Genomic DNA, 72089 nt, shown 5'->3' with positions numbered 1-72089 from the left:
TAGCAACCATGCATTGATTTGAATAAGAAACAGGAATATGAATCGGAGATGACTTGAATAAAAATACTAGTCATAAAAAGTAGCAATAACTATAAATGTGTAGCTTTTGTTTTTTAGATGGAGTCAGTGACCCCCATTTGAAAGCTGGAAGTAGTCAGAAGAAGAAAGCAAATAAATCAAAAACAATAAAAAAGAAAACATGAGGCCAATTGAAAAGTTGCTTAGAATTAGCCATGCTATAACATACGAAAAGTTAACTTTAAGGTGAACCACTACTTTAACTTGCAACAAGATTTCAGGTACATAAAAATATGGTTCAATACAGTCACCCTACTCAATTTCCAGATATGTCAATGAACTCAGCATTGTCAAACTAATTGCCCTTCAGGCTGAACCTAACCATGTCCACTGCTTAGTTTGGGAACCACTGGTCAAAATACTATGGCAGCTGGGAAACAATACGGCAGCACCAACCCATATATATATATATATATATATATATATATAATGAGGGTAGGTATCGGCACTCACGATATGGTGGTCATGGATGCCTGGGTGCTGTCCACGGTGAAGATACATAAATTTACAGAGATGAGGCCGCACTCGAAGGTCTTATGAAACCAGATTTTATTTGGCACGACTGACTTTTCGGCTGGTACACCAGCCTTTCTCAAAGTGAACCGGAACTACCAACACGGGATTAAAAACATACTCTATAATACTCATACACACAAAGATTGGGTAGATTTCACAATTTTGCAAATTTGCTTGTATTTGATTGAGACGGAAGTGATTCTGCTTTTTATGGGTATTTTGTTCTATGTTATATTTTTGCGCTCTCCTTTATTTTGAGTGCCTAATAAAATTTCCTTTCATAAGACCTGCGAGTGCGGCCTCATCTCTGCAAATATATATATATATATGATCTCATCCAATAACACGGCACATTGTACATACATAATGCAGGGGGTTTTATGACCCTGCCCGAGGCACCTTTCATCCTCGCAGCTTTCTGGATCAGGCTGAATTGCCTGAATTTTGTGCTGTTTGTTTTCTGAGCTTTGAAATTTTGTAGCTTTTTCTGCACTACAGTTCCCAGAATGCACAGCTATGACTTGGCTTTGGTGATTAAGAGCTGATTGAGTGTATGTTCTCTATAGTATAGCTTGCCCCCCGCCCTTCTTGATCTGACTCTGCATTGAGCCTGTTATACAGCACCTCTCTATAAACAGCACGACTGACTAATTAGTGTACCAATAACCTCTCTGCCCTGTGTCTATTGCTTACTTTGCTGTTTGTGTTCACCCAGTATTTGGATATGGTCCAGATAAAGATGCATTTAAGGTTACTTTAATTATTCATTCTCATTTCAGTTGCGGAACTGTATGGCTCATAAGTGTCTGCCCTCTTCCCATTGCTTCTGGGGTCACAAACTGAACCTTAGACTCCAGAGAGCTCAACATTAAGGAGAATGTTAGGATTTGAGCCACAGGCTGTTCCCATGCTGCAGCCAAATAAAGAATATTATTGGGCAGCAGGTAGCCCCTATACAAGGCTTAGGACAGGTATGAGAATGAATTTGCCAGTAACTCTTTTAATGCCTCCCCCTTGTCTCTGTTGTAAGTGTATTTTTATAATAAAAACCCCTATATATTAGGTAAATATCTAGTGCTACCAATCCCTATATCTTTAGGAGAAATGAGAGAAGAGCAGGCAGTAACCCTTTCAAAAATTTCCCATCATCTCTGTCCTTATATATTAGGTACCTATCTAGTGATACCAATCCCTATAAAAGAGGGAAAGGAGGAAGTAACAATTTCTTCTTGTGCTGTCACTATATATAGATATAGGACCTGTTATCCAGTATGCTTGGGACATGGGGTTTTCCGGATAACGGATCTTCATACCTTAAGTCTCCTAGAAAATCATCTAAATATTAAATAAACCCAATAGGCTGGTTTGGCTTCCAATAAGGATTAAGTATATCTTAGTTTAGATTAAGTACAAAGTAATGTTTTATTATCACAGAGAAAGTGGGGAATCGTTTTTTTAAAAATTTGGATAAAATGGAGTCTATCGGAGATGGCCTTTCCGTAACTCAGCGCTTTCTGGATAACAGGTTTCAGGATAACGCATCCCATACCTGTACTACAGGAATGAAATCCATTAACCGGAAACCTGTTACCCAGAAAGTTCCAAATTACTGGAAGGCCATTTACGATAGACTCCCTTTTAATAAAATAATTACATTTTTTTTTTTAAATAATTTCCTTTTTCTCTGTAATAATAAAACAGTAACTTGTACTTGATCCCAACTAAGATATAATCAATCCCTACTGGAGTCAAAACAATCCTATTGGGTTTATTCAACGTTTCAGTGATTTTTAGTAGACTTTTGGGTATGAAGAAAATATGGGGGTGTGTCTAAACAATCCTGGGATTCTATTGGATTTTGAAGCCTTGATTATCACATCTGGTAGCACTGCCTACTTGTTTCCCATTGGCTACTTCTCTTTTAAATAATTTGTATGTAATAGTCAATGTTCAGCCCATTACTAAGTGTCCCTGGTAGACACGAAACGCATCAGGCATTGGTTCTTAATTATGGAGACTAAAATGTAAGCTTTTTAACCTTTTACAATCTGACTCCGGTCTTACTACTGTGTGGGTCCAGTCTTGTGCCAGCCTCCTTTGATGTTTTAAGTAGGAAGATCCAAATTACAGAAAGCCCCTTATCCAGAAAACCCCAGGTCCTGAGCATTCTGGATAACAGGTCCCATATCTACTAGATCTACTAGATTATCTACTAATAATATACTGCTACCAACCTGCAACAGCCCCTGTAGTTTGTTCATAGCTTGTACAAAGAGATAGATAAAACTATGGCTGCATAGGAATTTTTGTAGAATTTACAGAAATACAGCAGAAAACTAATTGCAGGGGATTACTATGGACAGTTTAGCTGTATTTGCACATTTGTTAAGAAAGGGAGCAGATCTCCAGCTTTTGTGGGTCTCAGTTCTTCCCAATTGCTGAGGTTCATTTGCTAATTAGCCGTCAGGCTGGAAAACACTTTATTCGGGTTAAAACCCATCTATTATAAAGCAATCTGTGTTTTCCTGCGAAATAGAGAGATCCAAACCAAGGAGAGGATTAATTTGCCTTCTGCAATTGTGCTGACTTCACAGAGAAAATGAACTTGCCTCAGCTTCTCTTATTGATCTTTGCCCTGTCAAATTGAGCTTATACAGGGCTTTCCAGAGAATAAAATAAATGTATAGATACAATAACCCCAGAGAGTACAAAGCGTCGGAGGTAAAAACAAATCTGGAAACAAACAAGGACAAGTTTATTTGTTACTGCAATAATATTGATGGCTTCATCCCTTTCATCCCCCCAGCCCAAAACTGACCAGTATCTCATTAAAATTAAAGCACCTTGTTGCATAACTCAGATATATGTGTTTCCCAGATGCAGCAATTCCACCAGTCTATAGAGAACAGCCAATAGACAGACTCTATCAATGTGAGAAATAATGTAAGGCTTGCGGTCGATAGGGCACATAAATAAATAGGTCTGTAGATAAACCCATTATATATAGAGATGATAAAGATAGACAGAAGGATAGATAGATGATGAATGAATGAATGGATGGATGGATAGATAGATACAGTGGCAGCTCGCGCCACTGTTCTAATGCGGCTCGCGCCACTGTTCTAAATGCGGCCATTTCTGGCCGTACGGAGGGGGGGCGGGGCCCGGCTGCACGTCCCGCGCAAGGGCCCGCCCTCCTCTAGTTACGTTGCTGGGAATGAGAACATTGTATAAAAATAAGGTGGATTTTGGGCTGTAAGGAGGATTTGAGAGTAAGAAGCAGGAATAAGATGAATGAAGGGGAAGAGGGGTTATTAACCCACAGCACATAATTAGAAAACCATAGACATACTGAAATGAGGGCATTGAAGAGGAATAAAGTGGATTTGGGCAAAGTCACTGAGAGTAAGAAGGAGAAACAAGATGGATGAAAGGGTTATTAATCCAAAGAAAGTCATTAGAATACCATAAAAATATATTGATAAAAGTTGTTATTAAAGTGAGATCCTGCTTTAAATAAACATTGTACAAATACTAAGTAGGGATGCACAAATCCACTTTTTTGGATTGGCCGAACCCCTGAATACTTGAAAATGTGCAGCTAAAAAAAATTTTACTTCCTTGTTTTGTGACGAAAAGTCACATGATTTTAAGTATTCGGATTCGGTTCGGCCAGGCACAAGGATTCGGCCGAATCCAAATCCTGCTGAAAATGGCCTAATACCGAACCCAATCCTGGATTCGGTGCATCCCTAATACTAAGCACAATTCAGCAAGAACAGCCCCCTACGCATGCTCAAAACCCAAAGAGACTGTTAATTTCTGCAAGCATAGGTATTCCTCTGTACTAAGAACAACTGAACAGCCCCCTGAAATTGCTGGGTCCCAAAGACCGTTATCTAGCCTGTCCACAGCAGCTGGAGGTATCCATCAACCCTCTTCTGAGCTCCATGCTACACCTGTTAAAATGGAAAATTCCACCAAGATCCTCATAAACCATCTGCCCAGCATTTTAGTTGAAATTCATTTTTTTTCCCGACACAGGAAAGCTTTGTTGCAGATCATTCCTCAGCTTTCATTAACTGTGCTTCCAAATAACACAACTGGGGAAAAAGTAAAACTGCTGAGCGTGGAATGAAAAGATGCAAAATTGCTGCATTAAATATACATATTAGGAAAGAGCCGACTCTCATCGTTCAGTCCTGGGCCCTCAGTAATCAAGTTCCTCTGCCTCAGGCAATGCAGGGTAAGGGCTCCGTACATCACGCCATTGGTGGGAGGCTTTGTACATTGGCACATGTTGTGCTGGGAGGTAAAAGCTTAAAAACAAATCACAGGAAGGTTAGAATTCAGTAGTAAACATAATAAAGTGTATTAATATTTATTTAGTAACCATAACAGCGGACAGTTTGAATTGTCCATATGTAATGCAAACACTGATTGGGGGTCTAGTCAACCAATGACTGTTAAGCTGGCCATAGACACACAGATTCTATTGTACGGATCGAGGATTCGTACGATTTTCGGATTGTGTGTGGAGAGAGCCGACAGCTTTCGTCCGGCGGAGATCGGTCGTTTGGTCGATCGGTCAGGTTTGATTTTGACCCGTCCGATCCCGCCGGAGCCCATTGCACATTGTAATCGGATCGTTCGAACAATCAGATTACCCCCGATATAGCCATACTCGTTAATGGCATATTGGGGAAAGATCCGCTCGTTTGGCGACTCTTTGCATCTATGGCCACCTTTAGTTGTCCCTCCTGCAGACACTACGGGTGGTGGGGAGGGATAGGATTAATTATGAATGGCTCCCATTTGGAAATTAAAAGACTAAAGATAATCTATACCAAAATAGAAATGGAAATATACAATTCTTCCTTGTGTTTCTCCAAATACTTTACTATATATATATATATATATATATATATATATATATATTCTTTTTCTATATGTTTTTCAGATATAAAGAAGCTTGTAAGGGGTAGAATAATTTATTTTATATAAAGTCACCAGGTGGGTTGGCTGGGTATGAAAGGTGCCCGAGAGAGGCTATATAAGGAGATAACAGGACATTGCTTCCTCTTAGGCTGGTAAGAAGAACAAGTGTATGACTTGTGTGGAGAGCCTGACTCTGCATTAGATAGGTTAAGTGGAGATAGGGTAGATTGGTTGAGTTTTCTGTTTGCAGAGAGAGTTAGGTGTAGGTTAATTAGTTGAGCAGCTCTCCAGCAAGGAGATAGAGATGGACTAGTGTCCCGGTAGTATCTCACCCAAATAGGGACCCAGAGGGAGAGGGACTAGGTTAGCTAGGGCCTAGTGCCTTGAACGCAAGGCTGACCCCTGTGCATAAAGTTTAGTAAGGTACAGCATCCCTGACCCAAGTAGAGGGCAGTGAGTGTAAGCAGCTGACTAGAGCCCAGCAGCCTGGGATACCAAGGTCTAGTTATAACAAATAGTGGGGAAATTGTTTGGCAAATATCATTGGTGAGGCTATAAAAGTGTTCCTGAGTTAATCTGCAAGTCATGTGAAACCTTTATTTCACATTTATTTGCTTCTAAGTGTTTACTACAAGGCCCGGTGTCATCACAGTGGTGGACACCACAATACAAGCTCTATATTGGGTGTGGATGGCTGTACCTGTAGGTAATCTATAGCAAGAGCAGGTGTTTTCAACAGCAACTTTGATCCAACTGGGGATTTGGCCCTCTTTATCTGACTTTGACATGTTGATCCTTTGCTATTCCGTGGTGTTTTAGGAGGACTTTCTCCCCACCCAACACTCCACATCATCTTCCATGCTGCTTTGGAGCTCCCTGCCCCTTTTGTACATCGCCTTTTATTAGAGATTGGATGAAAGAGGTCCGCATAAGAGGAGGCTGCACCCCATCTTATCAGTTAAAATCTTTAAGAAATGGAATATTAGTGCAGGAGACATGCAGTCCCTTCACAGAAAAATCATTTATTGGAAAGTGCTGAATCTTTTCATTTTATTTCACCTATTTGTGTCAAAGACTGCCCAGAGAAAATACTAAAGGAAAGTATTCGCTTCCTCACAAGTAAAAGGTTACCCAGAAAGTTATGGGATATTTCTTGGCTGTCCTTTTGTGAGAGGTAATGTCAGATATCTCAGTATTGTTTATAGAGAGTGCCCATGGAGGTGTGGGGTGGAGGAGAAACAGCGGCACTTTCTCATAGAACACCCAACATCATCCTCTTTAAGCAGTGGCGGAACTACCGGGGGAGCAGGGGGTGCGAGCGGGCCAGGGCCCGCACCCCCTTAGGACCCCCCGGCAGTCCGTGCGCCTCTGTGCGGCGCATATTCCCGGCGAGTTTCCGGGTGTACGGAGGAGGGCGGGGCCCGGCTGCACGTCCTGCGCCAGGGCCCGCCCCCCTCTAGTTACGCTTCTGTCTTTAAGGGAAAGTATGGCTGACTGTGTTAAAAAGTCTTGAGTTTTCGGAGTTTTCGTATGGAGTGGTGGAGGGAAACAGGGTGGCGGGGAAAGACAGGGTCACATTGTACATAATAATTGCAGTATTGAGGGACCATCTGTGGCACATGAGATGTCGACTGACCTCCAGTCAACTCCACCTGTCAATAGCAAATGCTACAAATGCAATCTGTCGGGACATTGTATATATCAAAACCAAAGAAATTGCTTTTACTGTTAAAAAACAAAAGAATGTGGGATGTTACTCATTTTTCTTTCTGTTGAAATTTAATGTTTGATATTTGATGTGAATTTTAAATATCTGTGTTGTAATTTGATTTGTTATCATTGTATTAAATAAAATTCCCTGCCCCTTTTGTATTTGATTTTGCCAACCTTATGGCACCTAATTGAAACCTTGGGACAGCCATCATGCCAAAACTTCCCAGTGGCCCAAGCTAGTTACTACATCTATATATAAACAGTATTTTACTGAACATTTATGTAAAATGACCTTATTGTAGAGCCGGCTTATCAGCAGGGCATAAATACCAGTTCAAGCAGCAGAATGCCAGCCCAACAAGATGGGGCACCTGGCAGTGCAAGGAAGCTGAAGGACGCTGCGTTATTAACTACAGGTCCCAGTATTCCCTGGCATTAATTGGCTCATCATGGGAAATATCCAGCAATATAATGGGTTCTTTGTACATTTTCTCTCAGAGGCCCCTGCCCTAGCCTAAAAAACCCTGATTGCTTGGCATTACAGGCAATAATTACCCTTGGTGCAATTTAGTCTGTTCCTTTTAAGCTTGCTTCTGACAATAGGAATATAAAACTTGTATCGCACCAAATTCTCAGTCTGTGGCCCCTGCTGTGCACATACAGTAGACAGAAGCCTTCAGACTAATATTCTTTGAGGTCCCGTTATTTTTCCTCTGTGCGTGTGAGAACACGCTTGTCTTGGTATCATAAAGAGCCGGGCGTCAATCTCTCTGTAATAAAAAGGGATTTCATCTTTCTCTATTTCAATTTAGAAAGAGCGCAGACGTGAGCAGATGTCACCAGACGTTCTATCTCCAGTAAGATTAGAGCGGCAGAACAGCGCCTTCTCTGAGAGCAAAAATCTGTTCAGAACAAAAACACTGTGCAAAATATTTTGGTTTTAACTGAACTTTATAGAATTTATATCATATTCCATGGTTTGCTGTGTCCGTCAGTGTTCTGATATAGACAATACTGTTTTGGGAATATTTTTCGATGACCTTATCAACCACTCAGTGTTACTGTCGTACGCAGTTGGGGCCTCAATCTATAAGACAGTTTCTCTAACATAAAAAATATAAATTAGCTCTTCTGCAAACATGGCTCAACTTTAGGAGAAACCCTTTGCTTGTCCTAGGGATTTTTGGAACTATATCTGAATAACTAATACACCAATATTTTTCTAGATCTGCAGGGTTGGATTGGGCATGGGCCCTGCAGACACAGCCCCAAACCCCACCTGCCCTCCACTATCACTCCCCGCTAAGGGGCTCTGATCAATGGATCTCCAAAGGGGGACCTTGACCTGGACCAAGAACCACTGCTTTAAGGCCTTTGCTCATGTTTTGGTCAACACTCAGCAGATCTCAGCTCTCAGTTCATTCAACAGGCAAGTCAAGCAGAGAATGTGGATTGCTAAATGCTGTGTTCAGAGTACTAAATGCTGTGTTCAGAGCACTAAATGCTGTGTTCAGGTGCCTCTAATTTGTAAGCTCTTGTGGGGAGGACATTTTGGTCTCAAGTCTTTGAGATTTTTTCCATTTGTCAAATCTTCCCGCAACATATCATATAGTGCTATGTAAAATATAAATATACAGGTATGGGACCTGTTATCTAGAATGCTTGGGACCTGTGGTTTTCCGGATAACGGATCTTTCCATAATTTGGATCTTCATACCTGAACTCTACTAGAAAATCATGCAAACATTGTATTATAATGTATTATAATACTATTCAGCCATGTTGAAACCAAATGATTTCAATTTCCTGGAAGTAAAAGGCAAACATTTTATAATTCCATCGTCCCCTCTCTGCCAGTGATTGGGAGAACGACCTGACACCGACACTAAACAGTGCGATGAAAAGTGAATCTAGAAGATTGATGCGGTGCTCACAAACCAGCCTGGCCAAATAAAAAGGGATCAGAGAGGAAATGATGTCCTGTCAAGTGCATGACTCTGCCATTGATTAAATGTCACTGGGGAGAAAATGCAACAAAATAAAACCTCCAGAGTAGGAAATATTCACAGCTCCTGATGCAGGCCCGGATTTGTGGAAAGGCCACCTAGGCCTGGGCCTAGGGCGGCAGGATTTTAGCAGGGCAGCATGCTGCCCAACCACATCCACATTGGTTCAAAAACACTGGGAATGAGCAGGAGATACAATGATTTTTTAAATTTCCCATGCGGCAATCACCATTGGTCCAGTCCAGATGATGACAATTTGCATGAATAAAGGGGAGGGGACAGGGGTGACGAACTGCAGTGGGCCTAGGGGTGCCCACTATGTAAATCTGGTCCTGATGGTATCTCTAACCTGAAAATTCAACGGTCAAGACTATGGAAATGTCACATCCAGAAACATCTCCATCAGAACCCAACAACATGGAGAAATACAGTATATCCATCAGCACCCAATAGCACACAGAGATATGTCTGTAAGGACCCAATAGCAGAGATATGTCTTTCAGCAACACCCAATAGCAGTTGGATATATGTCTATCAGCAACAACCAGTAGTAGACAGAGATACGTCTATGAGCAAACAATGGATCCTGGTGGTAAATTTTATCCGGGACGCTATTTTGTGAAGCTCACACCCTCCACAGGAACCAATTTCATAATCCCTAGCGCCCCTAGGGCATGTAGGGCTGTCACTTACATCAATTGTAGTTCCATTTTCTTTAGGTCAACTAATTCTTTATGATCTTGGTACTGAGTCACTGCGGAAGTCAACCACTGCACCTAAAGTACTTTTGCGACTGTGAAGGATGAGCCTCAATGTCAGATTTTGGTGGTGGATACCCATCACTTTTCTCTCCTCCTTCTACCTTCTATGCTTCTCTTTGCATTTCTTTCCTTCTTTCCCTTATCTTCCCACCTGTATGACCTTCCCTGACTCTCTTTCCTGTTACATATCCACTTCTCTATATTTTAGGACGCCTCTTCACATGTGTAGGCCAGCATGTCTACAACTCTTGAACTACAACTCAATCCGATCAGCTTCTCATCATCATCAGTCATGTAAACTTGAAAGATCCCCCTGAAACTGTATACCTGCCACATCTCATCCCCTATGTAAGTAGACCATATGGTTGTAAATGACCCTACTCCTCCATTTACATATTTGTGGTGACACTCTATAATTGAACTGTACCAACATTTTCTTTTCCAGGACCCCAAAGATGATTGTGCCCCAGTACACATAAGGTTTTTTTAGGATAAGTTTTGTGGTCCTAAAACACTGAAGGGGCCATATGGGGTTGCCATTCCCCCAGGCAAGTCTTTCCTTCAACATCCCCCACCTTAAATAACATTTTTTCTTAAATTGTTCTGTAAAGGATTTACACTTTTTTTTTCTCCACAATTCTGCCCACATTGATCGGTAATGTGGAAGTAGAATAACTATAGTGAAAACGAAAGATTTATTTGAAATGTCAAAAAAGTGCCTTGGGATTTTGTCTGGAATCTAAAGCCAATGTGGAAATTAAAAAAGTTATCTGGCGATGACACCAGTAGGCATCAGTCATTCAGCGGACAAAATAACAGTGTTCTGTAAAGTGCATCATAAATAGTCCAGATAGAGATCTTCTCCTGGGCAAGCGGGCCAGGCAATGATAACAAGGTTTCTAAGAATATATGATCCACAGACCTCATTTCTTACGGGGAAATAGGATTGCTCGGATGGAGGGATATAGGAAATGTCTGCACTGGTTTTCTTGATGGAGCTGCATTAGAAGGAACATGCCATGAACAATCACTATTGTTTTCCCAAACATACAGACTGATGTTATCAACTGGGCAACAATGGGACATACGTCACAGTGCAATGTATTTCTATTTCCCAGAGCAAGGACAATTTGAGGAATGTCTATCAACTGCCACCAAAGTACAAAATTATTCCATGCCCTTTCCATGCTCCACTCTCTTTATATTTTGAGCTTCAATTTGTTCTCCTCGCCCCAAAAGTTCTTTGACTTTCCTATTACTTCTCCCTTCTCTGACCCTGTAATATTTTCCTTTCCCAACCCCCTTCTTTCCTATATCTTAGTATTATCTATCCATCTCCTTGTCAGTTATTACTAATTTTTCACCCACCCACCCTCTCTCCCCTCTTCCCTTCCTCTTATTCTCTTCCCTTCACTCCTCGCTTAATTTTTTGCAGCTCTTTCCCAAGTCCCTTCCTTTTTTGCTTCTTTTTTTCCCCCCAGCTTTTCCCCTTTTTCTTCTATTTTGCCTTGCCAAAGGTGGGTCTATTATTAGATAGTTCCTGGGTGTGGTTCTGGTTTGATTTACTGTTCCTAAGCTCTTGCCTGTCCTTGTCCTTATCTAAACCAATAATTGCTGTTTTCTGACTACTCTTTCGGATCCTGATTCTGTACTGTGCTGTGTGACTGGTTATTCCCGCCTATTTCCTTGAATACGCTTAGCTCTAACCCTGTTCTTCCTGTCACACGTTCCCTTGCCTGCCCAGAACCCTCACCTTTGTCCTCTGACTTTAAACCCTGGTGGTATCTGAGAAGCGAAAGGCTCCTCCCAACATGAAAGACCACTTTTATAGGCAGAAGCATGAGCATGAACCTTGGTGTCTGTTCTGGGTTTTGGGATACTGAATGTGACAGGAAGGCAATCAAGTAGGAAATATTGTGTCACACAGAAGATGCATGGATCAGACAGCAATTGGTGTCCACCAGAGAACCTAACACCAACAGGCCACTCTCAAAACAATTAGATATAGATGGTGCTAAATATCACTGGTATATTGTATCCCCAACACTGTACTTTAAATGGACAACCAACAATCCATAAGTGAAATCTAACTGAGAATTTTTCAAAATGCCCAATCATTTCAAAAAGACAGCAGGCAGGTAAGTCAGTGACATCTGCGGAGAGTCTGGAAGGCAAGCGAGGACTGCGCTCCATCTCCTCTGTCTGATATTCCTTCCAAGAAATGAGATTGTGATGACAGACTGTGAGCTGAAGGTGAGCTTAGAGCTCAGTTACACTGGCGTCCACCTTTATGCAGACCAGCGATTACAGCCCACATGTCAAGCAGTGATTATAGTCATCTTCTCCGGGAAATTAATTAAGAACAAGCTCAAGAGACGGAGTTCATTTCACTCACTCCTATTTTGCTTATGAGATAGGGATAAACCAGAGCAAGAATGATTTGATTCAGGGGAATTATATTCAGGTATTTAATTTTAAATATACATTAAAGAGCTACACAGGTTTATAGATATGAGTTGTTCTTGGGCCTGAAAGAAATATATAGTGGAAATGGGAAAGATAACAGAGCATTCTGTCCCAGTGGCTGCACAGATCCTATCTGATCCCCATTGTAAGCAGCAGTCCTGCCCTGCTTTATGGCTGAGATTCTAGCTATCTGTATAACAGAACATTCTGTCCCAGTGGCTGCACAGATCCTATCTGATCCCCATTGTAAGCAGCAGTCCTGTCCTGCTTTATGGCAGCTGAGATTCTAGCTATCTGTATAACAGAGCATTTTATCCCAGTGGCTGCACATATCATATCTGATCCCCAATGTAAGCAGCAGTCCTGCCCTGCTTTATGGCCGAGATTCTAGCTATCTGTATAACAGAGCATTCTGTCCCAATGGTTTATATATATATATATAAGGCTGGAAATGAATGGAGGAATAAAGGATATTTTAGATGATGCTTTCCCTTTAATGGTCGTACTTTTACTCTTTAACTCTAGAAAAAAAGAGTAAATGATCCACTCATACAAATTTTATTAAAGTCTTGTGTAAAACCCTACCCTTAAGCCAACCAGTCGACATGGAAAAGTTCATTTCCCCGGGCAGCCAATTAAAAATAGATTAATACGTTGGAATTTGAAGGAATACATATTAATATATTATATACTGCCGGCGTGCTGTTGAGGCACTTGTTTTAAAAAAATTAATACTTTATGGGGAACAGTGAGTGATGAACAATTTTTAATTCATGTGAAATGATACAGCGAGAGCATCAGAAATTCAACGAAAAAATGTTGGAACCGAGGGTAAATTTCTACATGTTATATTTCCTGGATGTGCATCCGTCTACATGAATTTATATGAGTTTATATTAGGTTGTGTCACTGTTTATATCAGCTCCCCAGTGAATGCCGCTATGGAATCTATTTCCCATTTCATTAAATAGTTACAGACATGGCAGATTCACTGTTACTCACTATATTAATTGGCATTCCGCCCATGTGATGACTTCCTGATCTGCACAAAAACTACATTTTTGGTCACATTCACTGCATTTGTAGTCTCGTTTTCATGCATTGTCTCTATACAGACACCGCCAGGAAGGGATTGATGATTCCCTATAAAACACATGCAATTTATACGCTTTCGTATAGGTAAAAAAACTGTCAAAAGTAAGTACAGTATTTTCTATTGCATTACAGGTATGGGATCTATTATCCAGAAATCCGTTATCCAGAATGACTTACGGAAAGGCTGTCTCCCATAGACATAATTTTATCCAAATAATAATTTCCTTTTTCTCTGTGATAATAAAACAGTAGCTTGTACTTTATCCAAACTAAGATATAATTAATCCTTATTGGAGGCAAAACCAGCCTATTGGGTTTATTTAATGTTTACGTGATTTTCTAGTAGGCTTAAGGTATGAATATCCAAATTAGGGAAAGATCCTTTATCTGGAAAACCCAAGGTCCTGAGAATTCTGGATATCAGATCCCATACCTGTACAAGTTTGATGGGCTGAGAAAAGACAAAAGTCCATCAAGTTCAATACCTCCAAATGACCCCCAGTGCACATAAATATATATAAATATACCTATACTGCTACTCTTTCTATGTGAATAAAGAACCCCCACTATGTATCTATTAATGTCCTCTAAAGTTATTGCAAAGAGTAATCATATCCCCTCACTCGTCTCTATTCTCACCCAGCCTTGACAGTCTTTCCTTATAGTTTAATTGTTCCGTTCCTGTTCCCAGAATAGTTGCACTCTCTGCAGCTCATTAATATCCTTCTTAAGGACTGAAGCCCAACACTGCACTGCTTACTCAAGGTCATTCCAGGGACCTTTAAAAAGTCAAAATTATTATTTTATCTTTCCAGTTAGTGCCTTTTTTTTAATGCAAGGCAGTACTTTATCTGCTGTAGTGGCCACTGTCTGCCACTGCCTAGAGTTGCACAGTCTGTTATCCATAAAAATGCCAAATCCTCCACAATTAAGGAGTCCTCCAACACAACTACAATATAGTGTATAACTCACATTTATGTTATTTCTACCTAAGTGCATAAACAGCCATTTATCAACATTAAACCTCATTTGCCAATTTGTTTCCAGCACTTCAGTTTGGTTAAATTTCTCTGCAAAGCAGCAGCATCCTGCATATAACTTACAGTTTTTCACAATGTAATATCATTTCCGGCGAATTTCCGCGTTTCACCATGACAAATCAATTTCTGAATTTGCCGTGAAAATATGCTGGCGTCAATGTTTTTCTTATGCTGGCGACAATTAAATGAATGCCCATTGAATTTAATGAACGTTAAATTGACGCCGGCGTCTAAATTTGTGCCTCACTAATTTTTTGCCATTTTGCAGGAAATCCACACATTTTTTGGCAAAACGGGTCAAATTTGTCCATCACTAGTGCCCACCTCCAGTTCAATAATAAACAAAGGGTTTTCAGGCTGAGAACAGTATTCCTTTTTGAACAATGGCACCAAATTAACTCGGCACCTCAAGGAATCCTGGAAATTTAAGTAAAGAGGTTTGGCTATCACAAAGCTAAGTTTAGTACCCTAGGATGAATAACATTAGGGGGCAAATTCATCAAGGGTCGAATATCGAGGGTTAATTAACCCTCGATATTCGACTGGGAATGAAAATCCTTCGACTTTGAATATCGAAGTCGAAGGATTTTGCGCAAATACTGCGATCGTACGATCGAAGGAATAATCGTTCGATCAAACGATTAAATCCTTCGAATCGAACGATTCGAAGGATTTCAATCCAACGATCGAAGGATTATCCTTCGACCAAAAAAACTTAGCCAAGCCTATGGGGACCTTCCCCATAGGCTAACATTGGGTTCGGTAGCTTTTAGGTGGCGAACTAGGGGGTCGAAGTTTTTTCTTAAAGAGACAGTACTTCGACTATCGAATGGTTGAATGGTTTTTAGTTCGAATCATTTGATTGTAAGTCGTAGTCGAAGGTCGAAGTAGCACATTCGATGGTCGAAGTAGCCAATAAAACACTTCGAAATTCAAAGTTTTTTTACTTTGAATCCTTCATTCAAATTGGCCCCTAGGTCTTGGATATTTGTTCACATTTCTACAGCACCTGAAACAAATATATAAAACATACTGTCCATTTGCTTGGATCTACCGGGACATTAGTGAAAAACATTATTCATTGATGAGTATGAGTATGATATGGCTGGATTTGATAGCATCTGAATCATTATACTTTAGTGGTGAACTCTCATATAACATTAATAACTAGTGAGGTGCCCACTGCTGGGGACACTTGTAAGACCCCCAAACATCATAAAGTAAAATAGAAATAGTAGCAGGGCACAAAAAAATACTTTATTAGAATTGCATGTCAAAAGCGAAAGCGTTTCGACCCCTCATAGAGGGGGGTCTTCATCATGGGCACTGAAAAAAATGCAGGTGTGCATTTTTTTGTTCAGTGCCTCTAATATGTACTTCAGTGCCTTACTACTACTTTATTTTACTATACTTTAGATCAGTAATTGGCAACAAAAGGTTTTAGGACCTTCAAATGTGGCCCCTGACGTCTCAGAAGGCCCAAACCTTATATTTAAATATGGTGCTTCCACAATACAACACTTTTCAATAATAGAAAGATACCTGAGCAATGTAAATTAACTTATGGGCGTTCATAGATGCATTTGGTAGGTCCCTGAGAATGGGGGCCAGAGTTGAGCAGAAAAGAGCCACAGCTGTCTGTTGGCATGAATGATCTCGGCAGAAAAGACATTCTCAAATTCCAAGTATTCAGCATCAATTATAGCCAGAGCACATCAGCAGCACAAATAAAGGCAACCCCAATCTGGGTATGTCACTACAAGGTTACCAACGTGAAGCACAGAGGGAATTGTCATTAGAGCAAACCACCAGGGAGACTCCATTTACATACAATTCAATTAGCACAATCAGTCGGTAATAGCGCCAGGGAACATGTTAGAGAATGTGCTGGCCGGGATAAAATGATGATTTGTGGTTCAGCGGCTGGGTTAATGTTATATTGCTATTGTATAATGAGAAACGTAGAGAAAAATCAAGAGAGAAAAAGCCAATGGGCTGCCTGGGTCTTTTTAAATGGAACCATCTGAGAAATGGGGACATTTATAATATATAGTAGGCAAGTTAGGAACTGTTTGCTGCAGCCGAACTGAAAGCACATCCGAGGCCCTACCTTTGCACAGGACTCCCATACCATCCATGCAGTTGGGCTTGCCAAGCTTCAGTGAATTCTCACATTTTCCAATTCAGGCCTCCCAGCCGGACCCCACTGGGGGAGAGGGACACAGTGCCAGGTGCTGCCATCAAGGGGGTTATAGTGAATACTGATAGTGGGAGCTGCCTGGCAGAGGGGGCCCTAATAGATGTTACTGGGTTACTAGATAGATAGATAGATAGATAGATAGATAGATAGATAGATAGATAGATAGATAGATAGATAGATAGATAGATAGCAACTGTGTAATTTTTTAAATAATAGTATACTCGTGCTTGAAAAATAAAAAAAGTGCAACAAACGATGACAGTGCAGTGCATTAAAGGATAAGTAAATAGATGATTGATAGATGATAGATAGAAATAGATAGAAATAGATAGATAGTAGACAGACAGACAGACAGATAGATAGATAGATTGATTGATAGTAGACAGACAGATAGACAGATGATAGACAGATAGAGAGATGACAGATAGATAGATAGATAGATAGATAGATAGATAGATAGATAGATAGATAGATAGATAGATAGATAGATGATAGATAGATAGATAGATAATAGATAGATAGATAGATAGATAGATAGATGATAGATAGATAGATAGATAGATAGATAGATAGATAGATAGATAGATAGATAGATAGATAGATAGATAATTGATAAAAGTAAACCTTTAAAATAAGTGAATGTAAAATTGATGCGGTTGCTATTCTAACAAATTTTACAATGTACATTCATTCTTTATTTTGGTTTTTATCCAAAGATATTAAGGGATACATGTACTGTTAAAATGAATTAATTTTGTTACAACAGCGCCACCTGCTGGTCAGTTTCCCACCATTCTGACCACCAAGAAGTCAAGGAAGTTGTCAGGAGAAAGAGGCTGCTCTGATGTTCTTCTGCTTAGGAAAGATGTGAGAAAGGTTTCTATTTTTTTTCCTTAGCAAAAGAACATCAGAACAGCCTCTTTCTCCTGACAACTTCCTTGACTACTTGGTGGTCAGACTGGTGGGAAACTGACCAGCAGGTGGTGCTGTTACAAAATTAATTCATATTAACAGTACATGTATCCCTTAATATCTTTGAATAAAAACAAAATAAATAATGAATGTACATTGCAAAATGTTTTAGAATGGCACCCTCATCAATTTTACATTCACTTATTTTAAAGGTTTACTTATCCTTTAAACAATACATACTAAATATATAATAAACAGGATCATAACTACAAAGGGAAGCAGACCCTGCGGCTGCAGGGTGGCCCAGGAATTAGAGGGGCCACATGAGGCCCTAAGTCATATACAATTTCAATAAATATTGGTAAAACAAGTCAAACTCTAGACATTTTGGGGGCCTGAAAAATAATTTGCCTTGGGGCCCAGTAATATCTAGTTACACCACTGATAATAAATAAAATGTAGTACCGTATTTTTCAAAATATGCCTGCTCTGCTTATATGTTACCTACCGAAACAATGATTGATGGCTGCCTAGTAACAAAAAAAACAATAGTTTTCCTTCCTTGTGCCTTTGCCACTCACGATTAAGGTTAATACAGACGAGGCCTCAATTTCTGTATTCATTTAAACTAGTTTTAGAAAATTGCTTTTTGTTTTTTTTTTGAGTCGAGCAAGAAATTTATATCCTGCCCATGAAGCAGCTATTGGAAAGATGCCGCTTGCAAAACAAAAGCAAATCGTGCGTTTGTTGTTATTTAAGTCGTTTCCGCAAGAAGCTCATATCCGTTAGTCAGGGGGGGGAAACTTGCTGAAATAAATGAAAACAAATTTGTATTTGGCCGCTGGAATCCATGCTCCTCTGCATTAGTGTATTTCTATAGCAACCTTTCCGTGTTTACTATCCAGTTAAACAGCATGAATTTATTAAAGTGCATTTAATGGGATTCGGGGATAAGCCCACTCCGGTGGTGCATTTCTCACTCGCTTACTGCTATTTCCTGACAGCTACTGTGAGTTTAGGAGGCAAATAATTATGACTTTGGGAGGCTTGACATGCCCAGAGAATGCACCTGCCATCATTCTGCTTTACAGTCAGAGGCAAATTCACTGCTAAATAGATTTTGTCACTAAATACCAAATACCATCTTAGGGATTTGAATATTTCACATGTTTTTCATTTCTTAACTCTCTGTGTGCCCCTCTGTCCCTATCCATGGAGGCTGCCATCAAAGTGTTATAACCCCACCCATTGCTTGAGTCACAGACTCCCTCCCCACCCCCTCTAATCTCTATCCCTATCCCTGGAGGCTGCCATCAGAGTGTTATAACCCCACCCACTGCTTGAGTCACAGACTCCCCACCCCTCCTCCTCTAATCTCTAACCCTGGAGGCTGCCATCAGAGTGTTATAACCCCACCCATTGCTTGAGTCACAGACTCCTTCCCCCTCTAATCTGCTATTATAGTTGTTCTAGTGCCACCCATATAGTTGTGTTTCTCTATCTTCCTTGCTACATAATGCTTTATTTGCAGCCAAGTAGCTTCCTTTGTCTGAGACACCATTAAAGGGCAAGTCCTTCTCCAATGATAAGAACAAAAGAGTTTGGCCTCAAAATAAATCCTCCACAGCTCCAGGGATAGTGTAAAGTGACATGAGCAATATGTTTATTTTCCATTTAATAATAGGACAAACCTCCCGATGGTTCAGTTTTCCACAGGACAGAGGGGGGTTGGAAGGGGGCAAGGTGGAAGTGCAGACCTCTGATGGGCCCCCAGACCCCCCCCCCCCAGCCTTCCTCTGGGAGGAGCAAAGTCATAATGTAAAAGGGTGTGGATTTATAACATAGTGGGGGTGGATTAGGTGAGTAAGCAGGGTTATAAAGCTGTTGGGGGATAGAGGATGAGAGGGCAAATTGGGGTAGACCAGAAAATTTGTAATACCAGTCCTGGCCTTCGTTTGGTATTTTATGGGCTAGGCTAGTGAAATACTGGCCAGGTGACAATCCTATGAGCAACAGGGTCCTCTGAACACTATTTATGACCAAAAGCTCTCCCCAATATGCACATCTCATGGAGGATCAAGAAAGGTCCCTCAAAATTCAGGTGAGATTCATATCACAGATGAAGGTGCATTTCCACTGTCTGTATTCCTTTTGGGCGCAGCCTCGTTTAGTGACAGTTTTCCTTGTGTACATATGGCCAGACAGAATGAGTGAGTATGTACAAATGGATGGAATCTTGATGACTATATCTTATAATCCGAAAGTTTGCTTTTTAACAAGAGAGAACGGAAATGAAAAGTGATAATATGTATATTTATATGCAGTGCTGTATATCATTTATGGGAGAGTTGCCCTTGAAAAGACAATGTTTTTCCGTTTGCATCTGACTCGTCCATTAGGAATGGGCACATATTCTCTTTTATTGTTTGCTTTTTATTTTTTTAATATTTACAAGGCAAAGGTGCTCTCTCTGTTGCTACAGCAACCGCGGGTCCATTTGCAGTTTGGGAAGTCTGTATCGATTGAGTTTTGCCAATGCCACAGTGAAGGGGGAAGGTTTAGAAACAACAAATTGTCTTTTTCTGAATGCAGAGCATCAGATTTATGATCAGGACTCCTAGCCGGCTCTATATGAATATTTTAAGGAAGAGTAAATAGTGTGTGAGGCTTGGAGGCCATACGGGAAAGACGGATTTAGGGCACTCCCAGGTCTATAGAGAAAATGCTGACTTTGTGCTTCCCCCGTCTCTGCTGCCTCCCTATAAAAAGATTTCTCTATAAAGCAAGAAATAACCTCTGAGTTTGATGTAAAGTGCAAATGTTCCCTATTTATAACTGCCTTTTATCTTCCCCTTGTTTTATCTTAAAAAGGCAAGAAACATAGCTTATTGTGTGCCCAGAGCATTCCTTCTCTTTTTATACGACAGGATCCATTATCCATTATCCAGAAAGAAAGATCATCTTCCGTTAACTCCATTTTAATTAAATAATTCAGATTTTTAAACATATTTCCTTTTTCTCTGTAATTTTAAAACAGTAGCTTGTACTTAATCCCAACTGAGATATAATTAATCCTTATTAGAGGCAAAACAATCCTATTGGGTTTAATTAATGTATAGAGGATCTTTTTTGTAGCTTTAGGGGGTTATTTAATAAAATCCGGTTTTATCTCATATTTTAAATAAAAAAAGCTCAGCCAAACTCCCATCCACAATTTTGACGTATTGATTAATAAAAAAAAAACTCAGATTAATCGGAACAGGAATAAACCTTATAAAATCGAGTGAAAACCTGAATCGTACGATTTTTTGGACTTTTTTTTCCTGAATTGTTAGGTTTTTTCAGGTTTTTGCCCAAAACCCCTGAATTTATCAGATTATCAGTCTAAACCCAGTGCAGACCATAATATCTTCCATTTGGGATAGGGACATTTCCCATTGACTTATACATGACCTTGACAGGTCTGAGATGGAGGATTTTCAGATTCAGGGTTTTTGCAGCATCAGGGTATAATAATCTCGAAGAAAAATTATTTTCCACTAAAAATTTTAGTTTTTACTCCAGAAATAAAAAAATAAAAAAATAATAAATAACCCCCTACATGTATTGAGATTCAAATGACAGAATGACCCCTTATCCAGAAACTCCCAGCTCCGGAGCATTCAGGATATCCGGGTCCATACCATAATTATTATATATGGATGGAAGATGCCATATTTTCCTTTTCTACTGGAAACCATCCTGAATTTAGCCTATCCTGTTGGTCAAATTAATTTAAAGGGGAAATTAAGCATTAGTAAATAAGTGCAAACTGAAACTGGTGTCTTTTTTTTACTGTGAATAGTTAAATATGTATGATCATAAATTGTACAGAAACAGTAATTATTACCGATTAACAATGCATCCACAAATGAAATATGGCCTATTAAATAATGACACATATTAATATATTATTTCCATTGTATATTGTTTATTCATTAATAATATGTTATTCATGTATCATTCTTCTCTGATTAGGCTCAGTAACGGACACTGACCATGGTACCATATTTTGTGGCATTATGTCACATTCCCTGGGTGGCGTTAGAAGTCGGAATCAATATTTTTAATTAAAAATGTTATCTGGTTGTTGGGGTCAGAGGTGCCGGAAGACTAGGAAGCAGATTTATTCGGAGCATTATAGATATCACAGCGGGGTGAGGGTTAGAAATGAGTTTGTAAATAAGCGGATTATAATGCTGCATTTGGGCTATAAAGTGTAAATAAGGAAGGCAGTAGTCTTAGAACAATGGAGACTTTCAGGTAAGGCTGAAACTGTGTCGGTAGCATCTTCTTGCTAATCTTTAGCCATTCATCTCTTAATATTCTTATTGCACAAATAGAAAATGGGAAGGAAACAATGGTATGAAACTAGAAGTTACTGTGACCCACTGCAAAATCATAATAGGCCCCACACACATTGTGTAAAAGCTGATTTATGTTATATATATGTTATATTTATGTCCTCTACACTGAAGGGCCCCCGAAACTCTTGCAGATTCTGTTTCCCCTGTTCAGTGGCGTAACTAGATGTTATTGGGCCCAGGCCCAGATTTGTGGCAAGGCCACATAGGCCCGGGCCTAGGGCGGCACATTTTTGGGGACGGCATGCCGCCCAGCCGCTCCGGGCGGAGCCTGTGCTCCCCAGTGCACCGGCGCTTGCACGCCGGTGCTTTTGTGCCAACGTTTGGTAGTGTGGGCGGGCGCTAGGACCGCGTGGAGCGCACAGCCTAGGGGCGCCCACCCAGCGAATCCGGCGCTGATTGGGCCCCACAGCAAATTCATTTTAGGCCCCCCAAATATGCAGAGGCTGTCCTGTTTTACCAATACATAGTAAAATGGCTCATTAATTAGAGCTCCACGGGGCCCCTATATACCTCCTGGGCCCTCCTGCAGCCGCAGGGTCCGCTTCCTTTGTAGATAAGGAACTCAGAGAACTGCATTCACTTGTTTAAAAGCAAGCATCGTATTGGTTGCTATTGGTAAGTGCTCCTGGGCAAACTTAGTGGGGGTCATTTATAAACTTCACGCAGGGCAGATTGGTTCGCTAAGTGAATATATTTGCCCTGGGCATGGTTATATTGATAAAGCTGAATAAGAGGGTGCAAACAGAATTGAGATTTTTTTTTGCACAATGCGAATGTCTATAGGAGCTTTATAAATATGTCAAAATTCCCAAATTGCGAATCATTATCCGCACACTCTGTGACTCAATTACGCCACAACTTTGGTGGCGGATAAAATATTCGCAAAACAGTTTTGCAAACTGTGAATTTAAGTTTCTGTCAACGCTATGTTTGCGCACAACTACGCACATTGGGTGCGCTCGCGCAAACTCCCGTCTCATTTGCGCACCTTTTGCGAAAATTTATTCACACTGCGAATTCGCAAAAAACGGAAAGACGGGCAGAGCAGTGCAATATATTAGCATTCAGGAAAAAACATGCGCAATACAACCATTTGCGAAAAATATGCGCTGCGCAAACTTTATAAATGACCTCCAGTGTCTTTTATTACATAGGGGGGAATATCTGCTGTCCTTACTCTACCTGCAGCCTCTGCTCTGCTGGGACCCCACTATGTACAGTAAGTAAGTAGTTCCCCATGGCAAAGGCACATTTGAGCAGAATAGTTATAACTATTTCAGTGCTCTGAGTACATTTTTCTGGCAGTCTCACAGCAGAGTTACACAGGTTACATTTGTACAATATCATTAGCTCCTTTTTTTGCATATTCAGTAAATTGGTCCTTTTTCCTTTACACAGCAGTTCTGCTGATTCAATAGATTTCAGGGCTCAGCAGTAGATTCCAGGAGGCGCTGGGAATTCACAGAGACCTATATTGTCTGAGCGCATGCAAATGAACCCCTTGTGCCTTCTGGGAAATAAATACGTTGGATGGAGTCAGTGAGTGTTGTGTTATTCACAGTGTCCGCACTTCCAACCAACCAAACACTCATCACTTTATCCCCGTCCTCATGTGTCTTTTCTCATGGGAACAATGATAACAAAGCAAATGCTCTTTTACGGCAATGGCATATGGGGCAATTTCAAGTGTTTGCTATCAGGATATACTGTATACTTATATTGGCCTATATGTCTTCTATTTCTCTGTACAGACCAGGGGTGCCATTAGGGTTGCCACCGGCCCCTTTTGACGTCACGGCCCGCCCCTTTGTGTCCCCGCCCCCCACCAGCCGGTAAAGAATTTTAAAAAAGGTGGCAACCCTAGCTGCTATCAGAAATCACGGGGCCCTCTACGGCAACATTTTCTGGGCCCCATGGTCCCCGCCCACCCCAGATCCTGCCCTAAGCCCCACCCCCAAATAAAACATTTATGGTCAGGGCCCCCCTACAAGTTAAAAAAAAATTCATTGGTGGTCAGGGCCCCCCCTTTAAGTTAAAAAAAACAGTGATGACAGAGCTTAAGTTTTACTAAAACATTGGTCAGGGGCCTGTAGAATATAATAAAAAAAAAAAAAAAAAATTATTGGTGGCCAGGGGTTCAATAACAGTCCCAAACTAGGTAAAAAAAAAAAAAACATTAAGTCCCCCCGCTCTCAGTGATCTGCAGAATCGGGTAGGGTGGGCGGAGCTATAGTGCTAAGTAGTCCTGGTAGATCTACACAGGGATTGGAAAGGCTTATTCAATCACCATGCGGCTGTAGGGAAACTACCAATAGTTTAGAAGCTGGGGGAGGGGAAAGACATGTAGAAGAAGCTCTGCCCTCCCCACACGATTCTGCAGTTTCCTGACAGCAGTGGGGGCCCGGCTATAGCGGGAGTACAGCGGCAGGGCCCCCCTAAGACCCATAAATCACTGTCCCCCTAGTCCCCCCTGATGGCGGCCCTGGTACAGACTATGAATGAATTTAGGGGCTGTTCCTGCTGAATTGTGCTTAGTACAGGGAAATACCTATGCTGCCATAGTTTTATGGTATCTCTCTGTACAGACTATGAGCAAATTTAGGGGCTGTTCCTGCTGAATTGTGCTTAGTACAGGGAATACCTATGCTGCCATAGTTTTATGGGATCGCTCTCTGTTCAGACTATGAGCAAACTTAGGGGCTGTTCCTGCTGAATTGTGCTTAGTACAGGGGAATACCTATGCTGCCATAGTTTTATGGGATCTCTCTGTACTAAATTTGGCAGGTTATGGAAAGTCTGAACACATTTCGGGCCATGTTTCATCGCAGGTTTGCTAATAAAAGTGTATAAGAAACGGATCCGCACACACGCTGATTAATGCAGTCAAGGGAATATCCCCTTTTATTCAGCCACCAAACATCAACGTTTCGGGGAGGAACACACCCACCCTTCATCCTGAAAAAAAAATTAGAAATTCAACTGTTAGTAAAAAAAACGAGGTCCCTTAGTCTGTTCCGAATCAAATCTTTGTTATGTGGGTTTCAGGGGCTCAGTTACTTATATACTAGCAAACTTTTACCAGCGCAGTTGCCAGCGGCAACCAATTGGCTGTTTTTTGTTTGTTTTTTGTATTATCAGATTACAACAGGTTGGAAAATGAAAGCAAAATCTGATCGGTTGCTACGGGCAACTGCACTAATGCATCTTAGCATCCATGTTAATAAATCTTCAGAGGAGCCTGGCGCACTCTGATCTCCATCCCCCCACCCACTTCCTGTCCCACGTCTGTCCCGCCCACAGTCCTCTCTGTACCCCGGGCTCCCCTGTGACTGTGGGGTCTGCTTCCTCTATAGTTCCACCACTGGAGATAAGTGATGTACTCAGGGCCACCATCAGGGGGGGACAGGGGGGACAAGTGTCCCTGGCCCGGGCATGAAGGGGGGCCCGGCAGAGCTGCACTTTTGAAAGGAAAGGAGGGGAAGTTGAAGTCCTGAAGCCATGAGTTCAATTCTACTAAAAAACTAATTTGTGTTTTGTTTTTTCTAGTCCCCTGGCGACCAATGTATTATTTTAATATTCTATAGGACCCTGCCACAAATGTTTTTTTAAAAAAATATTTTTGGGGGCCCCCATTTTTTCAACTTGTAAGGGGGCCCTGGCACCAATGTTTTTTTTAAAAAGAAATTTTTGGGGTCGCAATTTTTTTTAACTTGTAAGGGGGGCCCTGCCACCAATGTTTTTTTAAAAAATATTTTTTTTGGCCCCAATTTTTTTTACTTGTAAGGGGGGCCCTTGCACCAATGCTTTTTAAAAAAAACTTTTATGGGCGGCCCTGGCGCCAATGTTTTGTTTTTTAAACTTATAAGGGGGACCTGACCATCAATAGCTTTTTATAACTTGTGTGTGGTGGGGGGGGTTACCTTTTTTAGCGCTGATGTCTGTGTGGTCTTTTAACTGTGATGTGGATTGGGCGGGGCTTGGGGCAGGGCTTGAGTGCCAGGGTGGCCCCCGAAAATGTTGTTGTACGGGGCCCCGTGATTTCTAATGGCGGCCCTGGATGTACTTAATGAAATCACATAATTATACAGGTATGTAGAACAGTGTGAAACAATTCCCCCCTCTTTGCTGTAATTATCAGCCAAGCGCGAGTCATTCTCAGGGCGTTAAACTGTTAGAGATCTGTCTGTTGTAACAATAGTAACCAGCTCGTTGGCTTTAACAGCAAATCAATGGTATCTGTCCAACTCTCAGATCACAAGCCACATTCCGAATTCCCGGTCGGCTTGTCTGACTCAAACAGGGAACCCTTGTGAATCAATGTTCTAATGGCTGTTCTGTCACAGAGACATCATTTCCGCGCCAATAAGTGCGTCTTCATATCATTCTCCCCAGTGATTCGCAGGCAAATTGGTAAATACGCCGGCGCTGACAAACACAAGACAAGCGCGGGGTAAATACATTAGGTTAATAAGAAGTAATTATCGGATGTTATTCTTGTTGGAATGAAGGCAAAATCCCATTTGCATATGAATTGCAGATTATTCATTTTAATGATTATGAACTGGAATTCAAAACACAAACATGTCAATGTTTGAACTAATGTCTGGTGAGTTTTATTGTGTGGCTGAGGAAGGGCTAAAGGGCCAAACTAAAACCTTTGTATGATAAGGAATCTTCCTGCACAGATGATATTCTCCTGGGGTAGAAGAAGAGGAAGAGCTTAGAGTAATCTTACCAGTGTGGGAGAAGCTAATATTTTTTTATTATTGAAGCTTCAAATCATCCTGTTCAAAAAGGTGCAAACGAGCAAAAGGTGCCAACGGGTGTAAAAAAAAGTCCCAAATTCCAAGTCACTGGCCAAAAGGAGCAAAGAAAAAGAGTCTAAAGACTCCCCTTCCCCCGACCTCAGTAGAAAAAAAGCCTGGAAGAGGCGAAGGTCTTGGTCTTTAGACCCTTCAGACTCCCTAGCATTGTGGCTATTGGGGTCTCTTTATCAAACCCCCTCCAGTCCGAAGACTTGAAAGGGGTCCAGACCACAAATGGACCTCCGAGAAGATCCTGAAAAACCCAGATTAATGTGTTGACCTGGAAGCCTATTGCATATAAGAGCTAGGAGATATCCCAACCACCGATAAGAACAGACACTACACATGATCTTAGAGAAGCCAAATAAGTGGAAGAAGCTAATATTCAATGTGACAGACTGGACCATAGGACCTCTTCCCATCCCAATGACTATTAAAGGAAGGGGATTAGCCTCATTCTCCTGGATTCCCCTTCAGGTTTGAGAGTGAGAGCCTGGAGCAGGGAGGTTCCCAACACCAGTCCAAGCAGAGGTTGGGAACCAGTGTACAAGAATGACCTAGTTTGGGACTGTTATGAGTTGCTTTCAGTCATTCAGTAAGGATTGGACCGGCCATCTGGGACACCATGAGGAAACTAAGTGGTTCTGTGGCCCTCATGGACCCAACTGACCCAGGCAAACTGGGCCATGGATGTGCAGGGGGGGGGCAGGTTATGTGGGTGGAAATCAGAGGCTTTTGGGTCACAGCTTGGCAGAGGGGGTGGGGGCCTCTGGCTCAGCTTTTCCAGTGGATCTGGTTACCACTAAATCCAATAGTTAGGGCTAGATAACCAAGAAGTCCTGAACTCAACTGATATGGGTGTTATAGCCATCAGTAAACTTCCCTAGGATATTATTAGTGGGGTAGTGATGGGTCTCACTGAAGTTACCTAGAGTTCCCCATAGAGTAAGGCATTGCCTTTTAGCAATACATTATCCTGCAATTGGTTAAAGCGGGGGTCCCAAACCTTTTATACCCGTGAGCAACATTCACATGTAAAAATAGTTGGGGAGCAACACAAGTATGTAAAATCCTCCTGAGTGGTGCAAAATAAGCACTGTGATTGGCCATTTGATAGCCCCTATGTGGACAGTCAGCCTATAGGAGGCTCTTTTTGGCAGTACAACTGGTTACATAGTTACATAGTTAAATTGGGTTGAAAAAAGACAAAGTCCATCAAGTTCAACCCCTCCAAATGAAAACCCATCATCCATACACACACCCCTCCCTACTTTTAATTAAAATTCTATATACCCATACCTATACTAACTATAGAGTTTAGTATCACAATAGCCTTGGATATTATGTCTGTCCAAAAAATCATCCAAGCCATTCTTAAAGGCATTAACTGAATCAGCCATCACAACATCACCCGGCAGTGCATTCCACAACCTCACTGTCCTGACTGTGAAGAACCCTCTACGTTGCTTCAAATGAAAGTTCTTTTCTTCTAGTCTAAAGGGGTGGCCTCTGGTACGGTGATCCACTTTATGGGTAAAAAGGTCCCCTGACATTTGTCTATAATGTCCTCTAATGTACTTGTAAAGTGTAATCATGTCCCCTCGCAAGCGCCTTTTTTCCAGAGAAAACAACCCCAACCTTGACAGTCTACCCTCATAATTTAAGTCTTCCGTCCCTCTAACCAATTTAGTTGCACGTCTCTGCACTCTCTCCAGCTCATTTATATCCCTCTTAAGGACTGGAGTCCAAAACTGAACTGCATACTCCAGATGAGGCCTCACCAAGGACCTATAAAGAGGCATAATTATGTTTTCATCCCTTGAGTTAATGCCCTTTTTTATGCAAGACAGAACTTTATTTGCTTTAGTAGTCACAGAATGACACTGCCCAGAATTAGACAAAGTGTTATCTACAAAGACCCCTAGATCCTTTTCATTTAAGGAAACTCCCAACACACTGCCATTTAGTGTATAACTTGCATTTATATTATTTTTGCCAAAGTGCATAACCTTGCATTTATCAACGTTGAACCTCAACGGTATTTACTCAAAATGTGCCTACAAGCCAAGAATACAAAAATAAGCACATTCTTTGAGGCCACTGGGAGCAACATACAAGGGGTTTGGTGAGCAGCATGTTGCTCATGAGCCACTGGTTGGTGATTATTGGGTTAAAGGAATGTTCACTCAGTGTGAACGGGGTCTGAAATGAGCCCATAGATGGTCTTTTTGTCAACCTTTATTTTATTTTTGAGTTTTCATAGCCAGCACCTAGAATAGTTCCAGAACACCGGGTAATGATATTACTTTATTACATTACTGCTTGTGGAAAGGTCAGTGTATGCACCTACCAATTCCTCACCCCATGCAGATGGGCCAATGGTTTCACCTTGCCTCATGGCAAAAATGGCCTTAAAATGCCAAGAAGAACCTTGTCCGTTTCATTTTACTGCCATTGAGCCTGTACTTCTCGGATAATGAGAATTCAGAGAACAGGAGGCTACAAGATGGTTTTATGCACAATTTATGTGAGTAAGGATGTTAAGGGAGCAAAGGAACCTTTAGAAGTGTTCTGTAGAGTTCTTCATGAGACCAAATATATGTTATTATGCAGCAGCGAGAGCAGAGTTGCTGGGTTACATTCTGCACTTGAACTGTCTCCATGGTGCACAGATTACTTTGCAATTCTAATATCACTTTACACCTCTGAAATCACATGAAGGGCTGAAGAGTACAGACGCTCCGGAGAACTACAAAAGCACTTTCTCTCTCGAGAAGCCGTGGGCTTGCTCATACAGTTCCTACAGTCTGCAAGCAAAAACTATATTGTACATGAGAGAAAAAGAAATAGAAAGTGTGTTTTGTTTTTAATTTAAAAATTGTTTATGGGGGCTTCTCTTGAAAGGAAGGTTATGAATGCAGAATACAATTCTTCCTTCATTTCTCTGGTGCAAAATATTCATGCACAGAGCACACAGGTTTTGTCCCAGCACGTTAAGGGGAAATGCCCCCCTTTCCAATCGGAACTTGTGCCGCATACCAAGCTAATTGTAAGTGGGGCAGCAAGTGTCACTGAATGTGTAATGGAAAGAACCTATGGGTAGAAATGTTTCTTGAAAAAAATCCCTGGTAGCAAATAAGCACTGACTTCATATTTCACTAAAACTGTTAATGGTAATGCTCCTTCATCAACTTCACATGGGCCTAGGGTTGCCACCTTTTCTGGGAAAAAATACCGGAATTCCTGTATATTTAGCTTTTTTCCATATTAATAACATTGGGATCAACCATCATTTTTACCGGCCAGGTGGCAACCCTACATGGGCCCCTTAGCTCATAACAATATAACTGTCACCCTTATAGTTCCAAGGGAACCCAGGGCACAAATAAACACTAACCCCCAAGCTCCCCTTACTGGCCTTCAGACTGGCCCCCCTTAGCTTATAACAAGGTTGCAGATATATAGAAACATTGGGGTAACAGTCACCCTGCTATAGTTCCAGGGGTACCCAGGGCAAAAATAAGCATTCACCCCAAATCTCACCCTAACTGACCTCCAGGCTGGGCCCAATTAGCTCATAACAAGGTTACAGATATATAGAAACATTGGGGTAACAGTCACCCTGCTACAGTTCTAGGGGTACCCTGGGCACAAATAAGCACTCACCCCAAATCTCACTCCAACTGACAAGCTGTAGTGTAGACAGACAAGCCCCACAGTTTTCATACTAAATAATGTATAGTTCATATGTTTAGCCGCAGGGACGTACCTATAAAGAAAACAGACCTTGAGGTTGCAGGTGGTGTAGAGAGCCCATTAAGGTCCTAGAAGTTGAGCAATTTCAATATATCTTGGTAGAATGGGTGTTCTGGGGGCCCTACATTGGAATTCCTGTGGGGCCCAATAACATCTAGTTACTCCATTATTCTTTTGACAGCTTCACATGTAAAATGGACCAAAGGGAGGAATGTATATTCTTCCATGCTATCATTCAGCTGGTTATTATCTTTCATCTAAACTGGTGAATGTGCCAATGATCCCCTCCAATATGGGACTTCTGGCTGTGCACCCAAGTGAGGGGTTGCCCTGGATGTGGAAGTCACCATTTGTGAAGAGATGATACATTTTGCTATGAAAATAAGCTCCATCTCTTCTGTTCTGCATTCCTAGTTTTTCTGTTCTGCATTCCTAGGTTTCCTAGTCAAATGTACCTGCTTTACACCTGTTCATTTCATTTCAGGATCCTTGGGTCTTTGCCATAAATAGGCACTAGTGATGGGCGAATTTGGGGCGCTTCGCCGAAAAATTTGCGAAACAGTGCCAGGGTCTCGTGATTAGTGACGGGTGAATTTATTTGCCAGGCACGAATGTGCAGTGAATTCCCGTGATTAGCCACTGGTGATTAAATTCGCGCACTGGTGTCCATGTTTTTGTTTGACACCGGCGAATTTTCGCTGCGGTTTCGCAAATTTATTCGCTGCGAATTCACGCCTGGCGAATAAATTCACTATCACTAATAGGAACTAAATCCATAGCCATAAATAGTCCCCTTGTCAACTAGGGCTGCAAGAATTCAGGATTCAGCCAAATTCTAGCACTTTTTGTATAATTATTCTAACTACAAAAGGGTAATTTACAGATGCACCCATGAGCACAGGTGCTCTTAAGAGATGCAATGGAAAGAGAAACCCACACTCTGAAAATGCTGGGCACAACTTGCTGCTGATTTGTGTCAAAACTATCGCATCATTTGGTATTGGTGTATGGTGCACAATTACAGTGGATGCAGCTCAGATTGTGGCTGCAAGTATGCTTGCATTATAGGTAAAATCTTAAATGTTTGCTTATTTATTAAAAAATCTAAATAGAAAAAACTGGATTTAATACAATCCTCTGGGAAAAAAAACTTGAAGACCTCGAATTTCTGAGTTCACAAGCTCAATAAACTTGAATTTGTGAGTTTACAAACAGGGGTCCCCAACTTTTTCTACCCGTGAGCCACATTTAAATGTAAAATAAGTTGGAGAGCAACATAATCATGCAAGACGTTCCTAGGGGTGTGAAATATGGAATGTTATTGGCAATTAGTAGCCCCTATGTGGACTTGCAGCCTACAAGAGGCTCTTTTTGGCAGTGCACTAAAACTTGTCTTCAAGCCAGAAATTAAAAAATAAGCACCAATTTTGAGGCCACTGGGAGTAAAATCCAAGGGATTGGAGAGTAACATGTTGCTCACGAGCCACTGGTTGGGGATCACTGGTTTACAAGCTCAAGAAAAACTTGAAAAAAAGGCTTGAATTATGCCTGGGAAAAATCCCATTAACTTCTATGTGAACTCACAAGCTTTAAGATGAGTTTTATGCTTAATAAATACCAGACATTTGAGTTTTTGAAAATGTAACTTGAATTCGTATCATGGCAAAACTGAATTTGATATTTGAATGTTGATAAATCACCCACTTAATGTTGTGTTACTTCAATTTTTTGGACAACAGCATGGGAATGTTTTTTGTTAAAATTTGTTGGATTCTTTTTTTATTGGCCTTTAGAGTTGAATATTCAAATGGCGGTGCGGATTCGGTTCAGAATCTTTTGCGAAGGATTTCTGTATTTAGCCAGATCTAAAAGTAAAAATCGAATGCCTCCCTGGTTTCAACAGTAAATACCTAGACTTCTTATACAAGAACAAGAGCACCTTTCATTTTTTCCAAATCCGACGTCAACGTTTTTGCCCAGTAATTCTCTATTATTTCTACAATATACGAAACTTGTTTTCAGATATAAATATTAAGATTATATTTTGACAACAGTTTCCTCTTCATCGGCCTTTGTGTCCTTGTTGCCTGTTCGTAACTGATAAACCAGCAAAGTACCGGTTGGAAACTTGAATGGTATCATCCACGCCAGGAGCATTACTGTTTGACTGAATAATTTTCAATGTAGCAAAAGCGCAAACCTTTGATTTTTGAAAGAAGACAAAAATAGCCTGAAAGAAAAATCCGTCTTTATAGTTTTAGATGTGAGCCGCGCGAAGTCATTACCGCTGAAAGAAAAGTAATTGCATTTATTTATTCCTTCTCTATAGCTTTTGGCAAATCATTCTCAGGATTTACGAGCCCATCGATCAGAAGTCGAGGGAAATAAAAAAGTATTTTAAAATGATTCGCATCAGGGGCTCTGAGATTGCCCGGAAAATGGACTGGGGCGAGTGAAACAACGAACAGATTGGGAGGCCTCTGTAGCTTTCCGTGCTGACGTTTTTTGCTTTTCTATTACCCCCGGCAAAGAGCAGTCAAACCCGTGATTCCAAATACAAATGAAAAACAATGGGAGCAATGTAAATTGAAAGAGATCGTTTTAGCCATGATATCTCTTCCCAGCAAAGGCCATGACAATGGCATCATTCATTTGAAAGGCCCTAAAGCTGAATTATTGTCGCCTTTGACGGGTTTTGTAGTTTAGTTAACAGAATAACCGAGATTTTCCCCCATTCATATTGGAATTCTCTTCTCGTTTCTATTTGTAAGAGTTATTGTATGTCTGTGCAAGTGTGTTACTGGGACTCAGAGAAGTCCTACTGTGCTTCAACAATTAAAAGAAAGAATGAAACATTATTGACTTTTATTAAATGTGCAGCCGTTCTCTCGCCAAAATGTTTTCAGAGAAAGGTTATATTTACGTCAGGGACTGAACGATTTTCCCTTTATAAAAGTACATTTACACTCCTCCTTGGTAGCACATAAAGAGGTCTTCAAAAAGCAAATAATAATCCCGGCACCTTTCATTCTCTTCCAGAAACATCTAACGCAATCCCACAAAGAACTGTTTGTATAGAAAGATAATGAGATTGAAGCATCTCTGCCAGAACACAACTTTCTTTCTTCTCGGTGGCTAGCCACACTCGGCTTATACTCGAGTATATACGTTATACAATAATATGGTCATGGCATGGAAGTCTGAGGTGCTTCTTCACCAAGTGTCATAAAGTGCAAGTGCAAATACAAAAGTGTGCAACGGGTGCCATGACTTAAAAAAAAATGATGAGCGTATTAATTCGCAGCCATGGATTCACAGCGAATTTCCGAATTTCACTATGGCACTCAGCCTCCATATAAATAAGGGGTTAGGAACACAGATGGATCTCTGAAAGGGTCCCAACAATATATGCCCCCTCATCAAGGTGAGGTTTCAGAGTGAGAAGATGCAGAAAAGCCACACCTCTCCCCACTAGATCAATGCATTTGCTATTGCACCAAATTAGAAAAAGTGCTAAAAGATAAAAATAAAGTACCATGGTGACTCTATAGGATAAACAAGTGCTTGTGTTCAACCCCAGTCTATCAGCTGGATTAGAAGTCATGGACGCCACCTTAGGTGAGAGGGCTAAGGTCCCCATAGACGACCGATTTTAGCGAAGTCCAACCAATCCTTCGGAATTATCGTGCGGTTAGTGGGATTTGAACGATCGAACATCTTATGATTTTTTGGCCGACATCTGTCAGAAAATAGATCGGCCAGGTTAAAAAATCTTTGTCGGTCCCAGTGCAATCTCTCTATGTTTTCAGGGCCAAGCAGGCAGCCCCCCTTTGTTTTCCTGGCAAATTGGTCTTTTTAGTTGATGGACAATTTGTATGATCGTTCTGAGATAATCGTGGTCTCACGATGACGATCGGATCTTATAAAATTCTCAACATCTATGGCCAGCTTATTAGTCAGGTTAGTGAGTCCAGGCCCAATGAGGAGTTTAGTAGTGACAGTGACCCATGTGTAGTAGTCAGGTAATTGTGGAGAACCCGAGGGACTATATTAAGGGGACGATTTATTAACCCTTGATTTTTTTAAAGGGTAAAACAAAATTTTTTAGAAATGTATTATACCCAAAAATCTGAATCTGAAAATATTCCATCTTAAACCTGTCGAGGTGATGTAGAAGTCAATGACAGATCTCCTTTTTATAATTTAAAGATGTTTCTTGACATCGTGATCTGCGCAGGTTTTCGTATGACAATCAAAAAAGTATAGGTTTTCGGGCAACAACTCGTACAATTAGAGCATTAAATTCGAAAAAATTGTATGATACGATTTATTGCACTGTTTTGTCAAGACTTTTCAGGTCGACAATCCATCGTATCCAAATATTTTAAAGTAATTAAAATATGATAAACTGTTGTTCTGAACTGGCAAAACTGATGTTTTGCTTCAGACAGGCTACAAGCTGTTGTCTAGCCATGGGGGCAGCCATTGAAGCACAGGATACACAGTAGATAACAGATAAGTACTACTATAGTTTATATAAACAAGCTGTTGTGTAGCCATGGGGGCAGCCATTGAAGCACAGGATACACAGTAGATAACAGATAAGTACTACTATAGTTTATATAAACAAGCTGTTGTGTAGCCATGGGGGCAGCCATTGAAGCACAGGATACACAGTAGATAACAGATAAGTACTACTATAGTTTATATAAACAAGCTGCTGTGTAGCCATGGGGGCAGCCATTGAAGCACAGGATACACAGTAGATAACAGATAAGTACTACTATAGTTTATATAAACAAGCTGCTGTGTAGCCATGGGGGCAGCCATTCAAGCACAGGATCCACAGTAGATAACAGATAAGTACTACTATAGTTTATATAAACAAGCTGCTGTGTAGCCATGGGGGCAGCCATTCAAGCACAGGATACACAGTAGATAACAGATAAGTACTACTATAGTTTATATAAACAAGCTGCTGTGTAGCCATGGGGGCAGCCATTCAAGCACAGGATACACAGTAGATAACAGATAAGTACTACTATAGTTTATATAAACAAGCTGCTGTGTAGCCATGGGGGCAGCCATTCAGTTTAAAAAAAAGAAATAAGGCACAGGATACATAATCAATAAAAGAAAAGTTCACATTGTATACTACAGAGCTTATCTGTTATCTACCCTGAGCCTTTTGTCATTTTTCTCATTGAATGGCTGCCCCATGGCTACACAGCAGCTTATTTATGTAAACTATAGTAGTGTTTCTAAAGCAAACACAACATTTTTGCCAGTGCAGGGGAACAGTATGTTATAAGCGAATTACTTTAATAAAAATGTTCCTTTTTCGACGTTATTGTTCCTATAAGGAAACTCATAGGCTATCCACCTGTTTGGCCAATAAATGTTCACCTTAATCACATTGGCACAGAAAACGGGGTAGTAACGTATTCAGATGGAAAATAATGGAAATTGCATTTTGAAAATGTCACAACTTTAAATCATTTTCACAGGTAAAAGTAAATCTTTTAATTGGAAAAAGTGGGGAAAAAATGGGGAGACAGAATCTCTTGCACAAGCAGAGCAGTGACCTTTCACGTTCCCCTTATCTCCTCCCCCAGTGAGTAAGGGCATCACCGAGGTTGCCTAAAATAAAAGAATAGACAGTGGAGATCATAAAAGGCAGCCTGTGAATCACCTGAGCTTTATTTGCAGCCAGACTCCTGCTGGTAACAACATCAGACTTCTCTGCTCATTCTGTATCGCACTATGGGAAGCAAAGCGAGAAGAACCGCATGTAGTTACAGCTCTGCTCTCAGACCCAGGTTCCTTCATGCATCGTTACACTTTATGTATCTGCTTGTTTAACCCTCTTGGCAGCAGAGCAGCAGAAATGGCGTCAGTTGTGTAAAACAGATAATATCGGGCCATGCGCTTTCTTCTTGGGGCCCCCAAATTTTCCTAAAGACTCATTGTTTTGCAATCATACAATAAATTCTGACATAATTCAGGACCCCAATGGAACCATCATCTGTGAAAGTGTGTGCTGCTTATGGGCCTGAATTAAGCTGCTATATGTAATAACACTATCTTTGGTTTAATACCTGTCCTTCTATATCAGGAACTATCAGCCAGGGGCTACTTGCATTGGGAAGGGCAGCTTTGTGATTGACTGTTCCCAAGATCTGTCCCTGTTTTATAATTGTCCTATTCCATGTTAAAAGGCTATATAAGGATATACCAGAAGGAAAAGAGTGACATTATGGAGGGACATATGCAGAATCCTCTAAGGCAGTAGTCCCCAATCAGTGGCTCGTGAGCAACATGTTGCTCTCCAACCCAATGGCCTCAAACAGATTCAGGCCGGCCAGGCACCCTAGGCAACCTGGCCGGTCGCGGTGCCAGCTTGAAGTGCGCACGTGTTCAAATTGACGTTTGCGCACATGAGCGAATTGACACTCGCGTGCATGTGCGAACTACTGCTCGTGGGGACACGCAATTCAGCACAAGCGCAAATGGACGGATAGAGAGTGGACCTGACATGGGGTAGGCAGCAAAGAAAGTATGTGCCTGGCATCCCCCCAGCTTTGTGCCCTAGGCATGTGCCGACTCCTTCTACCCCTAGTTCCAGCCCTGGCCTCAAAGCAGGTGCTTATTTTTGAATTTCAGGCTTGGAGGCAAGATTTGGTTGTATAAAAACCAGGTGCACTGCCAAACATTGTCTCCTGTAGTCTGCCAGTCCACATATGGACTACCAATAGCCAACCACAGCCTTATTTGGCCCCCCCAGGAACTTTTTCAATGCTCGTGTTGCTCCACTTTTTTTGAAAGTGGCTCAATGTGGATAGAAAAGGTTGGGGACCCCTGTTCTAAGGCTTGTGTTAATGAGGATAATTTGGTTGTTGTCAACTATAGTGATCATTATACCTAATATGTACAGCAAGGATTTAAATATTCACACCCAGATATTTCAGGTATTTTACATGCAGTAGTTTTTAACCCTCTCGAAAATGCACCCCCTTCCCCCGGAACGAAAAAATCAGTTCTGTAAATTTTAAAGTAATTCTCTTTGTCAAATAAGCATTGCCATTCTGGCATGTGCACATGATTCTCATTTCCAGCAACAAGGGGCTGATTTGGGGTGTTTCTGGTTTTAAAAGGCGAGAAAGGGGGCGATAAAACTCCCCAAATGACTAATTATGCCATAGCCATTAAAGGGGGAGAAATGAAGTTTAATTGCTATATTTAATGCCCTCCTTTCCTTGTTCTTAGAGCAGAGTTTCCCAAACTTAATTAGTTATGGTGGTCCAGCTTGAAGAGCAGTGGCTGCATGTGGATTTGTTATTTAGGGGACCCCTGTACTGTTACAGCAATGTTTTTATATATTGTTTACCCCCTTTCAAATAAGCCCCCTGTTTTGATGCATTTCTTGATAAACCATCGATATACCACCAACTCTACCTATAAATGTGCCTTATAGTATAAATCAGGGGTCCTCCAATCTGTGAGCCACATTCAATTGTAAAAAGATTTGGGGAGCAACAGTTTCTGAGGGTGCTAAATAAGGGCTGGGATTGGCTACTTGCTTTCCCCTATGTGCACTGGCAGTTTTATAAAACCAAAACTTGCCTCCAAGTCAGGAATTCAAAAATAAGCACCTCTTCTGAGGCCACTGGGAACAACAGCCAAGGGGTTGGGGAGCAACATGTTGCTTGTGAGCCACTGGTTGAGATTCATTGGTATAAATAAACATCACACCTTCTCTAACAAAATATTATGCCTGTTTAACCCTTTGATATACCCATGCAGGACATTGCCAGATTATATGCAGCGTGGCATAGATCAAAACAAAACCTGGAAATGTAGAATCCGTGGAACATTTGCCAAATTTCTTATTCACTCTCTCATCATATCGCGTCTAGACTACTGTAACTCTCTTTTAATTGGCCTTCCCCTCCAGAGACTGTCAGCCCTCCAGTCCATAATGAACACTGCCACGAGGCTCATAAAACTCAGCAACCGCTCCTCCTCTGCCTCACCATTCTGTCAATCCCTGCACTGGCTTCCGTTACCTTTTAGACTCAAATTCAAATTAATGACACTGACTTTCAAAGCACTTCATAACTCTGCCCCTCCCTACATCTCTGAACTCATCTCTATATACTCACCCAACTGCCTACTACTCTCCTCTACTGACCTGCTACTCAACTCTTCTCTCTTTAGCTCCTCACATGCTCCCCGTCAAGACTTTGTAAGGGCTGCACCCCTCCTCTGGAACTCTCTCCCACAGTCTGTCCGACTTTCTCCCAACGTATCTGCTTTCAAGAAATCTCTGAAAACGCACTTCTTTCGAGAAGCCTACCCTCACACCACATACAATACCACATTTCTCACCCACTTAATTCGATCTTGCCCACTCCCACACCTTGTGTATTACTCCCTTCCCTTTAGACTGTATGCCTATGCATAGGGCCTTCCTCACCTTTTTGTACCTGTATTGATTGTGATGTTTGTTACTCCATATTTTCTATGTATATAATTCATGTGATTTAGTTGTATAATCACATTTACTTTACAGTGCTACGCAATATGTTGGCGCTATATAAATACATGTTAATAATAATAATAATAATAATAATAATAACATTAGAAACATCAAATCCTGGATTCTACAATCCCTGCCTTGTAAAGGACTCAAACCAATAATTTCATTCAGAATGAATAAATAACATAAAATGATATCAGAGCAAACATTTAGAAAAAAAAACATTTATAATTTATAATTTAATCTAATTCCATTTGACATTTCCTTCAAAATAATACATACAGAGCATACAGCATGTCGGTCAGTGCAACATGAAAACACACGGAAATAAATAGCAGTTTAGAACATAATGTAAACAAAATCCATTTTCAAGTAGAGAAACAGAGACTGGCATCTCCGACGCGTCCAATTTTATATTCACATTTTTTTTTCTGTGCGTCAGGCTCCCACTAAAAGCTTTAAAATGCATCCGTGGCGGTTTATAGAGTGTCCTAACGTCCTCTGCATGTCACGTCGCATTCTTTCACTTGCTAAATGGCTGCAAATAATGTGACCATTTGTTCCGCTCTTCTTAGTGCAAAGTCCTTTTTCTGCAGAAAACAAACATTAAACATTTAACTCAAAGAAAGGGAAAAAAAACCCCCAGCCGTTCTTGCTCGATTCAGTGCTGAGGAATATCAGATCTGACAAAGGCAGGAGGGCTCAGCTTGAGAGTCTGGCTTGATTACGTTGGGTTATATTTAAATATCCAGCAGACTAGTTGGTTCAGGGATTTGTCATTCTGTTCATGTCTGCCTCAAACAAACTATAAATAAATAAAACAAAAATATAATGTTCTCCTTGGGTCAAAAAATGTGTTTTCAGATACAGGCAACATAAGTATAGGCCAATGTATATCTTGGGATAACTTTGGGATAGATCTAGTTGTCTTTAGGCAAAAGTCACCCAATTAAAGCCCAAGATAGACTCAGCTGCCTTATCTCACCAGGATGATGAATGGCTTTCAGTTATAGGAACTGGGCAGCAAAACACCATCCCTATCCAATGTGCCATCACCCTTAAATGCGTACAAAAATTATTTTTATTTTTGGTAAGTTAAACCACGATGCTTAAAGTGGCGATTTTAGGGTGCAGTTTAGAAATGTTCTATTATAGAGATCAGTGGACAATTAGTTAAAAAATTGTATGGGAAACCTGGAGCAATGGTAAAGAGGGCTTGGCGTGAAGGTCAGTTAGGATGAGATTAGTGGAGAATCCCTATTTTTCTCCTGGATACACCCAAAAGATCATATGGGTGATGATATACAAGGTCATTTCGGGGTGAGATATGGGATAAACAAATATATGTTGTCCTCGATATTCTTGGTACTATGGAGGTTACCCTAGTGTTTGGCAAAATTTGTAAGCTTGTTATTAGCTAAGGGGGTCTCAGACCTAGGGTTGGACCTCCAAGCAGGACTTGATCTAAAAAAGCTAATTCTTTAGACCTGGGGTCCCCAACCTTTTGTACCTGGGAGTCACATTCAAATGTAACAAAAAGGGTGAAGAGCAACATAAGCCTGCAAAAAGTTCTTTGAGTGACATATATGGGCTATGGTTGGCTATCTAGTAGACCTTTTGTGGACTGGTAACATACAGGAGGCTCTGTTTGTTTGACAGAACAAATGCTTCTTATGCAACTAAACTTGCCTCCAAGCCTTGAATTCAAAAATAAGCACCTGCTTTGAGGCCACCGAGGGCAACACCCAATGGGTCGGTGAGCAACTTGTTGCTATTGAGCCACTAGTTGGGGATCACTGCCCTTAGACCCTAGCTCAGTGGTTCCAAAGCTGTTGGACTGGAACCCCTGGGGAGACTTGGAGTAGTGCCTGAGAGGCTCAGACTGATGGACAGTTAGGGTAATATTTGGGAAGAATGTCTATTTGTTCTAGAAACCTGAAAACCCAGCTAGAAGGTAGATTAGGTAAGCTATAGGATGGAAACATATTTGATGCCATAGATTTATATCCTAAATTACTGACACAAATGTTTTCCTATATTTGTTATTAGGTAAGGAGACCCTGCCCAAAGGTTCCCAAAGGGAATTAGGAACTTGAAAAATCCAACAACCATTGCCCTAGTGTTTTCCTTCCATTTATAATTATGACTTTAGTGCCACTGATCTTAATATCGTATACAATTTTCAAAGAGTCCACAGGGGACCTACATTTTAAAACAATATTGTTGACCAAAAGGTGTAAGCCCATTTCAGTACAGGTATGGGACCTGCTATCCAAAATTGGATCTTCATACCTTCAGTCTACTAGAAAATCATGTAAACATTAAATAAACCCAATAGACTGGTTTTGCTTCCAATAAGGATTAATTATATCTTAGTTGGGATCAAGTACAAGCTACTGTTTTATTATTACAGAGAAAATGGAAATCATTTTTAAAAGTTTGGATTATTTGGATATAATGGAGTCTATGGGAGATGGTCTTCAGATAATTCGATGCTTTCCAGAAAACGGGTTTCCGGATAACGGATCCCATACGTGCATATAGCTCAACAAAACACTATTAGCTGCAGAACTCGATACAAGGAATTAATTCATGTTGTGTCACCGCAGGAAACGGAGCTTAATGAAATACGGAAACACAGGTAAACATTGTGCGAGCGCCGACACAAAACATTTGTCAGCATGAGAGTGATTATACATAAACACTTGCGCAGCTAATAGGCCAACTATTGTCAGGCTAATTGTGGGAAAGAGCATTATTGTTCAGCACAATGCGATCTTCCCACACGCCTTGGCTTAATACTTTCATTTCATGGTTTGGTCGCGGATATATAGTGTTGGTTTCCTTGCATTTTATCCATTTCAGTGTTAACCTAACTGTGTATTTTTATATCTAGTTGCCCTGATTAATCAACTTAAGGTACAGACATGGGACCTGTTATCCAGAATGCTCGGGACCTAGGGTTTTCTGGATAAGGGATCTTTTTGTAATTCAGATCTTCATACCTTAATAGAAAATCATGTAAACATTAAATAAACCCAACAGGCTGGTTTTGCTTCCAATAAGGATTAATTATATCTTAGTTGGGATCAACTGTTTTATTATTACAGAGAAAAATGTGGATTATTTGGATAAAAATGGAGTCTATGGCAGATAATTTAGAACTTTCTGGATAATGGGTTTCCGGATAATGGATCCCATACCCGTACTAATATGTAATGTTCACGTATTTAGGAATCCTCATAGGGCGTTCTGACCACTAGGGGTGCTTTTGTTACTATGTTTTATAGAGAATCACTTTTGTAGGGACACTAGTAGATTATAGAATTGCCAATTATAAGCAATTTTTCAATTGGCTTTCATTATTTATTTATTTTTACAGTTTTTTTTAATTATTTGACTTTTTCTTCTAAATCTTTTCAGCTTTTAAATATGGGTCACTGACCCCACCTAAAAACAAATGCTCTGGAAGGCTACATATTTATTGCTATTGCTACTTGTTATCACTTATCTTATAATTCAGACCCTCTCCTATTCATATGCCATTCTTTTATTCAAATGAATGCATGGTTGCTAGGGTAATTTGGACCATAGCAACCAGATTGCTGACATTGCAAACTGGAGAGCTGCTGAATAAAAAGCTAAATAACTCAAAAACCACAAATAATAAAAAATTGAAACCCAATTACAAATTGTCTCAAAATATCACTCTCTACATCATAATAAAAGGGGAACAACTCCTTTAAAGGCATGTTCTTTACTGGCTAACTGAATAGACTTTAAGTGCAAGCTTTTAGAACAACAGTTTTAGCTGATTTTTGATCCATTTAATCCATTTTTGTATAATAAGCTTTTTCAATTTGTAATTTTTAAGATAAAACACCTTCTCTTTAATTTTCCTATTAAAATTATAAGTGCGTAGAGTATATTTTTCTGACTAAGTACCTTATATGGCAAAAAACAACATAAAATATAAAAAAAAATAAAAAAAATTCAAACCCCATCTATGAAGCGTAGAGATTCAGTTAATCCTTTAAAAAAATGTCAGGAAGGATAGAAATAATCAGAATTCTGTCATTTTATTAATGGAATAAAAAGGGAGAAGGAAATTAATCCTCTTACCTCTGTAATTTTGCAGCACTGCTGGGATGGAGGCGATAAAAAAATAAATATAGCAAATACGTAAAATTGAAATAAAATATTTTAAAATATACAAGATGCTCCGTCGGTGACAATACGAGGAAAATGTTGTGAAATGTTTCTGGACTCCCAGGGTTCACTGTTTCTTGTGTGCAATGACAATTGGTCCAATGTTAAAAAAAAAAATCACCAAAGTCTCATTGAGGATCTTGTTTGTAGAGTTGTATGTTCCTCAGGAGTACAGAGTAAGCAGCATCCACTGTAATAAAATAGGAAAATGAAGGGTAATTTAATAGTTCTATGATAAAAGAAGAAGAAATATATTATTTGTATTACACAAATACTCTTTATGGAAAATACAGAAGTTGTGCGTTAATAGTCTTGTCTAAGACAAGCAAGATAAATTAGTTTGTTCACTTTTGAATTAACTTTTAGTATGATGTAGAGAGTCATAGTCTGAGTCAATTTGTAGTGATGGGCAAATTTATTCGCAAGGCGTGAATTTGCGGTGAGTTTGCGGGATTCGCCGCCGGTGAATAAATTTTGCAAAACAGAAAATTCACTGGCAAACATTCGCCGCCGTCGAAAAAAAAATGGCGTCCGTTTTCTGGCGAATGTGCACCAGCGTCCAAAGAATGGACGCCGGCGTCAAAAACGAGACACCAGTGCCGTTTTGCAAATTTTTTGCTGTTTCGCGAATTTCGGGCGAAAATTCGCCCATCACTATCAATTTGCAATTGGTCTTCGTTTTTTATTGTTTGTGGTTTCTGAGTTATTTAGATTTTTATTCATCAGCTCTCCAGTTTGCAATTTCAGCCATGTGGTTGCTAGGGTTCAAGTTATCCTAGCAACCATGTACTGAGTTGAATAAGAGACTGGAATATGAATAGGAGAGGGCGTGGATAGAACGATGAGTAATAAAAAGCAGCAATAACAATACTTGTGTTGCCTTACAGAGCATTTGTTTTTAGACGGGGTCAGTGACCCGCATTTGAAAGATGGAAAGACTTAGAAGGAGGCGCATAATTCAAAAACTATAAAAAAAAAATCAAAACAAATTAAGACTAATTGAAAAGTTGCTTAGAATTGGCCAATCTATAACATACTAAAAGTTAACTAGAAGGTGAACCACCCCTTTAAGGGTCACATGTGGACATGGTTGGGCAGGCCCAACTGAGGAGACTTTAATTCCTTTATCTCATAATTTAAATAAGAAAAAATTCGACCAAACACCCATGCCCGATTTTGCCTTTTTTTATTATTAATATAACACGAATAAATTGGATCGGAAAAAAACGTGATAAAATCGAATGAAAACCCAAATAGTATGATTTTTCTGACTTTTTTCCCGATTTTCCGATTTTGTCTTTTTGCAGCATTGGGGCAACTGTATAATAAATGTTGAAAAATTCAAGGGTTTTTTTCCCTCAAAAAGCCCGACCAGATAAATGCGTGGTTTAGTAAATAACCCCCTTAGTGTCTTTTATTATATAAACCCCCCCCCATTGTGTTGGTTATAAGAATAGGCCTTGATGAGAAAGGAGTGTTGCACAATTATTATGTTTTGAGCACTTGCACTTTAACAATAAGCACAACACACTTTCATTAAGTATCGAGTAATAGGTCATTTTCTTTTTAAAGTGTAACTCTAAGAAAATGGAAATTCTTAAAGGGATACTGTCATGGAAAAACATGTTTTTTCCAAAACACATCAGTTAATAGTGCTGCTCCAGCAGAATTCTGCACTGAAATCCATTTCTCAAAAGAGCAAACAGATTTTTTTTTCTATTCAATTTTGAAATCTGACATGCTGCTAGACATATTGTCAGTTTCCCAGCTGCCCCAGTCATGTGACTTTTGCCTACACTTTAGGATGGAACTACTTTCTGGCAGGCTGTTATTTCTCCTACTTAATGTAACTGAATCAGTCTCGGTGGGACTTGGCTTTTACTATTGAATGCTGTTCTTAGATCTACCAGGTTGCTGTTATCTTGTGTTAGGGAGCTGCTATCTGGTTACCTTCCCATTGTTCTGTTGTTAGACTGCTGGGGGGCTGTGGGGAGGAAGGGGGTGATATCACTCCAATTTGCAGTACAGCATTAAAGAGTGATTGAAGTTTATCAGAGGACAAGTCACAGGACTGGAGGCAGCTGGGAAATTGACAATATGTCTAGACCCATGTCAGATTTCAAAATTGAATATAACAAAATCTGTTTTCTCTTTTGAAAAATGGATTTCAGTGCAGAATTCTGCTGGAGCAGCACTATTAACGGATTCATTTTGAAAAAAACATGTTTTCCCATGACAGTATCCCTTTAAAGTTGCTAGAGGAGATTTTTTTGCCGCCCCCTAGTAAAGTCTGATGCAAGATTCTTACCCTGCCTGATGTAAGTGGCACCCCGGGGTTACAGTAAAAGTCGGTTTAATCACGGCTTTGATTTAAAACTGATAACAATTCATTTATTATATAGAATTCTTCATTCCGCTCTCGCTGTGATTAAATCATGCCTAAAAACATTATATCAGGATTGGCAGTTTGTAGGTTTCAAGGTAAAAGTTCAGTTCTATGAAATAATTTCTGCTATTTTCTGCTCTTTCTAATCTACTGTGATATTTTTCTCTTCCATTTATCTGTAGGGTCAGAGGAACGTTTATGAGGACAAATTTATTAGAGAAATGTGAAATGGTGGGGGGGGGCAGGGTGACTTACTGGAAAATAATCTATATTATTTGAAAGATACATTTATGGAACCAACCTCAGCCTCCTGAAGATAAATCCCTTTTCCGTCTTGACTCAGGTTGTGAAAGACTTCTGCAAAAAGGAAGGTGGAAAATAGGTTATTTTGCAGTGGAAATTCTACATAATATATAAGAATAAAATAGGAAATAAATCATACCTGGCACACGGTGCCATTAAAATGGACAACAGTTACCCTACTTTTTTGAACTCCTCCTACCTTTAGCATCATTAAGACAATACATTTTCTTAATAAAGAATGTCATTTTCTTTATTCGATTTAATGCTAAAAATTGCAGTTTCTTCTCCATAATATGCGTCTGGCCCCACTTAAAGGGACACAACAGCGTGCTCCACATGCAAATGCATATTCCAATGGTCAACCGCCATGTTTGTGCAAAGATTGCAACTGCACTGCAACACAAAGGCCTTCGTTAAAGATATTTTATGAATCAAAGACACAATTCTGTCCCAGTAGAATGCAAACATACCAAGTTCACATGGGACGAGCAAGTAAATAGGTCACAGACTTAGATAAAACCATTGCAAAAACTTTTTACCATGAGCCTGAACCAGAACATCCAAACCCATCCAACTTGTCTTATAGGTTTTGTCCACCATTAGCAAGCATGGAGTATTCTATAATTGCTATGATTGCTATAATTGTCACAGTTTTCATTTAAAGCCCTCTAGCTTTGACACTGAACATCATTCTAGTTATAGCCTTTGGGGGGAACATACACCACCAATGTTGGCCTATCAGTAGATCATTTTCTAGCAGTTTTGTCCAAGAGTGAATATCCATACCGAAGATAATGGCCACCAATTCATAGGAAAACTAATCAAAGAAAACCAGTGTTTGAGGTACAATGTAGAAGCTTACCCCTGTGTATGGTGGGCCCGGGTGCACACCCCCCAGACCTTCAGCAGAGGGAGTAAACTAGAAACATCAAAAACAGGCTGGCACAAGCTGAACCACACCGAGTAGAGAAGCAGGAGCCGATTGAAAAAGTTTAAAAAAAAAAATCGAATTTTATTTTCCATAATTAAAAGCAAAGGCCTGACGCGTTTCATGTCTACCAGGGACACTTAGTCGTAGGCTAAACACAGAGTACAACATACATGGTATTTAAAAGGAAAAGAGCCAATGGGAAATGAGTATCCCGGTATGAGTATATCATTTCCCATTGGCTCTTTTTCCTTTAAATACCATGTATGTTGTACTCTGTGTTTAGCCTACAACGAAGTGTCCCTGGTAGACATGAAACGCATCAGGCCTTTGCTTTTAATTATGGAAAATAAAATGTGATTTTTTTTTAACTTTTAAGATCCGGCTCCTGCATCTCTACTCGGTGTGGTTTGGCTTGTGCCAGCCTGTTTTTCATGTTTACTGGCCACCAACCCCATTAAAGGAATGCAGGAAATCAGCCCCTGTTTGTGCCATTTGCCATCCCCTAAAGGTCAATAGGACTTTCATTCACCATTCTGTGCATTTTATCCACTGCTTTTTCTACTCCTGCCACCCCACTTGTCTATGAATATTAGAATGTTGATCCGTTATTAGTTGCCTTGTCTATGTCCTACCTGTCCCGCTGGGCTGCGGTGACGGCGGCATAACGCAGAGAAAGGGTGTGAGTAGACCCGTGGTGCAGGTGTTTGAAGGGGCCTTAAAGACAATGAGCGATGTAGCTTAGGTACTGCTAAAGAGGGAGGATGAGCAGAGCCTCGATTAATAAGCATACAAAATTGATCACAGGACTGTTTTTTAGTTATGGCATCCAAATTTACTAATGACTTAATTAAGTTAAGGTCAGATTTACTAAGTGAATCATTTGTTTTGTTATGTCCATTGAGATTTGAAGTTATTTGAGTTTCTTTTATTGATTTTTTAAAATTTCCAAATGCCTCAGATAGTGATGAACGGGTCAACTCAAATCCAACTCTTACCCTTTATTTCCCAACCCACACCCAGCCCAGCCTGAAGTCTTCTTCTATATTATGATCTCAACCTGAAAAGACTCCTCTCCAAGTTCAGGAATATTACATTACCAAAAGAGGTGGGGCCTTCTTGAAGTTTGACCTGCCACCAACCCAAACCTCAACATGGGGCTCACGTTCTTAACCCAACTGCCTCCCAACCTGCAGATCCCATGGGTTTTAGGTCAACCTGATCATATTTAGTATCTGGCACTTAAGCTCAGCTTTTATGGCTTTAGCCACTAGGGTCCGCTATACATTTTTTTAAGGAACCAGAATTTTGAATGCCCTTAAACTATGTATTTTGTAAAGTATAGTATTTAACATTTGTTACAACAGGCAGTCCTGCATGGAAGTCCTGCATACAGAAAACAAAACCCTTCAATAATCAACATGCCAGGATCTCAAGAGAGCTGGAACTTGTAAGGTATAAGCATTGATAGCGGCTATCCTTAGCCATAAAGGAATTTTCCCGGGACCTCTAACAAGCCTCACAACAACCAAGCTCATAACAACCCCTAGTGGTGGAAAGTAGTTGGAAATACACTTTGGGGGTTATTTACTAAATTTGAATTTTTTTCTGGTTGAGGTTTTTTTGTTTTTTTATAGGAAAAACTTGAACTTTTTCAGGGTTTTCAGGCAATAACTGAAAACATTGAGCGATTTGGGCTTCAAATCTTCGATTTAGGTTTTCACTCGATTTAATTGAGTTTTTTTCCAGACCCAACATTTTCAAGTTATTTTATTGATAAATAAGATAAATTTGAGATAAATTTGAGTTTTAGCAAATAACCCTCTTAATAACAGATGCCCCTAGTTGATAAGGAACTGCAACTTCCAGCATCCCTTTGACAGATGGGAGCATCACTAGGGTCCCACTATTCTCTATCTCTGGCTGTTGGAAATTCAATCTGCAATTAGCATGCAGAGGATTTACTTACCATCATTAATCTCTATCCTCAGCATGAGACAGGCAAAATTCTCAAAACTCATTTTCAGGAGCGAGTCACCGTATCGTAGCGCCACAAGGTTGTAGAACTGACGTTGTAACGTAATTCCTTCAGGAGAAAAATGTCAGATCATTTATATTTCATAACAAGACCTACAACCCCTTGGCCATTAAAATTCCTTTATTTCACATGTTTCCGATGCCCGTGCCCGAGTATCTTAATTCTTTATTAATTTTTTTTACCTTTTTCTTTAATGGCAGCCTGCAGGTCATTCAGCTCTAAATATCCAGTTTTATCCATGTCCCTTCTTTGGAAAATCTCCTGCAGAAACAAAGAGGTTACGAGGTGACTCCTTCCACCAGATTATAAATAGAATCAGTCAAGTTCGGGCAGAGACTGAAGCACATAAATCACTATATTATGCCTGTGCCATTGAATGTCCTATAAGGCACGGGAAGAGATTAAGAAGGACGAGCTCACAACGACCTTTCTTCTGGTCGGCTGTTTAAGGAAGGACAAAGACACGGTTTCCTTCATTGCTGAGACAATTGCTTTGATGTGACACCAAATACGAGCAATAAAAAAACAGATGGACTTGAATTGCGCTGTCGTTTGGAACATAATGAGCGAATGGACACGGCACAATAGAACACTCAGATTCATTTGACTATAACATGGCACAAGGCCTCCGTGACAAATGCCCTAAATGTATCACTTTTATTCAACTTATGCCAAGGGCAGTTTATTTGGCTTTCAAAGCATTCTGAGGTTTACTGCAAATATATGTATACAGATATAGGACATGTGATGCAGAATTCATAACAGGTGCCATAACTGATCTTTCCATAATTTGGATCTTCATACGTTAAGTCTACAAGAATATCATGTAAACATTAAATGAACCCAATAGGCTGGCTTTGCTTCCAATAAAGATTAATTATTTCTTAACTTGGATCAAGTACAAGCTACTGTTTTATTATTACAGAGAAAAAGAAAATCATATTTGGAAATTTGGATTATCTGGATAAAATGGAGTCTATGGGAGATGGCCTTTCCGTAATTTCGGAGCTTTTTGGCTAACGGGTTTCCAGATAACAGATCCTATACCTGTTCTACTGTTCCATTATGAAAAGCGAGGACAGTGCCACGTAAGGTGCAAATCTTAATTAATGATCTATTTTGACCCCCAAAATAAACTTTGAACTTTAATGACACCTGTTGGGTAAAAATGTTATCCCCAACTAAAAGTGCGGGCTAATAGAGCCTGCATTCCGGTTGGTGATAACAGTAGGTTTTTTTTAAAAAAAAAATGCCCCCCGCCAGCACTACGCTACCCGACCAGGAGGGAGCTCCCAGTGTGAGCAGCCGCGTTGTGTCACTCGTATGCGGATAATGAGCAATTCGTTGCACATTTTCATTATGCGCATGTGAGTGGCTGGACATGGCATGGGGAGCTCCCACTCTATTAGCCCGCACCTTTGGTTGGGGGTAACATTTTTACCCAACACATGCCCTTTAAGATGTTTTACATGGAGTGCTTTGGAAATAATTCACTTCATTGGGCCTAAATGAACCCTACAAAGTTACACAATTCTTTTTATTACCGCTCACCCAGTTCTTTTTTTCCCATCACTCTTTTTTCTTTTCCTTCATAGCCCTTCCTCCATTATTCCCTTTGTATTGACCCACCCCATTAGCCTCTTTCCCCTTTTCCTTCCCATAAAACCTCTCTTCTGGGTTCCCCTTCTGTCATGATCATCAACTTACTTGATAAGAGAGGAGTCGCTTCCACAGACCTCGGAACTCTTGCATGTTTAGGGTTCCAGATGTTTTCATCTGTGTTCTGAGTTAAGGTGCTAAGTTAGATGATCTATTTGTGAATTTGCTCAAGCCACAAGGCTGACATTCTAGTATTTGTACTAGATAAGCACTGGGCTTGAGACCGGTCCTGACAAAGAAATAGGTCTTCAGTGTTACAGCAATGATTAAAGCTTGGTAGAACAAGTCTGTAGGCATAGGGTCTGGGCAGACAGAACAAGCCCAATAATAGGCCAGGGTTCAACATCAAGGACATCAGCAATAGGAGGGTAAGGATCAGCGTTAGCTGTCATCTTGGGGGCCCTCACACCCTAGCCGCAATTCCCCTCTGGAGCCCTGCCCGACCACAACTCACCATCACCCCATGGCACCTTATTTTATCTTGTTGAAGCCGCAATCAGGGAGGTAAGGGTGCAGCATCTAGGGCCAGGAGCAGGTGTGGGTTGGCAGGGTTCCCGAGGACCAGGGTTCACGAGGGCCGGGGCCCATCGGGTTTTTTGTCTTAAGTCCCACCAACCTAGTCTGACCTTGGTAAGGACAAGGCACAAAACATACTAACTCTGGGCTGGAATCCAGGAAAATACTACAATGCAGCAGGTTTAAATAACCAGTTAATGGGGAATTACCTGCAGAGGAACCTTGTGAATTGGAGGTGCAGGCCAAAAAAGGGAAAGAGCAAAGAAATTACCATTAGTTACAAGACTGAACTCAGGCAGTCTCCAACCAAGAGGAGCAAGGTTCCCACTTCTAGACTGAGCAGGTCCTGCCCAAGGCTCCCGTTATAATGGCCTGAGAAGGCAGTTTGGTCATTAGGAGAAGGTTGAAATCACAGAATAAGAAAGGATACATCCAACAGGGCCATAATAAGTTTGCAGTCATCTAAACTGAATTTCCCCGGCGCTTGCTTGACATCTGCAAGAGAAATAGGTAAATTAAACACATGGAATTCAGCAAGATAAATCAGAATTAGGCCATTATATACGCAGTTGGGAAACACGCACTCTCTCATTTAGATTTATCAGACAACTACATATACAGCCAGCAGTAAATCTCTTAACAAGGGTTCTCTGCTGTGCTTCCAGAGACTGGGGGAGCTTCCTGTAGTGCTCAGCAGAGCAGGAAACGAAATATACAATGGACAGGTGCCTCTATACTTATACACTTACTTGTCCATGTGACTTTGTTCAGCAGCTGCTGCAGTTGGGTGACTTTGATTTCCGGGTGCTTTAAGGGAGAAAGAAACAAAAAAGTTAACTTTTTACAACATAATATACATAACACATAAAATATAATATTTATGCATAGTCTCAGCCTGGGAAATGTCCATTATTTTGTTATATATAATTTTTAGACGGTGGGCAATATGTTTCAATGAAGAAATGGGGGCCTAATTCCCTGATTTATTGAGGGTGACTCGTTAATGCAGCAAGGGGAATTTAAGAATTCAACGGTTGCTTCCATGACCCATAAGGACTTACCTTTGCAAAGTATTTGTTGATGTTATTTTCCCAGGCTCCATTTCTGTGTCTTTCAGCAATTTTCTAATAAATGACATAAATGTCAGAGATTATAAGAGGGCAAAGAAAACTTCTGACGTCTGCTTATATCCACAGCACTCAGGTATCATGCTTACTTGATAAGTATGATACCTACAGCAATCTGTTGTTTGTTTGCCAGGGTCAGTGACCCCAGCAACCATACAGCGGTTCCATGAGATGAATAGGAAGGCTTATATTTCACATTAAACTAATACTAAAAGTTGCTATAAAAGTAAACATCCCCTTTAAGTCTAGAAATTAATGACCCATGAGTTAATTTACGATCAGTGATAAACCTTCCTTTAATTACAGTTATATACTGTAAGAGGGCACTTTATTGTATTAAAGGAGATATAGGACAGGAGACCCATTATAATGAGAAGACCTAATTTTACATCTCCTTTTTTCTGCAGTTCTTCTCAGTATCACTAGAGGGTGAAACAACACAAGGGCTCGGAAACACATTTGACGCCCTACCCACAAAGGAATAATAAACAAAGCAGCAATATCAAGTGATCAATAATTATATTTGCAGTTTACATTGATGCTGCTCCTTTTAGCATTAAAAGCCCCGCAAACTTGCTTTCATTAGGGATGCACTGAATCCTTATTTTGGGATTTGGCTGAATTCCAAACTGAATCTGAACCCTGATGTGCATATGCAAATTAGCTCTAGGATTTGGAAAACAATGCACTCAAATAATTGCAACATACATGAAGCAAGTGCAGCAATCTTTCAGAATTCCGTAGGGACCAGCCAAACCCAAAACCTGCTGGAAAAGCCTCAGATTCAGTTGAATCCCAAACTGAATCCTAAATTCTGTGCATCTATAGTTTAATTCCTTTATATTTGTTGGAATATTTGCATGTTTTTACCTTGCAGCAAAGGACGATGTTTGGGCTCTCTGTCTGCTCCCTGAGAGAAGAAATAAGAGATATATATATGTAAGATATATATCAGTTGCACATTATCCGGAAGGGAACATTGCCTTGACTTTATCTGTACATTGCATTCCAATGATAGCATTGTGTAACTCACAGATACAGAGAAGCTCTGCACCCTCTGCTATTCCCTCACCGTGCCCTACAAAATACACTGCAGTAGGAGACAGAAGTGTAAGATGGTAACAGTAGTGTAAGATGGAGACAGCAAGACAAGATGGGTAAGATGGTAACAGTAGTGTAAGATGGAGACAGCAAGACAAGATGGGTAAGATGGTAACAGTAGTGTAAGATGGAGACAGTAAAACAAGATCAGTAAGATGGTAACAGTAGGGTAAGATGGAGAGAGTAAGATAAGATGGGTAAGATGGTAACAGTAGGGTAAGATGGAGAGAGTAAGACAAGATGGGTAAGATGGTAAGAGTAGTGTAAGATGGAGACAGCAAGACAAGATGGTAAGATGGTAACAGTAGTGTAAGATGGAGACAGCAAGACAAGATGGTAAGATGGTAACAGTAGGGTAAGATGGAGAGAGTAAGACACAATGGGTAAGATGGTAACAGTAGTGTAAGATGGAGACAGTAAAACAAGATCGGTAAGATGGTAACAGTAGTGTAAGATGGAGACAGCAAGACAAGATGGTAAGATGGTAACAGTAGGGTAAGATGGAGAGAGTAAGACACAATGGGTAAGATGGTAACAGTAGTGTAAGATGGAGACAGTAAAACAAGATCGGTAAGATGGTAACAGTAGGGTAAGTTGGAGACAGTAAGACAAGATGGTTACAGTGGGCTGAGATGGAGACAGTAAGACTGGATGGGTAAGATGAAGACAGTAAGACAAGAAGGTAAAGAGGTGACCTTGGGCTGATATGGAGACAGTAAGACAGGATGGGTAAGATAGAGACAGTAAGACGGGATAAAGATGGTTACAGCAGATTGAGATGGAGACATAAGATGGACAGTAAGACAAGACGGTTACAGTGGGCTGAGATGGAGACAGTAAGACTGGATGGGTAAGATGGAGACACTAAGAGAAGATGGAAAAGATGCGACAGATGGAGACAGTAAGAAAAGATAGATAAAATGGTAACAATAGGGTGAGATGGAAAGAATAAGAGAAGACGAGTAGATGGTAACAATAGGGTGAGATGGAAAGAGAGAAGATGTGTAAGATAGTAACAGTAGGGTGAGATGGAGACAATTAGAAAACGCAGACACACTAAGAAAAATGACAGTAGGGCAAGGTGGAGATTTCAGGGGAAGACAGCAGCAGAAGGATAAAATAGGGAGAGCAGAACATGATGGTGACAGAAGATCAAGATTAAAACAGTATGGTAAAATGCTGGTAGTAATTCAGGATGGTAAAAGTAGTAAAATACAGTAGAAGAAGATGAAAACAGCAACTTTATATGTGTTGGCTAACTTGTACACCTTCAACTGTTTTTGAATTGCAACCCCCCCACCACCTTAAAGTTAGGTTGGTCGGTTACTCCATATACCCAACAAAGTTCTTTTTTCTCTGGGCTCAACCATTATTAAGATGTTTCTACTGTTTCTTCAAAAAGGCACTTACCGTAGAAGGTGCTTCCTCGAGAACACTCTTAAGATGAATTCACACTCCTGGTTTGGCTCAGCTGTGGATGGGACTATAACATAGGATCCAGGCATCAGGTGATAATCTTGAGTCACTTCTCGTTCATTAATAAATACACATTTGTTGTTAATTGGGCGCTGGGTCCGGAAAAACTTTTGTGGTAATCTTCTTACACCTTGGTACTGTACGGAACAAAAAGAGACTGTGTGAAAAAAAAACACAAAAAAACTTTGATTGCCAAAAGTTTTAGTGGGTTCTAAGTGTCTCTAATTACAGTGTTCTAGGTTTCTCTGATCTTTCTACCCATACGTTCTTGATCACTCTTGTAAATCCATTCTACTGTAGGTCTTTCCAGCTGTCTCTTGCCAATGTGCTTGAGGTCTTTCTAAGTAGGAAGAATTTCACTGGCACTCAGGTTCAATTCAAGCAGGTACAAGTCCTTGCTGAGTTTATTTTGTGAAGGTGCACCTTCGCAAAATAAACTCAGCAAGGGCTTGTACCTGCTTGAATTGAACCTGAGTGCCAGTGAAATTCTTCCTACTTATGAAAATTGAGGTTGCCGAGGCCTCTTTCACCGAGCACCGGGTATTCGAGAGCCAGGGTGTGCAAGCGCAGTAACTTTGTATTATTCCTTGAGGTCTTTCTAACCACTGTGTTTTAGGCCTGGGTACACAATAGGGCTCATTTACAACTGCAAGTGCAGTTTGCACATAATGTTGGATGGAATCGCCATGTTTTTTTTACCAACAATACAGAAAAAATGTATTCCAGCATGATTCAGTTTGTCAGTTGGTCTATCTGTCTATCTGCATTTGCAGTAGTGTTGGAATGCGTGGCAGTTGGAACTGTGGGAAAAAATGTAGATTAATGCAGATTAAAAAACATGGTGATTGTGCCAGAAAATAGTGATTTGCACACTGTGGTGTGTGAAAAAAAATGAGCCCTAATGTGTTCTAGGCCTCTCTAGCCAGTGGGTTCCAGGTTACTCTAACCATTGTACTTTAAAGGGGTGTTCTAGGCCTTTAAAGGAGAACTAAACTCCCCCCACAGCCAAAAGCCCCCACTGGTCCCCCTCCACTGTATTGTTATTGCTTTTTATTACTCATCTTTCTATATAGGCCCCTCCTATTTATATTTCAGTCATATTCAAGTCAAATAAATACATGGTTGCTAGGGTAATTGCAATTGATGAGCTGTTGAATAAAAAACGAAATAACTCAAAAACTACGAATAATAAAAAATGAAAACCAACTGCAAATTGTCTCAGAATATCACTCTCTGCATCATACTAAAAGTAAATTTAAAGGAGAACAACCCTTTTATGTGTGTCGATCCAATATGTTCTAGGTCTATCTAGTCAATGTGATCTAGGTCTCGCTATCCAATAAATTCTCCCCTGCACAAAGATACAATAATCCTTCCACAGTTAAGTATTATAAAACCTTAAAACATTTCTAATCTCAGGGTCTATTTATCACTACAGAAACCCATCAGTTCCCATTCCACATTAGACATAAGAAGCACTATGCAGGTACAGGTATGGGGTGCTTTATCCGTAAACCCATTATCCAGAAAGCTCTGAGTTATGGGAAGGTTGTCTCCCACAGACTCCTTTAAATTGTCATTCAAAAACTTTAAAACATATCACCTTTTCTCTGTAAGAATAAAACAATATATTGTACTTGATCCCAAGATATAATTAATCCTCATTGGAAGCAAAACCAGTCTATTGGGTTTATTTAACGTTATGGGGTAAATTTATCAAAGAGTGAAGTTCCGCCACTAGAGTGAAATTCCGCAGCTCTCAATTCATTTCTATGGGATTTTGAAAGGCGTATTTATCAATGGGTGAAAGTGAAAGTTCACCCTTTGATAAATACGCCTATAAAAATCCCATAGAAATGAATGGAGAGTGGCAGAATTTCACTCTAGTGCCGGAACTTCACTATTAACTTCACTCTTTCATAAATATACCCCTTAGAGTTAAGGTATGGAGATCCAAATTATGGAAAGGTATCCGGAAAACCCCAGGTCCCGAGCATTCTGGATTACAGGTCACATACCTATATATGTTATTTGGTTTCTAAAAGAAGCACCAATTTATCAAAGCTGCACGCAAAACAAATGGCTGAAACTTTCTGCATTTTAAAATCCCCTGAGTTTTTTCCCATTCATTAAAATGTGAATATGACCTTCTAGTATTCAGTGATTTCTCACTAGCGCTCTCACTGGTATTTATCAGCTCTGCTGCCCTAATCCTTCTCCTGGTGGCCAAGCATGCAATTATGGCAAGATAATTATTATTATTACATGATGACAAAGCCTGAGAAAATACAGTGTATAAAAAAAGGGAAAAAATAATGCTTTTTTCATACGGGCATTCCCACCCCGGGCAGCCTAATGCTTTGTTTATAAGTACTGCTCTAGGGCATCAATTCTTTGGCATCACAAATTCATTGTGCCATTGATTTTGACATCATCACAAGTGCTTGGCTAACAGAGCTGTGCTTTATAGGAGCTCTGCACACGGAAAGAACAAGAGGCTGGATTTACGGTCGCGCTCTTAGGCCCAGCAAACACTGCCTGCGGTTTCCTGATAGCGGTAAAATCTCTGAGTTCGTTTACAGTCCTCCCCCCCCAACCTGACTGCAAGCTCCCAAATCCCAGAGTGGGGGGGAAGAGTAAAAAATTGATCGTACTCACCTCAAACGGCACCTAGGAGATAGAAAAGGGAAAAAGGAAGACGTTAACCCCTTAGAATGAATGTTACATATGTGCAAGAATAACTTCATAATGCATCTTTATATATATATTCTTTATTAAAGGAAAACTAAAGCTTCACCTATATTTTGGGATTCTGTTCCAGCCCTTTAGCTGCCCCCAAAGTCTGTAGATCCCCATCTTCTGTTCCGCTCACTTACCTGAGCTTATGGACCCACTAACAATATACAGTATATATATACAAACTAAGCAGCAGCCCAGAGCTCACTGAGCATGTGCAGTGCCACTGACCCTCAAAAGATGGTCTAACAAGATCCAAGATGGGGAGCTGCTGGGGAGCAACTAGATCATTACTGTCATAGGGCTGCTGAATCTCTGGGCTGGTACGGTAAGTTCAGTATTTAAATACAGCTTCTCTGCAGATTTATATTCTTCTCCTTTATAAGCAGAATTAATATTTTATATATTGCGTGTAAACCAAAGCATGCTCCTTACCACGAATACAGACATCCCGATGTACAGAGGAGGGCACTGGTTCCTGTGTTTGTGGTTCTGTTTCTGTAAAAGGGACACCAGAACGTTGCAAGAATTTGTGAATTTTTCCATGTCGTCCCCCTTGAAAATCTTTAGCCGGTACTGTGGGTTCATCCAGTAGGATTCTGTATGAAGAAAGCAAAGATTTAAATCCAGTTTTCCTAAAAACCAAACTCTCCTGATTCTGATTCTTTGATTGGGTCCCATGGACTAATGGAATCAGTGGAGGAAAACTAGCACTGGATGGTTCTGTACAGAAGTAGAAAGAAATAAATGGGCTTCTCACCCATATAAGTCATCCTGCCCCCGGCTGTGCTTCCGGCGCTCCATTTGCCGCACTGCATAGATAAAGTCCACTCCTTCCCAATCTCATGGCTCATCAGGTCTGGGGTCAGTTTGCAGATCACCAGCTCTACAAAGTGGGTTTCAAAGTCTTCAATGGACATCCTGTATAGGTGAGCAAGTTAGATTGATTGGAGGAGACTAGTGTATGTATTATTTAGTATCCAGCTGATAAAATAAGGGGTTTTGTCACTTGCAGCACCTCTTTTTTACCACTGAAAAGTACCACCAGCTTTGGGTAAAATGCAGTTACAAAAATATCAGGATTGGTTTGAACCTCTCTCGACAATGCAAGATCCCCAGGGGAAGCAAAGCAGAACGCAATAAATCAATATAGTATATATAATATTTACAGCAATCTAATTACCAAAATTCTCCATTTTCTCTTTTCTTTCTGAGGAAAAGCCTCTCCTTGTAGCTGAGCTGATCCCATTTGGGGCACCTGCGGAGATTTAGGCAGAAGATATTGTAAGCCTGCAGTATGTTATGTTGTCACTAGAGGGCAGAAACACACCAGACACTGACAGTGCAGTTTGGGGTTTATGTTTAGTATAAACTTACCTGTCGCTCCATTTTCCTTTCCATTCAATCTTTCCCCAGGGATTTCTCAGTCTCACCAAGTTCTCTGTTTCAGATTTACATGTCACCTGCCTGACATCCATCACAGAATAGGCATGACCCGTCACTAGGCCGTTGTCCAATACCCTTTCAGGCTATGAAAAAGCACGATTGTGGAATTGTTAATTAAATGCATTAAAGCGATGGGGGGAGGGGGGACTTAAAGCTAAGGCCCATAGTGACAAGAGGATTCTGGGACTTGTAGTTCATCAATGAATAAAGTGCCAGGGACTTACCCCTGTCTGTGTCTGGCATCCCATTAGTGATCCACTGTTCTGAGCCCTCATCATAATCTGGAACAGGTCTGGGGGTGCCTGTGCCATCTTGATGCTCATATTGACCCCACCGGTGAAGTCCACCAGAGCCTCTGATACCTGGCCAATCTGCATGTCTTCATAGGAGCCGCACAGTCTGCAGAGTACAACAGGAAGCTCTTAAATTCTATCATTTCATTTACATATATAAATTTACCTGGAAGAGGCAAAGTGCACACTGGGTACTTTTTTTAATTTATCACATGCTAAATAAGGGTCAACGTTTCAGTCCCATCCTAAGACCTTTATCAAGACCGAAACGTTGACCTTTTTTAACATGTGATAAATAAAAGATTTTTTTTAAAAAGTATACAGATTGCACTTCCAGGTAAATGTTTGTATGCAACTTTGCTCTGTAGCACCTGGGACATATTTACAATTTTGGTGGAGTGCTGGGATCATTTTTAATTGTTATCATATATATATATATTTCTTTTGAGGCCTGCCAGAGTAATGAATGGCGTTATGAATAGCAGGTCATGCCAGACCCTGGCACAGCTCAGAAGCTCTTAGAGTTGTGCCACAAAGACATAATCATGCTCTGGTCCCATTAAAGAGCACAACAACAAGAAGGATCCTAGAAATAAACGCCAATAAGTCTGTTACAGATAGAGACTTGCAAGAGGCAACTGTGCCACCTAGTGGCAAGAAACATTTGTAGAAAAGTAATAGTGCTACTGTTTGTTAGTGATGGGCGAATAAATTAAAAATTTATAAATAAATTTGTCGGTAAAACGAGACAAATTCGCCCATCACTTCCGTTTGTCTGACTGTTTATAGTCTTTGCACTGCTGGTTCTAACTATTACCACCTCAAAGCATTCTTCCTTTCAAGATGCCGGCATTTGTAGTCCTTCAGCAGCCAGACACTGCCTTCAGACTTCAAAGAGAAGCAAACAGTTTGGGAACAGGTTCATTTAAGAACCTGCAAACCTGTGCAGAAGCTTCCATCAGCCCTGGGCAGTTTTGGGTTGGGATGACAATAAAAACGAGGCACCTAATTGCCGCTGCCAGAGTCAGGGAAGTTTACTTTGTGAGCAGAATTTATGCTCAGTCAGCACTATCTCTCCTATTAACAGAGAACAGAGAGTTTGTGTGCAGGAAGCTACAGCGGGCCCTTGGCTTACTTAGCGTAGGCTTTCTCCAGGAGGGGGCCCCAAAAGAGGTTTTTTCGGCCAGATGAGACAAATAGGAGTTTTCCTTTGTTGTTTACAGGCAGCCGGTCATCCACCACTACGTCGACCCATTCCCCGAAACGCCAGAACTGGTGGGGGAGAGATACAAATGGGTATTAATGTATGAGACTTTAAACCTAAAACATTATTGGGTAAATCCTATGGCATAAATGTCATGCACAGTACCTACATTATATTGTATTAGGAAATGGACACACATTTTCGCAGATTTTCGCAGCAGTTTTTAAAAAAGCTGATCGCCACGTAAATATGTGCCATTGTCATAGCTTAAACCACTAAGCATATTTACGCTGTGGTAGATTTTTTTTTTTTTTTTTAAAAAAAGTGGTACAGACTGTGCCGAAAACGCACCAAAAATCTGCATGTGTATCTATGCCCTTAAAGAGGTTGTTCACCTTTGAGTTAACTTTTAGTATGATGTAGAGAGCGATCTTTTGAGACAATTTGCAACTGGTTTTCATTTTTTATTTTATGTGTTTTTTGAGTTATTTAGCTTTTTTTTTCAGCAGCTCTTCAGGTTTGCAACGTTACCACTCTGGTTACTGGGGTCCACATTCCCCTGGCAACCAAGCATTGATTTGTATAAGAGACTGGAATAAGAGACTAGAATATGAATAGGAGAGGCCTGAATAGAAACTTGGGATAAAAAAGTAGTAAAAACAATATATTTGTAGCCTTACAAAGCATTTGTTTTAGATGCGGTCAGTTGAAAGCCAGAGAGTGTCATATGAAGAAGGCAAATAATGCAAAAACTATAAAAATAAATAAATAACGAGGACTAATTGAAAAGTTGCTTAGAATTAGCCATTCTATAACTTAACTTAAAGGTGAACCCCCCTGCAGTCTATTGCTGGTTTTGAACTTTCATATTTAGCACCAACTGATGGCAGGTAGGCAACAGCTAGAAGGCTGCAGTACTTATGCACAACTCTACAATAAGTTGACCTACTGAGTGTAGTAAATAGAAAAGCTATACAGTTGGGTATTAAGGATGCAGTGCCTATACAGCCATGGTCACCAGGGTCTCATTCATTCATTTTTAATATTTAAAAGCTGGATTCATTTCTGCAATAAGGACACTGAACCTGATACCCTCTTCGGTCAGTTAAAACTCCCAGTATGTTCAGGTTCAAAGAGTCAAAGGCTCGGCATGTATTGTATCACTGGAAAATCCAGATTCTTGGCCCCTGCCATGTACAGAAAATACTGTCACTCATTGTCCTGCTCGGAGCAGTCACAACAAGGTTAATGTCAAGTGACCCATTGATGAGCCCATTGATCATCCTCCTGTCTGGTCTGGTCACGTTCCTCAGCGCTATTATAAGGTAAAGTTCATCTGAAAATACATAGTGATTCCAACTGCTATCTGGTTACTAGACTGGCTGACCCTAGCAACTGGGCTAGGGTGTTATAAGACAGACTGGAAGATGAATGGGAAGAAAGTAATCATAATAATGATCCTCTCTGACCTCTCTGGGTTACAGAGCAGTAAATGCTGAACCCCTAAGGTCAAATAAAGAGGTCATGTTTAAGACCACCCAGCGAATGTCCTCTAAACCCCTTAGACTCTAAACTCTAAAACTCCTTAGACTCTAAACTCTAAAACTCCTTAGACTCTAAACTCTAAAACTCCTCAGACTCTACACTTTAAAACTTCCTAGACTCTAAACTCTAAAACTTCTTAGACTCTAAACTCTAAAACTCCTTAGACTCTAAACTCTAAAACTCTTTAGAGTCTAAACTCTAAAACTCATTAGACTCTAAACTCTAAAACTCTATTAGACTCTAAAACGTAGACTTGATCTAAGACTTCATGTAGGCTCTTTCCATGGGAAGCACAGAGGGACATAAGCCTTGAACGTGTAACAACTGTACTCACCCGAAAGTGGAAGATGCCACTGTAATTCTTCTCAAAGCTCTGGTTCTGAGGCACCACGTTGGTCAAGATATCAGGATGGAATGTCAGAGAGGAGAGCGCAGCCAGGAACCAGCAGTTCTCTGTAACAGCCAATCACAGATCTCATCATACACGTGGGTGCAAGTTGCATCTGTTTGAGGTGGGCAGAACCATTGAGGTTCCTGGGGGATCTTCACAACTCTAAAGGAACCCATTTGGGATGAGTTTTACGTTGACCTACAATAGGAGATCTGCTCATTTACCCAGGTCTTCAAACAAGCAGATATTTAGCAAATTTGGTCACTCAAATCTGGCTGATCCAGTTGTTTGACACACCAGGCTGTGGAGATCTCACAGGCTCTCGTCAGCCTGGGGGGGGGTCAAATGAATGGATTAGTCAGGTTTGATAAATATCTGCTTGTTTGAAGACCTGGTTGGGAGAGGACCACATTGGTGATGAAACCCCTTTCTGACAGATCTCACATACTATGATCCAATGGAATTTTCAAACCTGACTAATAGGTATGTGGCAGATATCAGGGAGTTGCAGCAATAACTCCCCACTATGTGCAGAAGCTCTACCCTACAGTAACAGCTCTCACCTTTGCCCCTTCAGTTGTTGTTTAAGTTGCTGGGAGTTGTGCTGTACAGCTATAAACAGCTGCTGCAGAACAGACCCTTGTTATTGGGTTACCTGGTGGGTCCCAGGGGGCTCAGTCCGGTACTGTGACTCCTCTGCCCTATTACACCCTCCCATCAGCCACTCTGAGTAGGAATCTGGACGGGACCCCCCCGAAATAACAGTTCTGGCAATATAGAAAAACTGTAAATACCTGTGAGGCCTTGGTGTAACCCAAATTCACTGGCATTTTCCGTACAGAATTGGGGGTTCTTCACCAGCTCCTGCGAGAAACACGTAATAATGACAGATTTGTATTATTTTGGGCAAAGATCATTATGATTATTAAAAAAAGAAAAACTTTTCTCGTTGCCATGTAAATTCCCAGAATAATGCCGGGCCCCGTGTAATTACAGCTCATCCCTTTAGTTAAGCACAGGGCCATTCCCTTCATATGAAACCAGTAAATATCAACAGTGCGAGGCTGTAACCGTGGCGCAACTCCCTGCAGGCTGTGCGGCCAAATCCAGAATCTGCTCCAAAGTTTAATTATTTAACAGTTGTTTCTCCTAAGGAAAGATATATATATATATATATATATATATATATATATATATATATATATATATATATATATATATATAACAATACTGCACAAAATGACAGCACTCCAAGGAAGTTCACAGCGAGTCGATGTTGCTAAAGTGGAGGTCTTTATTGAAGATCCAACGTTTCGGTTCCTTACTGGAACCTTCGTCAGGGATAATCGCCTGACGAAGGTTCCAGTAAGGAACCGAAACGTTGGATCTTCAATAAAGACCTCCACTTTAGCAACATCGACTCGCTGTGAACTTCCTTGGAGTGCTGTCATTTTGTGCAGTATTGTTCTATATGTTATGGACTAGCACCCAGGTATCGATTTTTTCTTATGGTTGTGCACTCCATTCCCTCTACTCTATATATATATATATATATATATATATATATATAAAGGTATAGCATCCGTTAACCGGTTATCCAGAAAGCTCTGAATTACGCAAAGGCCATCTCCCATAGACTCCAAAATAATCAAATTTTTTAAAAATTGATTTCCTTTTTCTCTGTAATAATAAAACAGTAACTTGTACTAGATCCCAACTTAGATATAATTAATCCTTATTGGAAGCAAAATCAGCCTATTGGGTTTATTTCATGTCTAAATGATTTTCTAGTAGACGAGTTATGAAGATCCACATTACGGAAAGATGCCTTTCCTGGAAACCCCCAGGTCCCAGAGCATTCTGGATAACAGGTCCCATACCTGTATAAGCAATATGGCAGCTCCCACTCATACAGGTTTGCAGCGATGGAATGCAATTGGGTGAAAACCTGCTAGTAAATGACACATTTCCATTGCTCTTGGGACAGCAAAGGCTGATGGGGACTGTAGTTCTGCATAGATACATGTAAGGTCAACTCACATGCGGCCTTTTCCATTCCACACAGTCTGGGAGCTTGCCCAGCAGGCACCCGCTTCCAATGGAGGCCAAACTGGCCGGGAAGGTCTCGTCCACAAACAACTGTTTCCCCCCTAAGCTTTTCTCCAGGAGGGTCTGGTAGTCCTGACTCTGTAGCCTACGAGGCTTTCTTAGGGTCCCCGTGCGAAGCAGTGGTTTTGTTTTCTTCCCTCCAGTGATGAAGGACAGGCGTGGCATGATGCAGTGCAGGCCCATGATCCTTCAGGAGATACCCCAGGAAAAAGGGACCCCAAAATTCTGCAGGAAAATAAAAGAAATTGATTTTAAAGGAGATGTAAACCAGCAAGTTAGTAAATGCCAAGCATACATTACGCGTTGCTTTTCAACTGCACTGCTGGTTTTGACTTTTAAAGGAGAAGCTGCTGACCAGTTCTCTGGTTCTGACTCTTGAAACAATGTAGCAGAAGTCAATTCATTAAGGAACAATGTTTAGGGGTTACTTCCCCTTTAATGAGAAGAGAGTGTCCTGAACTGATATGTTTGTTTGCTTCCAAAATTCCAGTCTCTCCAGCAGTTTGTGGAATGAGAAGCGACTTCGAGTAGATTCTTTCCCTAATGGTTGTGGCATGAGTCACACCAGCTCTGCAATAGTTTTGCCCTTGCCCAAGCCAAGACTCCCACGTGCCAAGTCGTGGCTCGTGTGCCTAATTACTATCACGGGGCCTCATGCCGACGCTCATGATCCAATCACCCCTAGATGTTTCCCAACTCTGTCACGTAAAGGGGAAGTTTGACTTAATTTGCCTGCTCGTGATGATAATTGTTTGTGTTCCCCGGTTCATCCTAAACCATTTGCTCCACCACCAAGGAAGGGAGCATTTTAGGCAATTCCTATTCAAATGAATAGAGGGGCAATGGCTTTAGGAACATGAGCATCTCACAGACAGAGGGTATCTGCTCTATGGTCGCTAGAAAGACTCCTCATAGCAACCATGCTTTATAAGTTGAGCCCTAGATGCACAGCAGGGAATCAAAGGGGTGGTTCACCTTTAAGTTCACTTTTAGTATGTTATAGAATGGCTAATTCTAATCAATTGGTCTTCATTTTATCTTTTTTATAGTTTTTGAATAATTTGCCGCCTTCTTTCGCTCTTTCAAATAGGGGTCACTGACCCCATCTAAAAAACACATGCTCTGTAAGGCTACAAATTTGTAATTATTGCTACTTTTTTTTACTCGTCTTTCTATTCAGGCCTCTCCTATTCATATTCCAGTCTCTTATTCAAATCAACGCATGGTTGCTAGGGGAATTTAGACCCTAACAACCAGACTGCTGAATGACAAACTGTAGAGTTGTTGAATAAAAAGATAAATAACTCAAAAACCACAAATAATAAAAAATGAAAAACCAATTACAAATTGTCTCAGAATATCACTCTCTACATCATACTAAAAGTTAATTTAAAGGTTAACAACCCCCTTAATATTTAGTTTATTATAGAATGGATATTTCTAAGCAACTTTTCAATTGGTCTATTTATTTTTTATAGTTTGTAAATGATTTCCCTTGTTCTTGTGACTCTCTCCAGCTTTCATATGGGAGGGGTCGTCACTGACTCACTGACCCCATCTTTAAAAAATTGCTCTGTAAGGCTACAACATTTACTGTTATTGCTACTTTCTATTACTCATCTTTCTGTTCAGTCCCTCTCCTATTCATATTCCAGTCTCTTATTCAAACCAGTGCTTGGTCGCTAGGGTAATTTGGACACTGGCAACCAGATTGTTGAAATTACAAACTGAAGAGCTGCTGAATAAAAAATTTAAAAAAACTCATAAACCACAAATAATAAAACATGAAAACCTATTGTAAACTGTCTCAGAATATCCCTCTCTACATCATACTAAGCGTTAACTCAAAGGTGAACAACCCCTTTAAGAGCAAGATGTTTAACCCTTTAGGAGTGTGGATTGCAGGGAAGCATAATGAACCTACATTTCCCTGACAAGGTTTAACAGGTATTTGGTTTGCCCAGAATACCACTGACACTTACAGAGCCACAATGTTAGGCAAGTAGCGCCTTGTTAGTATTCCACAAATTGTAGGTGACTTAACTGGCACTTATATAATAATGGCCTTTTGTTTCCCACAAGGAATTGGTCACTTCCCACTTTCCTGTAACCCTGCAGTGAGTTAATTCGAGGTCTCTGAGTTTATCCGAGGGTTGTTCCATCATCCCTCCCCCCCCCCACAGCCAGGTGCTGTGACTGGACTACATGTCCCACAATCCTCCACTAGGCTCCGAAGCAGATTGGCAGTTTTATGGCATATCATAGTTTTACAATTGAAAAGGACATTTCTGGGTTAGTCTGTGTCTCTGATGATGGGAATTGTAGTTCTGCTTCAAGGAACTGCTGGAACTACAGGTTTTCCATTCCTTATAAAGCTGCTTGGTTGCTATGAGATACTCATCCTTAGTTTCAGAATGTGCTGGGTCACTTATATGTGATTTACTGCCTGGTGTTCCTAAACAACAACCCCACCACCGATTTTAAACTACAAGCAGATCTGGGGTGCTGTCAGAGATTTATTATTTGTGGTTTTGAGTTATTTAGCTTTTTATTCAGCAGCTCTCCACTTCAGCAATCTGGTTGCTAAGTTCCAAATTACCCTAGCAACCATGCATTGGTTTGAAAGAGACACTGGAATATGAATAGGAGAGGGTCTGAATAGAAAGAGGAGACATAAAAAGTAGCAATAACATTACATTTGTGGACTTACAGAGCATATGCTTTTTAGATGGGGCCAGTGACCCCGATTTGAATGCGGAAAAAGGATCAGAAGAAGAAGGCAAATAATTTAAAAACTATAAAAAGAAAAAATTAGGGATGCACCGAATCCAGGATACGGTTCGGGATTCAGCAAGGATACTGCCTTTTTCAGCAGGATTCGGATTTGTTTTCCCCTTCCTATCCCTAATTTGCATATGCAAATTAGGATTTGGATTCGGTTCGGTATTCGGCCGAATCTTTCACGAAGGATTCGGGGGTTCGCCTGAGTTCAAAATAGTGGATTCGGTGCAACCCTAGAAAAAATGAAGACCAATTGCAAAATATACTATACTAAAAGTTAACTTAAAGGTGAACCAATCCTTTAATGGGAATTCTAGGAATGGGGCTGAGCATTATAGAGAAGATGGCAGGAAAGGGCGTCACTGTATATATATGAACTGCTGACTCACATAATCTTGGCTCTGGAACCTTCTCGGGTTAAACATGATCTTCAACATTCTAGGCACATTCATCTACATTTCCCAGTATCCTCTGTCATGTATTTACGTATTATTCCCACGTGACTTTTTTCTCAGGCCCTGGTTGTTAGGGATTGGGCTTCCTTAGCAACCCAACAGCAGTTTAAATTCCAGACTGGAGAAAAAGGTCAACCAATACAAAAACTACAAACAAATGAAGCCAACTGTCTCTAGACTGCTCCAAATGGTAAGAAGAAGAGGATCCATGCGCAGACATATTCTCTGACACACTCACTAACGTGGCAGGGTGATTACTTTCATACCAAGCTACTGACTAGGGACAGGCCTCTAATTTAGCGCAGTTTAAGATGCCATTGCCTAAACATCATACACTCAGCATGGACGAGTCACACTCATTAGAGATGCACTGGATCCTGTCTTAGGGCTTTACACTGAGCAAACCCGATTGGCTCAAAAGACATGGGACGTATTCCAATAAGCACCCACATGTGGCAGCCTAAATGAGCAATAAACTGCGCCGCATCGTTCAGGCATGAGTTCTAAGCAAATTCTTAATTGGTCTTCATTATTTATGAAGTTATGAGTTTCTTTAATTATTTGCCTTTTGCTTCTGACTCTCTCAAATTGGGGTCACTGACCCCATCCAAAAACAAATGCTCTGTAAGGCCACAATTTTATGTTTTATATTACTCATCTTCCTATTCAGGCCTCTCCTTTTCATATTCCTGTCTCTTATTCAAATCAATGCATGGCTGCTAGGGGAATTTGGACCCTAGCAACCAGATTACCAAAATTGAAAACTGGAGAGCTGCTGAATAAAAGTCTACATAACTCAAAAAACACAAATAATAAAAAAAGAAAACCAATTACAAATTGTCTCAGAATATCACTCTCTACATCATACTAAACGTTAACGGAAAGGTGAACAACCCCTTTAATGCCCACAAGAAGCCTTAGTGCCATGTTCTTGAACCTTGAGTTTTCAGGTGTAGCTGGAATTCAACTGCCAGCATATAATAAAAGATTAATACATGATGGGAGTTGTAGTGCAGTATCATCTTGGGACCCATGAACTGCTGGTTCTGACTCCTCATACAAAGCCAGATCTCCTCCTGCTCAGCTGGCTGGCTGCTGCTATATTGTATCAAGAGTCAGAAGCAGAGATCACAGAAGGACAGACATTACTTTCAATAGAGATTACATTTACATATAACTTTAAATCCATTTGTACATATCCACAGCTTTTGGGTGGAGTTCCCCTTTAAATGAGTTATTGTTGTAAAAATTGCAGACTCATCAAATGATGATAACATCCTTCTAGACAGTCCTTGGGAAATTTAGAATTAGAAAAATTCAAACCAAGGAAGGCTTTGTGGCCACCTGCCATTAAAGACACATCCCAAATATCTCCCCAGTTAAATAACTTTACCAAAACATTAAATTCAAGAAGAGACAAATGAAATCCCTGACCTGTGCCAAGTATGACAATCCAAAGGGCTAAAGAGGAGTCCTGGCGAAGAAGAACGGCAATGGGTTCTTTCCCTTCCCTGCGCTGCTGCTTCTTATTATTCCAGATAGTTTAGTTCATTAATAGTGTGCCATGGACTAGCTCAAGTTATATTTTGTGACTGGCCCCGCCCCCAAAAAGTATCTAATAAACACAATGGCATTTGTCTCCACCCACTTCCCTGAAATAATCCTGAGCACACACAGACCTGTTTGGTAATATACCTGCCTGTAATTAGTTCAACAGTTTAACCCCTTCCCAATCCTGTGTTCTAATAAAACAGAAAGCAGTGAGTGAAATAATATGTATGGTCACAGACTCCCTCAACGACTACTAATATCCTTATCATTTACAGTAGGGGGTACATTATCCCTTATAATACATGAGTGATACTCAGAGTTCCCTGTATAACTCAGCCTGCAGCCTTGTGCCTTTATATGGTCACAGAACCCCTCAGTGACTTCTAATATCCTTATCATTTACAGTAGGGGGTACATTATCCCTTATAATACATGAGTGATACTCAGAGTTCCCTGTATAACTCAGCCTGCAGCCTTGTGCCTTTATATGGTCACAGAACCCCAAACAAATATATATATATATATATATATATATATATATATATATATATATATATATATATATATATATATATATATAAATTAAGGATGCACCGAATCCAGGATTCGGTTTGGGATTCGGCCGAATCTTTTACAAAGGATTCAGGGGTTCGGACGAATCCAAAATAGTGGATTCGGTGCATCCCTAATATATAATCGCGAGTAGCTCATGTATGTCAAAACCTCTGTGTAACTTTCAGTCACGGGGTGATTATCTCATATAAACCCAGTAACACCGGATGTAAATGCTGAATATGAAACTGGAATGTGAAAAATCTGCATTTAAGGATGCTACCATTAGAGGTCAGTATTAACTATATCTAAACTGAATCTCAATGGAACAGTGAGGAAATAATCATTACGTGATTGATAATATTATCTACCAAAGTGAACGATTTATTGTTTCGTAAACCATGAACCCAGGCATACTGTAGTCAGCTGCCAGTAAGGGTTGGCATACACATAAATATCAGTTACTTTCTGGGCTATATCGGACAGAGCTAATTGTTTGGCCCCTTGATACATTGTTTCTGGAGTCAGAACTAACAGTGCAGAAAAACAGCTAGACTGCTTTCAGTATTATGACATTTATAAATAATTAACTTGCATATTGGAAGTTGCTTAGAATTACATTTTCATTAATAAGGACAGTTTTGGGGTGAAGCTTCCCTTTAAAGACACACTTTATAGAGCACTGCTTATATTACAGCTCAATTTATTGTAGTTCACAATTTATACATGATTCACATCCATGGTCATAGAGAGCAGAGTAAGGAAGAAAAGCCCAGCTACCTAGAATAAAACTCTTTCCCAAAATAGAACTCTCACTCACATCTTACGCACTGAGCCACGCCCAATTTATTCTAAGGTGCAGAGATTCCAGAATAAACAACCTTTTGTAGTGTCACAATCTACAAGAAAAAAACAGCAAGGGTAGTCGCCATCCAGCGCAGGGGTCGTGGTGGGAGGGCAGTGGATACCACCAGTAGGGGAAGATGGAGATGCTAAGGCAACATACCAACAATTAGAGAGGATTGAGACAGTAGGGCAAGATGCAAAGAGTAGGACAAGATGCCCACAATAGGGCAAGATTGAGATCTTAGGTCAAGATGCCAATGATAAGGCAAGATGGACACTGTAAGGACAGTAGGGCAGTAGGGCAAGATGGAGACAGTAGGGAAAAATGGAGATACTAGGGCAAGATGCAAAAAGTAGGGTATGATGAAGACAATAGAAACAAGACTAGGGCACGATGGAGACAATAGGAAAATATGGAGACAATGGGGAAAGATGGAGACAATGGGGAATGATGGAGACAATAGGAAAAGATGGAAACAGTAGGCCAAGATGGAGACAATAGGGAATGATGGAGGCAGTAGGGGAAGATGGCGGCAATAGCGACAGATTTAGAGAGTAGGGGAAGATGGAGACAATAGGGAAAAAGGGAGGTACTAACACTTCATATTTCTGTTTTCCTGCCTGCTGCTCCTCATTTGTTAATGATTTGCAGTTTACAGAACAAAGGCTTTAGCTGCTGGCAGTAGATTAAAATAGTTTAAAAAATCTGAACTGCCACAAACAGAGTTGGGCCAAGAGGTACTGCCCCCAATGTCACTTTCCACTCAATTGTCCACCTGCCTCTCCACTGACTCATCAAAACAGCACCACCCCCACTCACCACTTTGATAAAAGGGGGGAATAGAATCCCCTGCCATTGCTCCCTAGGCATATGCCTCCTTTTTCTACCCCTAGTCCTGACCCTCAATCAAGGCTGGACAGTATTACTTTTCGGTAATGTGGTCCCAGCAGTAATCTTTGCCCCGAGTCCACCAAAACTAAAGGCAAGTCCCGATCCTAGGGAAGAGTTTATTTAAAATAAAATACCCCTGACAATTGGCACATTTCTATATTATGTGCCTATATATACTGTTTAGTACTTACAGCACGGGTTCAGTGCTCATGTCCTGCCAAAAACTGCACCAGATTAAGCAATAGTGTAGTACTTGCCCTGAGGCTCCCAGGTACCCCATAGGAGAAATAAAAGTGTTGATATAAAATTAATGG

General features: G+C 40.5%; 1 protein-coding gene across 1 annotated transcript; it reads right to left on the bottom strand.

The window, feature by feature from the left end:
- Positions 1 to 43353: 43353 nt before the first annotated feature.
- On the bottom strand, positions 43354 to 69665 carry LOC108716495 (calpain-14). Its single transcript, XM_018262676.2, has 21 exons — positions 69369 to 69665; positions 64630 to 64923; positions 63384 to 63453; positions 62533 to 62651; positions 60585 to 60721; positions 59381 to 59555; positions 59088 to 59239; positions 58894 to 58968; positions 58471 to 58631; positions 58146 to 58309; positions 57633 to 57644; positions 54909 to 55111; positions 53268 to 53307; positions 52332 to 52394; positions 52020 to 52077; positions 51701 to 51765; positions 50803 to 50871; positions 49278 to 49356; positions 49027 to 49143; positions 46128 to 46183; positions 43354 to 43630 (listed from the first exon to the last, which is right to left on the bottom strand). Exons 2-21 carry the CDS (start codon positions 64879 to 64881, stop codon positions 43604 to 43606), a joined length of 2094 nt encoding a protein of 697 aa, XP_018118165.1. The 5' UTR covers positions 64882 to 64923; positions 69369 to 69665; the 3' UTR covers positions 43354 to 43603.
- Positions 69666 to 72089: the final 2424 nt, after the last annotated feature.

The sequence above is a fragment of the Xenopus laevis genome, chromosome 5L, assembly GCF_017654675.1.
Source record: "Xenopus laevis strain J_2021 chromosome 5L, Xenopus_laevis_v10.1, whole genome shotgun sequence".
Classification (NCBI taxonomy): domain Eukaryota; kingdom Metazoa; phylum Chordata; class Amphibia; order Anura; family Pipidae; genus Xenopus; species Xenopus laevis.
This window is presented reverse-complemented; position numbering and strand designations above follow the sequence as displayed.

Excerpts from the sequence above, each read along its gene's own strand:
- LOC108716495 (XM_018262676.2), bottom strand. The coding sequence starts at position 64,881 with ATGGGCCTGCACTGCATCATGCCACGCCTGTCCTTCATCACTGGAGGG. Across the intron at positions 59,556-60,584 it reads CTGGAGAAAGCCTACGCTAA|ACTGTGCGGCTCCTATGAAG; the intron begins GTAAGCCAAGGG and ends TGTACTCTGCAG. Across the intron at positions 51,766-52,019 it reads GAACAAAGTCACATGGACAA|ATGTCAAGCAAGCGCCGGGG; the intron begins GTAAGTGTATAA and ends TTTCTCTTGCAG.